This window comes from Mesoplodon densirostris, chromosome 14 (genome assembly GCF_025265405.1).
Source record: "Mesoplodon densirostris isolate mMesDen1 chromosome 14, mMesDen1 primary haplotype, whole genome shotgun sequence".
NCBI classification, from domain to species: Eukaryota; Metazoa; Chordata; class Mammalia; order Artiodactyla; family Ziphiidae; genus Mesoplodon; species Mesoplodon densirostris.
The window spans coordinates 58,562,646-58,634,484 of NC_082674.1; the positions used below are offsets into that span (position 1 = coordinate 58,562,646).

The following is a 71,839-nucleotide window of genomic DNA, read 5'->3' on the forward strand; positions in this document are numbered from 1 at the left end:
CAACACGGATACAAACTAGAGATTATCATACTAAGTGAAATAAGTGAAAAAGAGAAAGACAAATACCATATGATATCACTTATATGTGGAATCTAAAATAAGACACAAATGAACATATCTGCAAAACAGAAACAGTCTCACAGACATAGAGAACACACTTGTGGTTGCCGTGCGCAAGGTGGGGGGAAGGAGAGGGATGGACTGGGAGTTTGGGGTTAGTACACTAGCTGCAAATTATTACATTTAGAATGGATATACAACGAGGTCCTACTGTATAGCACAGGAAACTATATTCAATATCTTGTGGTAAACCATAATGGAAAAGAATTGAAAAAGAATGTATATATGTGTAACTGAGTCACTTGCTGTACAGCAGTAATTAACACAACATTGTAATTCAACTATAAGTCAATAAAAAAATAAAATAAGAAAAAAAGATATTTATTCCTGAGCCATGGGGCCTTCTGCTCACCTACACAGCCAAATATCATTTCCTGAGAGAGAACACTGAGATCAGAAACTCAAAGACTTCTTTGTGGGCTTCCCTGGTGGCGTAGTGGTTGAGAGTCCGCCTGCCGATGCAGCAGACACGGGTTCGTGCCCCAGTCCGGGAAGATCCCACATGCCACAGAGCGGCTGGGCCTGTGAGTCATGGCCGCTGAGCCTGCGCATCCGGAGCCTGTGCTCCGCAACGGGAGAGGCCACAACAGTGAGAGGCCTGCGTACCGCAAAAAAACCCCAAAAAACAAAAAAAACCCCACTTCTTTGTAAAGGACCTCTTGCTTCTGAATGATGCTTTATGTCCTTAAGGGTCCTCTTGCAGAATGTGGATGTCTGTGTAAGTGCATGGTCAAGAGTCTTGGCAGAAAGTGTGAGCAGGGCTGAAACCCAGCTGGTGCTCCTATCATGAAGCTGTTACCCTGGAGAGTGGCTGCATCCATCCATCCAGGGGCACCATCTTCTCCCCCAGGACAGCTCCTGTCCCAGGGGTATGAGATGGACCCAAACTGGCCCTGGATCTTTGCTTGGCACAAGATGGCAGCCTCTCTCCTTTCACTCCCCTTCCAGGAAGCAACCCCTGCTCCATTGCTAAGCTCTTGGGGATAGTGGATTTTCTTGCTGCGCTTCTTTTCTCCCACACTGATACCTAATGCAAGCTCTCTGTAAAGTCCCAAGGAAAACAGTAACCTTCTCTGTCTTGTATCTAAGTTGATCTCCAGTGCCTTGAGTTAATGCTAGTCTCTTCTGGGCTCAGCCTTTTCTTTGATTTCTGAACATCTATTATGTTACTTTCCAGATCAGAGATTCTCACATCCTGGCTTTCACTTGCACCTCTTTTTCCCCAATAAGCTCTTTCTGAACCCACAGGCCTCACCTGTCAAAACTAGGATTCTGGGGAAGTCAAAATCTCTCAGCCCACCCTCATATATCATCACACCCAGAACAGGACTTTCCTGCCTATTCCAACCCACCACGTTCTCTGCTTCCTTCCCAGCTTCTACGAATGAGTCTCGCAGGTCTTTGAATGTTTGTGGGGCAGGGTTGTGTCTGGTTGATCTTAGATCCCAGACCCAGTCACTGCTCCCGGTGCGTGCCAAGGGCTCAGCCAATGTGCATTGGATGAATAGATGGAGAAGGCCCCTCACCTGAGCCATCCAAACCCCAAACTCCCACCCGCCTCCTGTTCAGCCAGCTCTGGAGCTCTGGTGGTCTGCCTCATCACTGCCTCTCCTACGCTCTCCATTTCCCCGGCTGCCATCCTAATTCAGGCCTCTGGATTCACACCTGGAATTTTGTACATGGTCCAGCTAGTCTTCTCTTTTTCCTTTCCTCAATCTCTCTCCCTCCTTTCCTCTCTTCCCTTTCATCTCTTCTTCCTTTTCTCTCATTTAACATAATATCCAGTCTATCCTATGATAATACTGCTAACAATAATAGCTTCCATTTAATGCCCATGTTTTAAGAGTCTGACATTGGCTGGGGCCCGTCCACTTATCTTTGTTAATCTTTATAGACTGGCCACTCCACGAGCTACGTATTATGGTCACAGTTTCACAGAGAAGGTAACTGGCAGAACATGATTCACCCAAGGCTGCATACGTAGAAGCCTGTGCTCTCTGCTACCTCACCCTGCCCTCTCTTTGTCAGCACTGTGTTAGATGTTGGGGATACAGGGTGAACAAGGCTAAGCATGAAAGCAGAGCCCCTGTCCTCTTAGAGTTCAAGTGGAGAGAAAAGACAGAGTAAGAAAAAGGACCAGGAGGGATGATAAGTGATTTGAAGGACATGTGTCCCCAGTTAAGAGGGAATAGAGCCCAGGGTGTGACTCAGTCTGGCTGGGCTGAGAAGGCTTCTCATGGGAGGTGTGGCCGGAAGTAAGTCTTGAAGGATGAACAAGAACATTTAAAGAACTGGGTGTGGGTGAGAATGGGTGGGGAGAAGAGTCCAGCAGAGAGAATGGAATACCGTCATGGATGGAGTGCACAATGGGTATGCAGAAAGAGAGCAGGAGATGCAACCGGAGAATCACAAAGGACTCTGAACCGCATGGTAGGGAGTTTAATCTTCATCTTTTAGGATGAAGATGTTGGAGGGTCACTGAAGGCTTCTAGGTCAAAGAGTAACATGATCAGATTTGTGTTTCAGAAGGACCATGTCACAAACAATGTCATCAGTGGATTAGAGATGAGATTGGTAGGAGGGAGACAGGACAGGGAACTATTGTAGAAATCCAGGGAGAGGATAAATGGGCCAAGAAAACCAGGTAGGGGTAGAGAGGAGGGATCAGAGAGAAAGAGAGCTATTGATTGTGAGGACTGTAGGAATGGGTCAGCCTTCTGGTTTGGCTGGCTGACCGGGGAGAAGTCAGTCACAGCAAACCAGAGAAAAGCAGGCTTGGGTGTGTTTGTTACACAAGCCCGGGGAATGGTAGGAGGTAGGGGGAGAAAGACGGTAAGTTCAACTAGCATCACGTGACCTGGAGATCCTCACGGAGGTACCTGAAGGCAGTCGGGTAGATGAGTCTACAGCTCAGGAGAGGGTGTCTGGGGGTAATCTATGTATATTCTACTCCCTTTTCAACTTTATTTATACAAGGTTCCCAGACTAATGCACTGCTCAGATCAACATACTGAGAAAATACCTTCAGTAGTTTTCCAGCTTTGATTGAACTATTCCCATCTCACATGTTCAGAGCCTCTAAATAGAATCTAAACTCATGCAGAGTTGAGAGCAGATGGAAGAAATATCTCAGAAGTAGACCCTAGAAGATTTTGTGATTGATTATCTGTGGGGGGAGGGTGGGGTCAGAAGATGGAAGATAAAGAGAGGAAGTGATAATGCCTCCCAAGCTGACTTCTCTGTTTATACTTCCTCCTTTAATTTTTTCTCACTCTAACTTGGGGCGAAAAGCAGCTACCTTCTACTGCAAAAACAGCACCGCTGAGACTGTGGAACTTCTTTTATGTCTTCTTGACCTCCCTCACCTGCAGACGAAAATGCAGCCTATGCGGTTCAATTACTTAACTTGTCTCTATTTTATCATGAACCTCTCTTGCTTAGGTACATGAGATGGCTCCCTGTTAGCTCTCAGATCAAGGTTGAACTTCTCACTCTGAAAAGAAGCTACTTTTCTGGACCTTTCAGTTTGATTTCTCTCTTTGATGAAATGCTACCCACACCTTTATGGCCCATTTTGTCTCATGCTTGGTAATGATACTATTCAGATTCCCAGAAGTGCCAACCAATAGACCTTTCTGTGATGATGGAAATATTCTCTTCCTGTGTTGTCCATTACTGTAGCCATGAGCCACATGGGCTACTACTACTGAGCACTTGAAATGCGGCTGGTGTGACCGAGGCACTGAACTTAATTTATTTGAATTCATTTCAATGTACGTAGCCAGTCACGGCAAGTGGCTACAGTACTGGACAGTGCAGTGCTGGGGGCTTGTTCTTTCTTTATCTACTAGAGTACGGGTGGGTTTCCCACCTCCCTAGAGTGTTCTGCAAACTCTTAGCAACTGCCTTCCAACTACCCGCCTTTTGCTGGTCTTCACTTGGCCCCCGCTCCAGCCCACAGCCTGGCTCAGACCTCCTTCCCAAAGGGCTGGGATCATGCGCTCTGTATGTGATGACTGGCTCACAAGCAAAGCTTATCACGGTTATTATTTTCATTATGAGAAACAGCTCTAGAAATAGTAACAGATCTCTTTGTTTACTTTATCCGGGAACAAGTCACACCCACAGACAAGAGAGACTGTTCAAAGGAATGAACCAGGAAAGTCATCAAAAATAAGTCCAACTCAGGGCCCACCAGGCTTTCTTCTCTGATATTTGAATCACCTCATGATAGGGCTGGCTGATGAGCCATACCGAGGGCCGAGGTGGGAGATGGCTCTGACATGGGACAGAAGGAGCCCCTGCTTCGTTCCTGTCTCATCAGAAACCCCGCTGTCATCTCCCCAGTGTTCAGGCCTGATTGGAGCAGTGACAGTTTGCTCTGAGCCATCTGTACTCATGGCCCAGTGCCCACAGTCATAACACGTATGGTGGATGTATGGGTGAATGGGATCATTTCTGAAATATAACAGATGGTTAGCCAAGGCCTTGATCCCATGCATATGGACAAAGTGTTCCCCTACTTGTCACAAGGACATCAAGACCCCCCTTGGCCAAGTATGAGAACGTAACATTCTCATATCTACTCTTCCTTTTCCAGGCCATTCTGCAATGCACAGATGCTTCTAGGGGGAGGTTTTGAGTGTTGCATATTTGTTTTTGCTATTATTGTTTTGGCCACTACAGAGCATAAAAAGTTTCCCAGAGCTATCCCAGCAGCTGAATTCTTCTGTGCTGTGTTCATTCTCTTCAGTCTAGGGTGTCGTTTTGGCCCCTGCTCCCCCTATCCTACTTCTTCAATTCTTGTTGGAGTTCTTCAGTTTCTGCCATTTTCTAGAGCAGTCCGAACAGTTTCTGTGGGTCTCTGGGGGTAGCCTGAGTCTGCGGGGACCTGAGTCTTCACAGCCACCACGTGGCACCCACCTGCTTTCCTCCTCTCCTGCGCTGGCTGCCTTTGGTGGTATCACCCTAGAAGCCTAGAAGCCCTCCCTCCCAAGTCTGATACTGCTTCGGCTGGATGAGCACAGAAGTCACACTGGGCTGGGCAGAGGCTACCGAGGTGAGGGAAAATCCCCGTGCATCTGCCAGAATCCCTCAGTCTTCAGAAATTCTGTGTGCCAGCCATTCTTTCAATCTCTGCCCTGTTTCTAGTACGAATGTGAGTCTTTCCATGTTACAGTTTCTGACCTAGAGACACAGAGCTGTGCACAGTTCTTCCAGTTCTCTCCTCCCCACTGTATTCCTGCCCAAACCCTCCTCTGGTTCCTTCAGATCATTTAAACAGCCTTAGAGCAAGTGATCAGCCCCAGAGTAGTTGTTCTCTGAGTTACAGATAGAAGGCCTTGAAGATTGCAATGAACTGAAGATTAAGATCAAAGATAAAATTCTTAACTGGCTTGCCGGGACACATGGATATAAAGCAAACCCTTTGCTAGCACACTGCTAAATTTTCATCAAAATGTCAAATTACTTTTTACTGCAACGGGGTATGGGGATATCTGCACTCTTATGATATCTGTCTAATAGGAGGTTGAATCAAGTGTGTCTTGTGCCCTGGTGTACAGCATAGGATGGTCTCTCCAGTCCCTGGTGGGAGGCGAGGGGTGACTGCAAGTTGGCATCTTGGGAATGAGGGTATGTGACAGGAACGCAGACCACTTGCGGGGTTGAGGGAGCCCAGTTAGGGCAGAGTCCACTTCAGACAGCAATCCAGGATGAGTTATGTAAATAGGGTGATAATTCTGGATCCAGTTAGAGTCAGTGGAAGAAAGACTCTGTAATGCTGTATAAAATTCTGGTAATTGAGGGCTTCCTTGGTGGCGTGGTGGTTGAGAGTCCGCCTGCCGATGCAGGAGACACGGGTTCGTGCCCTGGTCTGGGAAGATCCCACATGCCGCGAGCGGCTAGGCCCGTGAGCCACAACTACTGAGCCTGCGCGTCCGGAGCCTGTGCTCCGCAACAGGAGAGGCCACAACAGTGAGAGGTTCGCGTACTGCAAAAAGAAAAAAAAAAAAAAATTCTGGTATTTGAAAGCAAGTCACGAATATAAATAAAAGACAAAAACTACAGGCCTAGAGGGAGATAGAAAGAAAGGAATCAAAAGTGATGAGAGAAGCTGTTGATTCAATGCATTGAAAATGGGAATTAAGGAAGAGGGAAAGCTTGACAAGGCAGCAATGTTTTGAAACGAAGAGAGAAGTTTAGGAGGTCCTCGAAGATGATCTCCATCTTCGCAGTAGGAAGTAAAGTCATCTGTTGATAAAAATAATGAGTGACATTTGCTCACTTTGGACCAGGGACTGTGCAAAGTGGTTTATATATATGAACCTGATTAATCTCCACAACAATTCCATAGAATAGGGGCTGTGATGATCCTAGTTTCACAAGCAAGGAAACTGAGGCTCAGAGAAGTTGCATAATGTACCCAGGGTCAAAGGGCCAAGAAAGGAAAAACTGGTCTTTACAAGGTAAGATGAGATTGGATGAGAGTGGAGTTGGCTTAGTTCAGCTTCTTCGTGAACGATCTGGGGACTGACAAAAGCTGGATAAAGGGATTATAAGATGGAGCCTTCCTCCAACAAGGAGGTGAATGCAAGCCCTGGGGACTGCCAAGTGTGGAGCACACCACACAAGGTCGAGGAGACACGGAGCTCCAAAGCGGTTTTAAGGGAACTGTTGAACCAGCTGCGAAAGAAGGAAGGGGAGAATCAGAGGAAGGACATGTTGACCCCCAGGGGACCACAGGCCGGCTGATGGATCGCTGTGGAGAGGAGGGAAGGAGGGAGTTATCTTGGGTGGGAGTTACCATGGAGACAAGCTACAGACACCTGGATTTAATCTGACGAGAGGCGGAGCTCTTATGTGAAAACAAAAGCAAACTACGCGATGCAGTGGGTTGGGGGGGTCTGGATTCAAATTCTGCGTCTGTGTCCTGGTGGCAGGTTCGTGTCATTTTCAAAGGCTTGTGTGCTGTCAGCCACATGGGAGGGACAAGCCAACTGAAAACGTAGTAGGCAGGCAGCTGCAGGGAGGCCCTCGGTCCTGCAGAGAGGGCTGTGAACACTCTCCGTGGGCGGGGGACAGAGAGCACTTGACGACACTGGGCAGGAAGATTCAGGAGGTGCCGGCATCCTGCACGCTGGCTGTGTGGTCAGGGGTCGGGGGTTTTGGGGGACCGTTGGGGCAGGGCAGTACTGGACAATGAGGTTGGGGAACACAGTGGCTCCTTCTGAGGAAGAAGCCAGGCAGCTTCTGGCTGCCTCTGCAGCTGTGTGGGACTCACCCTGAACCCTGAGAGCAAGAGGCATTATTTTCTCCCCTCTCTTGTCAGATACTGACTCCCACGCAGGAAAAAGGAAGCACCTTTTGTCAGATGCTGTGGCCACTTCCTCTTCAGAAGGCTCCAGCCAATCTCTGGCTTTGCAGAACGAGGGCGCTGACTCCAGCTGCCGGACCTTGAGGGTGTAGGGCCCCAGGGCCGGCGCTGACAGGGGCTGGACCCTCGGCTGGCCCGCTGGGTTCCGGGGCATCCTCTCTGCTGCAGATCTGGACCCCTGAGCCCGACCTGGCTGGGGCCCAGTGCTTCCCGGCACCTCCCTGCACACTGCTCACAGCCCCTGTCAGCCCGCCTGTCTGTCCCTCTCCACAGCTCGGTCAAGGAGTGTGATGACCGGAGAGCAGATGGCGGCCTTTCACCCCGCATCCATCCCCAACCCGCTGGAAAGACCCATCAAGATGGGCTGGCTGAAGAAGCAGAGGTCTCTCGTGAAAAACTGGCAGCAGAGGTACTTCGTGCTGAGGGCACAGCAGCTCTATTACTACAAGGACGAGGAGGACGTGAAGCCGCAGGTACCAGCCTGGCTGTTTGCCCCCTTCCCAGGGCTGTCCCCTCCTGGGTGTGGGAGGTGGGTGGAGCCCCAGAGATCACTACAGGCTCGCAGTGGGGCTTCTTACTAGGGTGAGACCCCTGTCCATTTGAAAGGACTTCTCTCTCTCCTTCTCACCCTTTGTGAGATGCATAAACTGAGTTGCAGAGATGACAGGGTAATCCTCCTCCACGGAGCCCCAAGATGAGCACTGGGGCTCTTCCTAAACGCAGCACTACGTCGAGGTTGGCAGCATGGTCTTGATGGGAATGTGGAGCACAAGGGCTCAGGGAGAGTGGATTTGGGTTCAGGAAAATTGATTTGGGGCTTTCATTTATTTGTCAGTTCAATCAATATTTATTGAGCATCTACTGTGCGCCAGACACTGTTCCAGGGAGTTGAAATAACTCAGTGACTAAAACAGATAAGCACCCCTGACGTGTGGAACTTAGAAGATGGGGAGGGGGGAAGCAAAAAGATAAACATAATCAATAAGAAAATTATGTGGTTTGTTAGAAAATGACTAGTACTATGAGGAGAAAATAGAATGGGCTAGGAGGATCAAGCGTTTGGGGGAGGTGGTACAATTTCAAGAAGGGTGGCCAGAATGCCTTCATGAGAAAGGGGACATTTGAGCAAAGATTAAGGAGGAGAGGCAATCCGCCAGGCAGATCTCTGGGTAAAGAGCACTCCAGGCAGAGGGGACAGCCAGTGCAAAGGCCCTGAGGTAGAGCATGTCTGATGTGTGTGCGAAATAGCAAGGAGGTCAGCGTGGGAGCAGCAGAGTTAGGGAATGAAAGGATCAAAGGAGATGAGGTCAGAGAATGGAGCCTTGGGGGTTGGGACACAAATTGTAAAGGACATTGTAGTCCACTGTAAGGACTTGAGTCTTTACACTGAGGGTGATGGCAGGCCTTGCAAGGTTCCCGGCAGAAAGGGGTCATTCTTGGGTCATGTTGTAAAAAGAGGGTTCTGGTTACCATGCTCAAAAATAGATCCAAGGCTGAAGGGAGGGGGTACAAGGGTAATTTAGGTGAGAGGTTATTATGTTTAGAATCTCAGTGGGCAGGAAGAAAATGATCAGATCCCTGATATACTTGAAAATACAGCAAACAGGACTTCCAGATGGAGCGGATGGGGCTAGAGAGGGCTTTGATCGTAAATCTTGGGCCCGGGTCTTTTCTTCCTGCCTCACTGATTCCTCATGGCCATCATGGTGAAGGAGAGCAAAAGGGGATGCTGTTAACAGCTGAGAGACCCCAGGTGTAAATTGTATGTCTCAAGGCAACCAGGAGGACTGGACACCCTTTCTAGAGCTCATGCCTGTGGAGGTGGAAGAGTGGGCAAGGAACTTATTAGGGAGGACAGACTCTAAAACTTTCTGGAGGCAGAAAAAAAGCCCCAAGAAGGGTGAGGATATTGAAGGTGGATGGCTGGGTAAGCAAAGAAGTGAGGAGGTCATTTTGGAAGAGGACAGTTCTCTCTAAGGGCAGGCTTGAGGCTCTGTGACACATCGGCAGTGTCCGGTTAATCAGGCCCTCCACTCAGAGGGCTGTGAGTGTCTGTCCCTGCAGAGGCTGGAGAGGGGCCAGAGACCGTACCACCGCCTGGGTTCTTGCCCAGTGTCCTGTGCGTGGTAACCAGACTTTCTTCACTTTACGAACAAACCCTATCAGAGGCAAGCAATTACAAGCTAAGATGGGGTTCCTGGTACATTAATAGCCGAGGCAGGAAGTCTTCCCGTCTGCGGAGCCTGAGGGAGATGGCAATAATGTGTTAGCCTTCCCAAAGCAGCAGAAAGGGAAGTTCAGTGAAGCTTACTTCCGTGAGGTGCAGCGGGGAGCTTGTGTTCTTTTCCTGGCTCTACTACCATATGGCCATGTAATTATTTAATTTTTCTGGACCCCTCTTTTTTTCTTTTGTAAGATGAGACAATCATACCTGGCCTGCATCTGTCACAGGATTAAATGATATGAAACACATGTAAAAAATTGTTTTGTAAAAACATAAACGGATGTCAAAGAGTAAAATAAATTATTGGAGGTCCTGGCTTGTCTCCCTTACTTTTGGAGGAGGAAACTCTGAGTCCTCTCAGGATTAAATTAGTCTGATAATTAGGTAAAGCTTCTTCTAGAATGACAAGTATGGTTTATTTTTTAGAAAACCTATTAATGTATCAGACCAATAAGTCAAGATCAAGAAGTCAAATGAGAAAAACCACACAACCCCTAAATAGATGGCTGAAAAAAGTGTTTGATAAAATCCAAAACTCATTTCAGATATGAACAGTTTTTTTTAAAAAGGAATAAAATGATAATTTCTCAGAATATTTTATTTTATATGGGTGTGAATATTTTGATTACAAAAGCTATATGGGTATATAGTTGGAAATTTGGAGGATGCAGAAAATCACAAAGTGGAAAATAATAATTATCCCATCAGTAAGAAATAACCACCTAAATCCTCAATTCTTCCAGTTTTTTCTATGCATATACATTTAGAAACTCATCTAAATGCAAAATTAGTATAATAGTATTCTTTAATTAAAAATTAACAATATGTCTTGAATATTGTCCAGTATTATTAAATATTTTCTACAATGTAATTCTTAGTGGTGGCAAAATAACTTATTTTATGGACATTCTATAAGTTATTTAACTAATTTCCTCCTGGAAATTAGTTGAGAATTTGGGCTGATTTTTCTATGTTATTATAACAAACAGGATTAAGAGGACATCCTTGTAGACTTTTCATATATCCATCATTATTTTATTAAGATAAAGAAAAGTCTATTCAAAATAAAATACTTTTATTATGCTATCATTTAACATTGTTTTGGGATTCATAGACATTGCAAATATCTAGATGTGAAATGAAAGATATGAACTAAATTCTTGGGTAAAAATAAAGGTCTATTTCCACACTATGTTTCACACCATTCATGATTCTGGATGGGTTAAAGACTTACGTGTGAAAACGAGTTCATAAAAATCCTAGAAGAAAGTGTAATTATCTGCATGATCTTTGGGAAGCAGGTGTTTCTTAAGCATAGCAACAAAGACAGCACAAGGAAAAGACTGATGTAATTGCATAAATAGAAATGTCTGTACCTTAAAAACCAAAATAATAAGGTGAAAAGGCAAAAATAAACAGGAAAAATTGTAAACAACTATTCTTCCTATTTAAAATAGTCTCAAATCTTATAAGAAACAGCAATAGGAAAATGAACAAATGACGTAAATGGGCAATTTCCCAAAGAAATGTAATAGCCAAAAAGCATATGTAAAAACTCCACTCAGTCATAATTAAAGACATGCAATGGAAGTTAATGAGATACCATTGTCCCCTTATCAAAATGGCAAAGATTTTCTAGAAATTCCATTGTTAGTAAAGACCAGGGAACAGGAATTCTCATGTACAACTGGTGGAAATGAAAATCTGTACAACCTTTCTGGAGGGTAATATGCCTCTTAGAAATGCAAATTCTTTGACCCTGCATTTCTAATGTAGGGGTTTATAACAGTGATGTGGAAACAATGCCTGGTGGTAGGGGCTAAGTTATGTGAGGCAACTTTTATATATCTATCCGATAGAATATAATTCAGCTGTTGATGCCCTAAATTAATACTTTTTGAAATTGAAAGATGTCCATAATATAATTACTTTGAAAAAAGCAGTTAACAGCAGAAGATGATTTATATGCTAATCCTATTCTTGAGGGAAAAAAACAATCTGTAATTTATGGGAAAAGGCTTGGAAAGAAATACACAGAGGTGTTAACTGAGCTATCTCTGAGTTACACATAACTTTTACTTTTCTGCTTTCTTTATGACTAAAATATAAATTAGTTGTAAATTTAAAAAGAACACACATACACTCCGATTCCTAAAAAACTCAAAAAACAAAAATCACTCCAGTAATCTTAGAGCAATCAGATGAAAAATGCCCTCATGTATACTGATGATGTGTACATTTGGTGCAGCCTTTCTAGAAAGCAATTTGGCCGGATTTCTAAAAGCCAAAAAATATCATATCCAGAATGACCCAGTCATTCTGGTTTTAAGAAGCTATCCAAAAGAAATAATAAGATATATGCAGTGCTATTTGTAATGAGAAACATTAGACCAAATGTCCAACAAAGGAGAATGATTCAGTAAATTATGGGGCCCTCTATGATGCACCCTTGTATGTGCCCTTCGAGGGGACCCTGGGGTTCAGGAGAAGGCAATCTGTGCAGTTTTTCCTCTGAGTTCTCAGAAAGGTCTGTCTAGCTCTAACAGTATAATGTCCTGTAAGTCCATGACCTAGCTTCCTATAACTCATTCCAAAAGTTTCTTTGTCAAGGAAGTTGTTTAAAACAGAATCTCAGTGAATTGCCCTCAAGTCTCTGCTACAATGATGGTTTTAGACAATCCTGGCTTAGCCGTTCCAGTGCCTCATCTGCTTTCTCTGAAGTTAGAGCAGAGAGTTGTCTATCAGGGGCGAGCTGGGAAATGTTTAACCAATAGCCCTGTGGTAGGGGAGTTGTTTTGGACACAGCATTTGCCAATTTCTGTTGTGTAAATACTCCCACTGTGGCTGATTCAAGCTACCAGCATCCCTGAGCACAGAGTTGAGAAGGGATGTACAGTAGCACAGTGTTAGATAGTATTTCTACCACACAGATAGATTTGATGTAAATGACCGTATGAACAGAAATAATAGTAAAATAGAGCACATAATTAGGTAAATAGAAATTTTTGTCTTTTCTTTTCTATTTATATGAGATGATGGATGTTCACCAAGCTTATTGTGGTGATCATTTCATGACGCGTGTGGGTCAAATCGTGCTCTGCACCTTGAACTTGGACAGTACGGTATGTCAATTGTGTCTCAGGGGAATTGCAAGAAAAAAATGAAAGAGAGAATTAGAAAGTGATGAATTCTGAGTAGTACTACCTTTATTTTTAATATAAAGTATTTCATTGTAAGTTTATATAATTTAACTTTTAATAATGGCTGTGAGTTATGGCACCTGAATAAAACACTATGCTGTTTTTTCAGACAGGAGGAAGCACTGCCTGGTAGGAAGATAAAGAAAGTGTCATTTCAGGGGTACCTGCCTCTCCTTAGTTCGTCTCTAAACTATTATTTGATAGTTTCATCCAAAAATAGTAAAAATAAAATACAAAGTATGTAAATACCATTTATTGAACAGTTACTAGGTGCCAGGCTCTGTGTTAAATGTCCTGAATATACTATCCAGCAGCACAAAAAGGGTCATTTTTTTTCTGAGGCCACCGATATTATTTAAAGATGGCGGGGAGCGTGTAGGTGGTGGTTATTTTTAAGTAATAAAATTAGAGAAGTGTAGGCAGAGTTTTTTTCTTTTCTCTTGTCCTCCTTCCCCCTCCTTCTCCTCTTCCCCTTTCTCTCCACCCCCCCTTCTCTTCTGCTTTCGCTTCTAATCTTTTTCTCCCTCAGTCTTAGACATTTGCATTTATAGACCCCCAAGAAACATTTATTCTTTCAGGATTCTGAGCTGATCTGGGAGTTCCTTAAGACTCTTCCTTTAGAGCTTTTCTGCTGCCAATCCTTTTCATCCATGGTTTGTTCTAGAAACAAGACATCACTGTTTACTCAGCTCAGAATCAGACACACTACCTACGACAGCTAGTGAAATGTAAATTGTGAGTAGGGAACTCTAGGACGATTAACTGTGCCCCCTCATGCCGTTACTTAAACTTTGAAAGCATTGGTTTCTTCATCTGTAATGTGGGAGTGGCCATCCTGCCATGTTTCTGATTTGGGGGCTGTTCTGAGGTCTAAGGAGATGTTGCATGTGACAGTGCACTGTCAATGGTAGAGCAATGAGCGTACACGTGGTGGAAGTGACTTGGTTTTCTGATGACGTATTCATGTGTAAGGTCACAAATTCCACCCTCACTCCACCCTTCCCCCACAACGGCTCCATGATCCTCCTCCCCTTGCCCGTTCAAGGGACATCAAGCTGGTGGGTCCCAGCACTTCCACTGATGGTGAAGAGCACAGAGTTTGAACACACTTCTGAGATGAATTACCATTCTGCCACTTACTAGCTCTGTGACGTTGGACAAATCACAGAACCATTCTGACCCCGAGTTTCCTCACTTGTAAATTTGTGCAGCAATACCTTGCCTGGAGAATTGCTTAAAGGACTAAGTGAATAATACACATTCAAGGTGCTTAGCAGAGGGACAGACACCTGGAGTGTGCTGCTCAGAAGCTCTTGCTGCTATTAAGTATTGCATCACCTCAATGAACCTGTGGTTCAGTCCCCAGTGCCCCCTATGGCAGTCCGGCAGGTGGTATGGTCCCCCAGTCTCAGCATGGCCTCGACAAAGATCAGGTGTCTTGTTTGGCAAGGAATTTTGGCTCTTGGAAAGTAGGAAGAGGCAAGAGTTGGTGATGGCACCGTCTCAGTTCATTTTCCAGTCAGAACCTTGCCCTCCTGTCTCTTTAGGCACCTTGCTTGCTCTCACATAGCTGCCACTTAATTTGACCAAGGTCTGAGTAGCAGAAGTGCCCCATTCGAAGCTGGGATGCCAGCTTTCCATGCTCCTCTCTGCTATCCCATCATTATCCCATCTGTCCTCCAACTTTCTTTTAGTTCATAGCTGGTAATGTTTTTGCTTACCTTAAAGCCCTCGCTTTCAATCTTTCAGGGTTGCATGTATCTACCAGGGAGCACAATCAAAGAGATCGCCACAAACCCAGAAGAAGCAGGGAAGTTTGTCTTTGAAGTTATTCCAGGTAGGTGACGAAATGTGGGATAGACATGCATCACGTTCCCATGTTACTTCTGACCCCAGAAGTCAAGGCTACATTCAGTGAGTCTGTCAACCAGCTAGCCAACCAACCTAGTAAGAATGCATAATAGTTCTGTATATAGTTAATGATCCCATACTAGTTCATTAACAACAGGTGAACTAAGTGGGTGTGCACCCGGTTGAGCTCTGTAAGCATTTCACGAGCACCTGCTTGGAGCCAGGTATCCACTAGGCACTGGGATACTGATCGGAAAGTACATCATCCCTGCTCGCTAAAAGGAGCTCAACTTTGAAGGCGAGTGGGACAATAAAATGAACAGTTAAATTATACATTGAACCATGTGAAATCGCCATGTTGGTAGGTCAAAAACAGTCGACAGTCAACAGTCTCATATGGTTCATTGTGACCTATTAAGAAATGACAACTCCGACTTAACTGAGCACTTACTACATGTCAGGCGCTGTAATTTACCTATTGCACAAGTTAGCCGCACACTGGAGGGTGTCTCTTTCTAATCAAGAGTTACCTTCCTCGAATGCATTTGGGGAAAGGGGAAGTTTGTCTCAGTTTGTCTCTACGGGAGTTTGCTTGTGTCTGTGGAAGTCTGTCACACTGAGGCTGTTCTCCCTGTCTCTTGCTCCTTCACCGCCCCCCCCCACCAACCCAACCAACAGGAACTACAGGGCTGCTGGTCCAGCTATGCAGCCAAGTTGCTGCTGCCATGCTGACACAGCAGGGGAGACCAATGTCCCCTGAGTGCCCCTTGCCTTAAATTTCTTCTTACCTCTCACACAAGGCAGCTGTGTGCATAAGAAACTTGATGGCAAAGTCAGTGTAGCAGAGAGGGTAGACATGCCCCATCTGGAGCCAGCCTGCCCGGGGCCACATCCTGGCCCTGCCACTTACTATGTGTGTAATTGTGATGAATTATTTAATTTAATAATTTAATTTAATTATTTAATTTCTCTTTGCCTCTGTTTCTTTACCTGGGAAATGGGGACAATGATGATTATAGTGAGGATTAAGTAAAGAAGCATATACGCCACATTTGCTGCAGTGCCGAGTGTTTGAAGTTTTGGCAATAGCTAGAGGAAATTGTAATGTAGAAACCAATCCCCAAACTGGCTCTGACTATTTATAGAAAACAAAGAAAAACAGAGGTCTTTTTTTTAAAGTTCAGCTCTTCCCAAGTGGCCCCCTCATGGACACTCCCTTGCTTTTTATCTGAGGGTCTATCCATTTTTCTTCCTCCTCAGAGGAAGAGCCTACTTTTCCAGTCTCTCCTTTCTGGGATAACCCCACCCTTTTCCCACGAGGTTTCTTCTATCCCTAGGATTCCTCTCCCAGCACAATTCAAGGGATGTGACCATTCATGATGACACGTGTCCCAAAACCTGATTTTTCAATCTGGGGTGACCCTATTGAGAGCTCCAACTGCAAATTTACTGTGGACTTTGCAGTAAATTGAAGACTGCTGTTACTGTAGGATGAAGATTTGTCCTCTCATTGTCACTCACACTTACAGCTGTCTCCTGGACTGCTGGGGGAATTCTTGGACAGATCCACACATGTGTGTACGTGCACATACACACACTCAACTCATAAGGACAAACAACAATGCTAAAGCAATAGTAAGGCAGGGAACCATTTTCCTAAAGACACCATCATTCTCAAGCCTCCACCTAACCTAAAATGAGACAACCCTTTATGTTATGATGTAGAGAATTTTCAGTTCCTCTTTTTGTCATCCTCTTGTGCAAGACAATTCTCAGGGGCCACTGCTGGCATAAGAAATGGCCTTCCTAATCAGGGCCCCCTCTCTGTGATCACCAGTTTTAGCTGCACAAAGGCCATAGAGAAGAATTCAGTTGTTGTTATGCTGTTTTTCTTTATTTGGAGCAGGCAAAAATCTGAGGCAAGCTTCCCCCTCCCTAACTACCTCAAGCAGAATAATTATCTGTTCTCCCACCCAAAGGGAGTCATCAGGGATGGGGGGTTTATTCCTTCTGTAGAATATGTAGCATTTAATTCTCATACTGCCTTCTGAAATGTTACACCAAAATTATTGAGCACCTGCCACGAGCCGGGCACTATTGTAGGAACTGGGGATCCAGCAATGAACAAAACAGCCTGTATGCAGCTTACAGTCAATGGGGGGAGACTGAAAACACACCAAATAAATGAGAACATTGTACAGTTTTATTATGGGATAAGTACTATGGGAAGAAAGCAAAGAAAGAGAAAGTACTGGATGAGGTGGGGATGGCAACTGTTGATTTGTCATTTGAAGTAAAGCGGGAAGAATAGACATCATTGAGAAGGTAATCTTTGAGCCAAGATCGAAGGATGTGAAGGCGTGAGCCAAGTGCACATCTGGAGGAAGAACATTCCAGGAAGGGGAACAGCCCTCTGAGCCTATTTCTTGTGTTCAGGAAACATCAAGGAGGCCAAGGCGGTTACAGTGGAGTGCTGAGAGGGTAGAAGAGTAGGTGATTTGGTCAGGGGCGGGCACAGGTATTACAGGCACTGGTAGGCAAGTGTAAAAAGTTTAGTTTTTGTGCTAGAAGGATGGAAATCCATTGGGAGGTTTTGAGCAGAGAAGTAACGTGATCTGACTTTTGTTTTAAAACTCTTTTGAGTTGAGACTAAAAAGGGGCAAAGACGGAGCAGGAGCACCAGTGAGGAGGTTATTGTAATTATCCAAGTCAGAGGTGGTAACAATGAAGGGGGTGAGAAATGATCCACTTCTGGACACATTTTGAAGGTAGAGAGGACTTCATTTGCTGATGGATTGGACGTAGGAAAGAGAAGCCAAGATTGACTCTAAGGTTTTCACGCAAACAACAGGAAGGATGGCTTTCCTGAGATTTGTGCATGTGACCAGTTTTGGGTGGGAGATCGGGGCTTTAGCTTTGGATGTATTAAGTAATTAATTCAATTTTAATGATAAGGAAACCAATGTTCAGGATAATTTAGCTACTGCTGTGATAGAGGTGATGGTAGGATGTTAAGAGATTTAGAAAAGGGAGTCCCCACTCCATCTGGAGTGGGAGGGGGAGGTTTGAAGGAAGAGTCCTTAGAGAAGATAACATTTGCACTAAGTTTTAAAGGATGGATAGGAGTTCCTTAGGCATGGGAAGAAAAGAAGGGAGGTTCCTTTCTGACAGGGGTAGCAGCCCAATAGGTGACACAGATTGAACAGACTGTTTAAGTCAGAGAAAGTATGTGCCTGAGGGCAGAGATGCTGTTCATGGGCTTTGTGTTAATGTCAGGCAGTTTCCCTCAAAGACAGCTCTTTCTCACACCCCAGTGTGCCCAAACATTCATTTTTTTGAAGGGTAACAAAGAATTTTCAAATTCCCTTTGGTTCTTGTCTCTTGAGTCTATCTTAATATTACCCACCCTCACCTTCCTTACCCTTTGGGATGACTGACTTCTCAATCCATCTTGTCGTCAGCTCTTCTAATCAGAAAGATCAGTCCATGGAAGCCCTGGTCATTGAGGAACATCCTGAGAGCTGGATATTTCTCAGTGGTGTTGCCGTGGTGGAACTAAAGGAATCTCTCAGGAATGAGAGAAAACTGAGAAGGCATGTTCTTGATAACGTAATAGACTGGAGTGTAGGCATGGTGGAGAAGGAAACCAGATAAATTTTGGCCAAGGTCAAATTTGAAGCACTATGGGCTGGTGGAAACTATTGGGAGAAAGACCCATGGCCTTGCCTTGAGTTTGGTGGTAACTTACTGGGTACCAATGGGCAAGGCCCTTTGCATCTCTGGGCTTCAGTTCCATTATTTGTAGAGCGGAATGATACTAGAGCCCTACTCTATTACTAAAGGATGTTGTGTTTCCTATGGGATTCTTTAGTTCTGCCCTGAGGGCTTTTTACTGCCCATCTTACTTCTGGAAACACCCAATTTCAGGATGTTCCTCAGTGACCAGCACTTCCATGGGCTGACCCTTCTGGGCAGAAGAGCTGATGACCCATTGATAAGATGGATTCAGAATTAGGTTGTCCCAAAGTGTAAAAGAAAGTGAGGCTGGGTAATATTAAGATAGGTTGAAGAGACTGAAAACAAAGGGACTTTGAAAGTATTTTGTTGCTATGTAAGAAAATACAGGTTTGGGCCCAACTGGGCAGCTAGAACAGGGTCTTTTTTTAAAGCTTTTTAAAAGTTGAAGTATAGTTGATGTACAATATTATATAAATTACAGGTGAAAAATATACAGATTCACAGTTTTTGAAGGTTATACCCCATTTATAGTTATTATAAAATATTGGGTATATTCCCATGTTGTACAATATATCCCTGTAGCTTATTTTATACCCAAAAGCTTGTCCCTCCTAATCCCCTACCTCTGTATTGCCCCTCCCCCATCCCTCTCCCCTCTGGTAACCACTAGCTTGTTCTCTATATCTGTGAGTTTGCTTCTTTTATTGTTATATTCACTAGTTTGTTGTATTTTTTAGATATCACATATAAGCAATATCATACAGTATTTGTCTTTCTCTGACTTATTTCACTTAGCATGATGCCCTCCAAGTTCATCCATGTTGCTGCAAATAGCAAAATTTTGTTCTTTTTTGTGGCTAAGTAATATTCCATTGTATATATATACCACATCTTCTTTATCCATTCATCTGTTAATGGACACTTAGGTTACTTCCATATTTTGGGAATTGCAAATAATGCTATGAACATTGGGGTGCATGTATCTTTTCAAATTAGTGTTTTTGTTTTTTTCAGATAAATACCCAGGAGTGGAATTCCTGGGTCATATGGTAGCAAAACAGGCTCTTTTTGAAGGAAATGCCCTGATATTTTGAGAAGAATGGGTTGATGTCCCCTGAAACAATGTGAGATTTAATAGTATCCTGTAATTGAAAGGGATTGCTGTTATTTTCTTGTACTTTGTAAGACCTATGTTTGATGTGCCCCTTCTCCCTCTCCTCTCCTCTCTCCCTATTTTTCTCTCTTTGTCACTTTCTCTTGTTCTTTCTCTTGGTCTCCTCTCCCCACTCTGCCCCCTTGTCATTTCTTCCACCCTTTTGTCCATTTGATAACACCAACCCAAGACATACTACAGATGTCTGTCTGTAATCTTGGGTTTAAAGTGAAAATGATAAAGAATGTCCTAACAAACTTCATTTGTCCATCAGCTATGTATTGAGAGCCTACCATTTGCAATGTCTTCATGCAGGCAGGAGGGCAGTAATCCTGAACAGGAGGCACCGATTCATAAGAAAGGCACACGGTGCTCATTGCCCCTCCCTCCTGAGTTGCTGTTCCCTCCTCCAACCCCGCAGCTGAGCTCAGGGTAGCCTAGGAAGGTATCCATGATTGGCGTGATGGACTTAGGTTTCAGAATCGTATGGGCTGAGCCTGTCTGCTCTTGTACTGACACTGCCCCTTGAACTTCCTCTTAATTTGTGATAGGAAATGGTTTCTGTCCTCCATGGGGACAGATCTCAGCCCAAATCATCTCAGTTGCAAACCACTGAGTTCAATGATTTGTGTATAGGATTAGAGCTCCAGCAAAAACAATAAAGGTGTGTAAATACTCAGTTCTGCTGAGGAAAAGTAGATGCTTTTGTGCTGTTTGACTGCTTGTTTAATTGGACCAAAGAAGAAATTCAGGCTCAGCTTCCCCTCGCTGCCCCTTGCCCTGGCCCCTGACCAATGTATGACCTTCATTAGTGTTACTTCTTCCTCCAGCCTCATGTGACCAGAGTCGCACGGGACAGGACTCCTATGTCCTCATGGCCAGCTCCCAGGCGGAAATGGAGGAGTGGGTTAAATTCCTTAGGAGAGTCGCTGGCACACCCTCTGGAGGTAAGGACTCCTGCAGACTTTCCTGGACAGGTGTCTGTGACATCGCAAGGATGGGAAGGAAGTAGTTTCAGACAAGAGCTTTCCTTGAACAGGGTTCAAAGAAGACCACCAGAGGACAACTCTGAGGCCATGCTCATTGCCAAGGCTCTAACTTCCTTCCCTGGGTGATGTCAAAGCCAACTCCAGATTAGCTGGAAGGACTGCAAGCCCTTTGCACTCATCGGCAAATGTGTGTGATGCCCTGAAGCAGTCCTTTCTCCTCTCTGGACACAGTGCTCTCATCTGTAAAACGAACGGGTTGAACCAGCTGACCCCGGTTTCTGGCAGCACTAACCTTCAGTGGTACCAAGAGCGTGCCCAGTTATGGGGCTTTGGGAACCCAGGGAGGTTGATGGCAATATCTCTGCTGAAAGCATAAGTTAGGCTGATCAACACAGGACACTAAAGCTGCTGTCCAGCACTGGGGTGGTCACAAGGGAGAGAGGTTCCGGAATTGTGTCTGCAGTCTTACAGGTACACAGTGAATTCAGGGTTGAACACTTTTCTGGGTTACAAGTGTTTGAGTTTATAAGCTCAAGTTCAAGGTTACAGGCTCAAGTGTTTGAGCTCTCTGAGAACACCGGGTGTTGTGTCCACACTACAGGAGGGCTGTGCCTGTGAATAACTAATGTGAAACAAATCTGAAATTAACCAACAGGTGACTCCAGTATGTGTTTTTACCTTTCATAAAAATATGAAAGGGGCTTCCCTGGTTGCACAGTGGTTGAGAGTCCGCCTGCCGATGCAGGGGACACGGATTCGTGCCCCGGTCCGGGAAGATCCCACATGCCACGGAGCGGCTGGGCCCGTGAGCCATGGCCGCTGAGCCTGCACGTCCGGAGTCTGTGCTCCGCAATGGGAGAGGCCACAACAGTGAGAGGCCCGCGTACCGCAAAAAAAAAAAAAAATGCTGTGGAGGCACCGTGACCAGCATCTATGCCCCGTGTGGCGCTCTGCTCAGCCTTGTCAGGGTGAACCGCTGCAACGGTCATAACCCACATGGGGATTTCTCCCTCACCCCACTTGGAGGCCACCACCGTCAGAAGCAAGTCAAGCGTAAGTCCTGTAGGCAGAGGAAAGTCCACGGGAGGAGAACTAAGAGTCCAGCACTATTTATATATTCAAAGAACAAGGTTTGGATTTGATGTGGCATCTCAGGTTGAACCAAAATCGGAGATCTCAGGATGAGAAGGCATTTTAAGACAGCAGAGTCCAGTCTGAGGTCTTGGGACAAGTCAGACATTTGCTCTTCCTGTTTGTAAGTCAGGAAACTTCAGTCCTGAGGAAGTAAATGATTTGTCCAAGGGCCCCAGCTGTCGAGGGGCAGGGCTGGGGCTCCTGCCTCTGGGGAGGCCCTCTTTCTCTGATCTGGGTCTACTAGATCGGCAGGACATGCCCCCTCACACGCTGAAAAGTCACTGAGGTATGTTGCTGCTGTCTTTTTTCAGCTCTTCATGAAACTTTGTATGACTTTTCCCACCCGGAACCTACCCACTTCTCACCACCTTTGTTACCTGCCATCCTGGTTGAGGCGCCAGACTGCCTTGTTCGAATTGCAGCAGTGGTCTCCAAACTCTCTCCACGCTTCCAGGCTCGCCTTCTTTTCTTTTCTTTTTTTTTTTTTTTGCGGTACGCGGGCCTCTCACCGTTGTGGCCTCTCCTGTTGTGGAGCACAGGCTCCGGACACGCAGGCTCAGCGGCCATGGCTCACGGGCCCAGCCGCTCCGTGGCATGTGGGATCTTCCCGGACCGGGGCACGACCCTGTGTCCCCTGCATCGGCAGGCGGACTCTCAACCACTGCACCACCAGGGAAGCCCCAGGCTCGCCTTCTTATAGTCTGTTTTCAACAGAGAGAAGAGTGAGCCTATTAAACCTGTCATCTCAAGACCCTTCTCTGCTCATCACTGTCCAATAGCTTCCTCTCTCTCTCAGAGGAAAAGTCGGAAGCCTTATAATGACTCCACGCACAATCTGCCCCCACCCCCATGACCTCTCTGACCTTGTTTTCTGGAACCCTCTCCAGTGCTCATTTCACTCCAGCTTCACTAGCCTCCTTGCTCTTCCCCAAATACCCTAGGTACATTCCTGCCTCACGGCCCTTGCACTGGCTGCTTCCTCTGTCTGGAACCCTCCTTCCCCAGGGTGCTGCACGGCTTGGTCCCTTGCTTTCCTCAGGTCTTTGCTCAAACTTCACTTCAGTGAGCCTTCCCCTGATCATCCCGTTTCACATTGAACCCCTTCCCCACCAAGTCATTCTCATGACAATTCTGCAGAGCTGAGGCTTCTTTCTGCCCCGACTCCTTTTCTGGCTCCCCTGATGGGAGAGAGGGTCCACATGTTCCCCGTGGCATATACCTAACTTCTTCCCCTCATCTCCTCCTGCCTCTGAGTTGACTCTGGACACGCCTCTTACCATGTCCAGTTTGATTCTGGGACCAATTCCAGTGGGTGTGTGTTGGGGAGAGGGGGAGGGCTCCCCACACGTCTAAGCAATTCTTGGACACCAGCTCGGTGTTCTATAATTTAACTCAATTTTGATACTATCTTCCTGGAGATAGCTTCAGATTTCACAGGTTAATGGCTCAGTCCTACAAGACTGCCCTCATATGCCTATGGCAAGTCCAGATTGTACCCTGTGTGTCTGACCAACCAGCTACAGATTGGAAGTTCCACAACCCCCTCCTTGGGTTCAAATAATTTGCTAGAGTGGCTCACAGAACAGAGGAAACCAGTTTACTTACTAGATTACTGGCTTATTATAGTAGAACAAAGTTCTGGAACAGCCAGATAGAAGAGATGCATAGAGAAGGTATGGGGAACGGGCACAGAGCTTCCATGCCCTCTCCCAGCGCGATTCTACCTGCACCTCCTTGGGTTCACCAACCCGGAAGCTCTCTGAACACATCCTTCTGGGCTTTTCTGGAGGCTTTAGTACATAGGCATGATTGATTAAATCATTGGCCATTGGTGATTGAACTCAATCACCAGCCCCTCTCCCCTCCCTGGTGGGTGGGACTGAAAGTTCAAAACCAATAATCACATGGTTGGTTCCCCTGGCAACCAGCCCCCATCCTTAGCTGAGATCCAAAAATTACCTCTTTAACATAACAAAAGACACTTTATCACTCTCATCACAGGAAATTTGAAGAGTTTTAGGAACTCTGTGCCAGGAAATGGGTGGAAGACAAAAAAATATTTATTATTATAAATCACAATATTGCACCTTGGAGAGCAGCTCTTTGGTGCATCTTGGTGTTCCAGCTTTTTCCTTCCTAGACAGCCAATTTATCTCTCTCTCTCTCACTCCCTTTTTTTTTTCTTTCTTTATTTTCCTACCTTTTCTTAAGGGCCCAGCTGGAAAGGTTAGATTAATTTTTTCCCAGAAATTCTGGATGCAATTCTAGGTTGTCCCGAATTACGTAGGAGAAAGGGAAGGGAGGCGATCAGACTTCAACTTCAGGTGACTTGTTCCCAGGCTCCCAGCTGCCCACTTTCTCTCAAACCACCTCCTCCTTTTAGTAAGGGGGCTCTGCCTTCCCTGGATCTCCGCATTGAATCCTGGTCTCCATCCCATCCCCAGGAGGCTGGCAGCCACACTGCTAATTGTTACTCACTCGGGACCTGCTTTGCCTTCTTCCTCTGGAGGATGGCCTCTGAAGTTTTCCTTGGGCCATCACTGGGTGCAGAAGCACTGCACTAAATTATGCATAGTTCTGCTCCACCCAAGCAGGTTGAAAGACCCTGGGGCAGGTCTCATGGTTTAAGCGTCTTTGCATGTTTGCCAGCACTAGGCATGGATCATATAAATATGGAATTTTTCTATGCCTCAGGTTCCTTTTCTCCCTCTCATTTCTTTAGGTCTCTGCAGCCTTCAGAGCAAGATTTCACAACCCACAGCCCAGTGTAGCCTGTGGGAGTGTGGTCTCTGTGACTCACTGTTACCTCATGTATCCTGCTTCTTTCTCTCTGGCTAAATGGGACATTACGAGGGATAATTTTTATTTATTTTCATTAATTCCCTCACCTCCCTTCCCCTGAGATCCTAACACCAGACGGATACTTATTTAATTCATTTACTCAACAAATATTTCTTGAGCATGTGTCACGTGCCAAGCATGGCACCAACACTGGGAGTACAACAGTGAGAGAGAGAAGAAGAGAGAAAAAAAGAAAAGACAAAAAGTCTCTACTTTCAAGGATCTCACAGTCTAGCAGAAGACACAGAAAGGAAACAAAAACCCCAAGGAAAACCATAAAATTACAACTGCGAAAAGTACCATGAAGAAAAAAACTCATGATGCTATGTAGGGGAAAAAAAATGTCTCTGTTAAGAAGCTCAGGGAAGGCATCCCTGAACTAGTGATGATTAAGCTTCTATCTGAAAGGCCAGTAGAGGCCAGCTAGGCAGAGAAAGGGGAAGAGGAGCAGTGTCCCAGTCAGAGGAATAGCATGTGCAAAGGTCCTGTGGCAGAAAGGAGAATGGGCTCTGGAGTGAGAGGAAGGTGAGAACAGTGGAGATAGCTGTGTTAAAGATGTGGGTCTTCATCCTAAAGTGGCTCGGATGAGGGTGGGGGTGGTGGAGATGGAGAGAAGTAAACAGGCTTGCTTGTTTCTATGGTAGCATTGCCAGGACATGGGAGTGAATTTGACATGGAAGGAGACTGTGGTGTCAAAGATGAGTCCTCCTTTCCTAGGAGCACATGGAAGGGTGAACTTGGTTGTTAGCATCACACAGCCCAGGACCCTTCCTGGCAGTCCTTCCCTGCCCCTGCCTATCCTGCCCATGACGCCGAGAGTCCATTTCAAGTCTCCTGGGCATGTCTAGTTGGCCTGCTGCCCTCTTTGCTGAATCTTCTCAGTGGGAGGGGGGACATCATCTCATTTTACCCGGCAACCCACCTCCAAGATCCTTCTCTCTGAACGCTCCACTGAGCCACATGCAACTCAGTCACTTCCAGGGAAGGGTAGGCTGGCTTCATCAGCGCTAAGTGAAATCCTGTGTTCCTGCCAGAGGCTTTGATATATGGAGCGATGTTGGTAAGGGCTGTGTGTGGGATTTTTCTTTTTTTTTAACCCACCTCCCTGGTATTCCTTGAATGGCAGTTGACAATTCGCTGCTAAGTAAAAGGAGGCACTTATTTTTATTGCGGGGGCCTTGACAGCTTTATGTTCACTCTTTAAAAGCCAAGAGTCATGTGTGTAAAGGTGAGTGGGGAGGAGAAGTCGTGTGGGAAGGAGGAAGGGAGGGCCGGGGCAGGTGCCGACACATCCCATGGTTTCAGTGCCGGAATCAGAACCTGAGCAGTATTGACAAACATGTGTTGATCTGGAAGCAAGAGGGCATGGTTCTTGCAGTTTGGGGAGGAGGGAAGGTCTGAGCCTGGCCCAGCAGAAAGTACCATTCCTCGGCCCCCGCCATGCCTCATATTCCCAGGATGCCGCGGTGGGAACTGGGCTGTGGCTTTCCTGCCCTGGCACTGCTCTTTTGCTGGAATTTCAGGAAGAAAACCCCCAAGCTCCAAAAGAAAGGTATTTCTTTCCTATTTTGTGATTCAATTCTTCCACAAAAAGACACTTCGCCCGGCTCCCTTTCCCTCTTCTGTCTGAGAGGGGGATGCTCCTGGGACTGAGCCTCGGGGGACGGGGCCAGTGGGGAGAGGGAGGAGAGGGGCAGGGCGGGCTCTCGGTGACCTGGGCTGGACTGGAGGTGGGGTGGGAGGGGCTCTTGTCCTGAATCCAGGAATGTTGGAGCGATGATGATATAGGAGCTAGGTTAGAAAGGAGGTGACAGCTAATCTTTCTACTTTTGCTTACCGGAACCAACACAGTGTTCTGGGGTTTTCCAGCAAATCTGGGCAGAGAGCTTAAGAAGTAAAGAATGGAGGATGGCTTGTGAGCAGAAACTGTGCAGCTTACTCCTCTCTCTCTTCCCTTGAGCCTTGCTGCTGTCTGAAATTTCATCTAGACAATTTTATTCGACTGAGTTTAAACAAGAAAGATTAAAGTACTGATTTTAGAATCACAGGGCAAATATGACCTTGGACAGATTCCTAATCTGAGTCTGTTTTCTCATTTATAAAATGGAACAATTGTAGGGTTCTTATGAGGACTAAATGAGAGCACACGTGAAAGCTTTTAGGGTCGTCTGTCATAAGTTAGCTTAATTAATTAAATGTAGTAATAATTAGATTACATATTATAATGAATTAAGATTTGTACCTGTTTAGATGGAAATGCGTCTGTTAATGGTGACGGGTCCAAAGTGATGAGAAGTTCCGGGTGGATGAGTGGCCGGCAGAGGTTAAAAAGAGCAGTAAGGGGTTTCCCTGGTGGCGCGGTGGTTGAGAGTCCGCCTGCCGATGCAGGGGACATGGGTTCGTGCCCCGGTCCGGGAAGATCCCACATGCCATGGAGCGGCTGGGCCCGTGAACCATGGCCGCTGAGCCTGCGTGTCTGGAGCCTGTGCTCCGCAACAGGAGAGGCCACAACGGTGAGAGGTCTGCGTACCGCAAAAAAAAGAGCAGTAGGGCACTAGTTCCCTGAAGGACTGAGTGCAAGCTAGGAGGGCATGGCACAGAAGGGGGAGCTGGGTTTCACCTCTTGGAATCCTTGGGGTGGGAAATGGTCGTTGAGTACCTGTCTGCTGTCTTCCTCCTTCACTGGTCCCTTCCCTAGTTTCCCTGGATTTTTTTGTTCATCTATTCCCTTATATTTAGGCTCCTTCATGTCCACCCAGGATCAAAGGATAGCAACCAGGATCCAGAAGTCAGTGGTAGGTAGAACTCACGATTGGGTCTTTGGAGTTTCAGGGATGTTTTGGATGCCGAATTCATCATATGTGATGTGAGATGAAAAGTGACAAACCCTGACCTAGGCAAACTGAACAAACAAGGATGCCCTTTCTCTCATGTTAGAAGGGACCTGTGGGTCCTGATGTCTCTAGAGCAGGTCGTGGTCATTTCTTGGTAAGAATACCTTGGACTGATTTCTAGGCTGGAGATGGAAAGTTTGGAATCTTTATCATATGGGTGATATTTAGAGCCGTGAGATTATGAAGTAGAGGCAGATGCAGAAGGAAAGGCCTGAGACACTGCAACCTTTAGAGGAGAGGGAGGAAGGAGGAATCATCCAAGGAGGCAGGGAACGAGAGGCTAAAGAAATAAATGGAGAACCAAAAGTCATGTGGGAAATTGTCTCAAGAAGGAGGGGTGATTTGCTGGGTCACATGTTGCTGATGGAGCAGTTCAGATAAAGACTAAGAATTTGACCCTGGATTTTAAAAATGTAGAGGCCATTGATTTCTTTGACAAGCCCAAGTTTGAGGAAGTGCTGAGCAGAGTACATTTAGGAGAGAAGAGATGGGCAACAGGAGGAATGGAAGACAGCAAGTAATAGCACTTTGAGGACCAGTCTGTCATGTGGCAAGCTCTGTGCCAGGAGTTAAAATAGATGGTGAGCCAGGCGGGCTGTCTGCCTCTGAGGAGCCACAGTCCAGTGGAAGAGAGATGCTTAACTAAATCATCATAAAGGGACACGAGAAGCGATGAGGTATGCACAGGGAATGCCATGAGCACAGCAGAGGGAGTAACCCATTCCCTCTTAGAAGAAGGTGTTTGAATTCAGGCTGCAGGAAAATCAGGTTTCTAGGTGGGCGGGAAGGAGGGCTTTCACTCCAGAGTTTTTAAGAGAAAGACTGTTTTTCCTTCTTTCTATCATAATCTCCAGCTACCAAAGAAGCTGGTCCACAGCAGACGCTCACTCTATATTTGCCAAATGATTTCATGAGTTCCAGTGGAAGGAATTTGCAAGAAAAAGAACAGCAAAAGAAACCATTACAATAATGTGGACAGTACGAACGAGGATAGAGAAGAGAAAGAGCTTAAAGGGGATTTAGGGCTTCCCTGGTGGCGCAGTGGTTGAGAGTCCACCTGCCGATGCAGGGGACATGGGTTCGTGCCCCGGTCTGGGAAGATCCTACATGCCGCGGAGCGGCTGGGCCCGTGAGCCATGGCTGCTGCGCCTGCGCGTCCAGAGCCTGTGCTCCGCAACGGGAGAGGCCACAACAGTGAGAGGCCCCTGTTCCAAAAAAAGAAAAAAGGGGGGGGGGTATTTAAAAGGTCCTGATCTGTTAAGAAGGAAGGAGGGTTGTTGCAGATACTTCTAGTGCTCACACTTTTGCTAACTGGATTAGTTGAGGGCCGGTACCTTGCGTTAATGGCTTTGTATTCTCAAGGTCTAGGAAAGTGCCTGTTGCTTGACTGCTTGATTGACTGAAGGCTATTGACTGTGCGGAAGTGTGTAGGAGAAGCAGTGATATGGGAGAGTTGGGGACGGGATGAGAGTGAGATTGGAGAAGACAGTGGGAGAACTGCCATCAGATGTTGGGCTTATAGGCACAGAAGAGGGACAGAAAGAAATGAGGGAGATAGAGATGATATATATAGAGAGATTGGACCAGGTATGCGGATTTATATGTCAGTTTATAGGTGATATCCAAATGCATGGAATTGTATGAACTTTCCCAAGGATAACATCTAGAGTGAGGAGGAGTCTGAGTTGGAATGCTAGGAAATGACACACTGAAGGGGCATGTGGAGGAAGGGCAAGGGCCTGCAGAGCAGTCTGCAGAGAGATGAGACCAGAATGAGGGTGGACGGTTTCACAGCCACATAAGGAGGAAGTCTTGAGGAAGGAAGGAGAATCAATACCATCAGAGTCTTCAGAGAAGACCAGTAGAGTGTGGAATGAGCGTAGGTCAGATCTGGCCATTAGGAGGCACGAGAAATCTTAGTGAGCAGATTGGATGGGAAGATGCAGCTTGTGAAACCAGGTTGAGATGGATTGAGAGTTTACATAAATAACAAGGGAAACAGTAGAGGCTATGAGGGTGGATGACTCTTTCCAGAAGTAGACATGTTTTCTTATGAGCGTATTGGTGAAGAGAAGAAAGGCAGGTATTAGTTGATTGAGTGAGAGCAGGGGTGGGAGATGATTCTTTAATAAATTGGTAAAGATTTAGACTCACATGCTCTTTCAGTCTAAGATATAAAAGAGGAGTGAAGACCTAGAAGAGGTGGAAAAGGATGGAACCCACAGTTCAAGAAACATCATCTTAGAGGAAAGCACAGGGTACTTTACTTCTCCTGAGAGAGGACAGGCAGACGGACAGAGGAGGAAGGATAGGAGAGGCAGAGACTGGAGACCAGGGGGTTCTCTCATGAATCCCTTCATTTGGGGAGATAAGGGAAGGAGGAGACAAGGTCACCTGCTGAGGCAGAGGGGGGGGGATTGTGTGGTGAAGATTTGAACTGAAGGTCTTATGGAGATCGGTATGCTCCGTACCTCTGTGGCCTGAGAAAGGCATGGAGGGGGTGGTGGAGATGCTGGACGGAAAAGGAATGTTGGAAAATGAGTGTCCCGGGGAGAATGATATTGAAAGGCCTGACTGTGGACATGGGAGGAAGAGAAGATGGACACAGGACACGGCTGAGAGACTCGGTTGAGGAGAAAAGCTGGTGGACTGGCTGTGCAGAGGGCTGGAAGAAGGAACTTGATTCCAGATCGTCTGCCTCGGGACCTCAGAGTTGGAGCTCATGTTTGACAGCTCTGACATCTCCATGATGGTATCTTTCTCCATATGGGCATCCAGTGGGCTCCTTGAGCCCAAGTTTCAACTGCTCTGAAACACATCTGCTTCTCCCTTTGAGGTGCCCTCCCTGGACCCCTCAAAGGGAATTGTACAAATGCCTCCTGGTCTATGTTTTGAGTCAGATCATTTTAATCATTTCCTTCCAGTTTGGTGAAAATATCTATCTAGCTCCTTTCACAGACAAACAGAAACCTAATGCTGTATAGTTCCTCACATCCTTTAACTGTTTCTCATTATTTTGCATGGAGTCCTTTCATTTTCGTAACTTGGTAGTAAGCTAATTGAAAGCGAGAACCACATCTTACAGTCCCTCCTTTTCTGTATAATGCATTTCACGTGACCTGCTGTTAACACATGCAGGGCACTCAATAGATGTTAGTGTGAAGCTGAATTCATTTACTGATGGGGTACCTACTATTGTTTAAACTATAGAAATGCCCAAATTGTCATGAATCATGGAAAGCACTTGCTTAAAGATGACATAATTCATTAAGTAATTCAGCAAAACTGGTTGACTGTCTACGTTGGGCCAGGCCCCATGCTAAACAAGATAATGACAAGAGACCTCTCCCCATATTCCCAACCTCAGGAAGCCTACAGTCTCGCAGAAGGCACAGTACTTACAAATGATAATAGCATAGTGGAAAAGGGATTGGGATATTACAGAAGGGATACAGGTGCACAGAGTGGCAATGGAGCCCCTCGGGCTGGGTCAGGGAAGACTTGGCAGAGGTGATGATATTGAGTCGGGCCAAGGAACACATAGAATCTTAGTAGACAGGGAAGGGAGAGATAGACTGCCTCAGCCAGGGCATGAGGACTGGAGAGCACTGTGGGATTTGAGATCATCAGGTTGAGGTGCCAGGTCAGGCAGAAAGGTAGGTAGGAGCCAGTACAAATGCCAACCTGGTTTTCAAATTTTAGCCACAGAAATATTTAAGCAAACAGTCTCACTGGAATGCTGTAAGTAAAACAGACAACAACCCAGCAGGTCGGGTTGGGAGGAGGGAGGAGGGAGGCCCACGTGCTCAGCTCCTCCGAAATGCTCTCACCTCTCAGCATCTGAGGGGCCTCTGAGGAACCCCTGGAGCTTTGAGGGGTAATTTGAAAGTCGCTGCTGTGGCAATTGGGGAAGAAGTGGGTGACTATTAAAAACAAGGACAAACGTGCTCAGGTAGACCAGTTGTTTAAATAGCAGGAGGGTTTTGAACAATTACAGGAGAGGAGACCACAGCAGGGGGAGGTGAGAGAGGAGTCCAACCTGGCCTAAGGCAGTGGGAAGTGGGGAGGACACGGTGGATTCCAGAGAGATCGCTGCAGCTCTTTACATGTGGCATCCACGTTAATTAGAGACTGGATAAAGGGGACCAATCAGAGAGAATCATGGGGAAAACCAAAGGGCTTTGGGAACAGTGTCCTAGTGACTGAAGTGGTCAGTGTAACAGAGCCCTAATTATGCCAGAGAGAAAACCAGGCAGGACAGAGCTGAAACCATGACTGTCTTCTGAATCTCCAGGACACAAGGGGCATGGGGCCCTGGGGCCCCATGGGGTCCAGCCAACCAATATCCTGATTTATAAACTAACCTTGTTACACTGCTGGGGTGGGGAAATTATAGAGCCAAGTGCTGGCAGGGCTCAGTGGAGATGGTCCACACATGCTGGAGGGAGGGGAGGGAGGGAGGGAAGGAATTACACTGAAGGCAGTGTAATTTGGAAAAATATTTTTAGAAAGCAATTTGCATACTGTAGTCATTAAAATGTTCAAACCACTTGAACTAGTAATTCTACATGTGGCAATTGGCCCTAAGGAAATAGTCCAAAAGAAGGAAAAGCCTATGTTCAACCATCCAAATGTTAATTAATCAATTAAGCAATTAATTAGGAATTATACATTGCACTATATACATTCCAGGAACTCTGCTAGGGGCGTGGCCATGTTCGCCGTGGCAATGCTCATAATAGTAGAGCCTGGTAAACAACGTAAATTATTTAAAATGCTGCAATGGTTTAATAAAGTATGAGACATCCGTATGATAGACTATTATGCTTTAATGCTACATGACACAAGCAGAATTCAAAATGGCCTGCTTGCTTCTCTTGAGTTTACTGCCTGGGCTTGAATTCTGATGGTACTGTGTCCTGGCACCTGACCTTGGCAAGTTCATTAGCACCTCTAAGGCTCAGTATCTTTCATAGGAAGGTGGGCAAAATGATACCAACATCTCATGGGATTCCTGTCAAGATTAAATGAGAAAAGGTGTAAAAATTTAGCATGATTCCTAGCACAAAACAAGCACTCATTAAAAGTGAGTTGTTATTTTAAATATAATAAATGTGGACAAACTGAAAAAGACTGACAGACTGCTTCAAGTGGACCTCCCCCAATTTATAGCCCCAGGAAATATTCTGTGTGATTTGTCTTCTGTGTTTTGTTTAGTATTGCAGAAAATCAAGAAATAGACAAAGCACTTTGACCTATCAGCTCCTCCAAGGGAAGTCAGAGTGATGGGCGGGCTCTGCTTTTTTCTCTTCCCAGCGGTGTTCGGCCAGCGCTTGGATGACACCGTGGCCTATGAGCAGAAATTCGGCCCCCACCTGGTGCCCATCCTGGTGGAGAAGTGTGCCGAGTTCATCCTGGAGCACGGCCTGAACGAAGAGGGCATCTTCCGACTGCCTGGGCAGGACAACCTGGTGAAGCAGCTGAGAGATGCTTTCGACGCGGGGGAGCGGCCCTCCTTTGACAGGTATGCGGTCCTTGCCTCACCTCCCCCGTGCCCTGCTTGGCTGAGAGCACCTCTCTCTACCAGTTGAGCTATGGGACTCGCACAGATGCTTCCAAAATCCCTGGTTTGCAATAGAAAGAACCTTTTGTTTTGCTCATAACTCAGAATTTGGGAGCCTGGAACACAGTTAGAGGAGCATTCTGATCATTTAGGTGAGAGATGATGGAACTAGAACTGGCGCCTTGCAGGACAGTCAAGAGGTGTTTAGGGTATGGTGGGAGGGGAAGGGTGGACCAAGGGAGAAAGGTGGGACTTAGCTCAAAGCACGCACTTTGGAGCAGATGAGGGGTGGAGAATTGCTGAGCTGCCTGTACCGACTCTGGGTGGTGGATAAGGCACCATGTCCATATCCAAGGGCTCAATGGTCTTCCTCAGCTTTCCAGAAATGGCCAGAGCCAGGACTCCTTAACTTGGGAGACCACAGTTCTGTGCAACTCTGAATTTGGTTCTGAACCCTTTGGGAGGGAGTGCATACCGACATCTTGGCGTTCTCCCAATCTCCTCTGTGGAGGTTGCCCAGTCCTGTTTGGGGCATTCCAGATGCAACAATATTTCTTCCACCGTCCCCCTCCCACCCCTGCTGCTGCAGCCACCCTGCCAAGGTTTCCTTCTCTGCCCTGCTCAGCAGGTACAACCACCACCCGACATTGTATACTTTCTGTCTGTTGTGCAATATTTGCCCCAGTTGCCTGCACGTGCTTGTCCTGCTGGCAAGAAAGAGCCACTGTTGTTTCCAAATCGGCAGCCCATAAACCAAGATTCAGTGAGACGGGCCTGAACTCTTCCAGTTTCCAAAGGCTGAAATCCCCCCAAGAGCTTATTTACGATAGAGGACTCAGGCTGATCCTGGGAAAATCGTGAACAGCTAAGTGTGTTGCTGTGTGGATCGTCTCACCCTCCCTCTCCCTCACCTCCCACTCCAGTCGCCAACGATGCCCACCCTGCCTCGGAAGCATCGCCGAGACCCGTCTGTTTCTCTCCATCCTCAAAGCCACTGTCTTAGTTTGGATCACCATACGTCTGTCTTTGCTGCCCTTGGCATGCAATAGGTTAATTTATCAAGGTGCTGCATTTTATCAGGAAAGCAACTGGTGAAGATGTTACTGGAACTAGAGCAGGTTATGGGCATCAAATTTAGAGAGCTTTCAGCTGGACCATAAATCACATTTCATTATCAGGCACCTATTCAATCAAGTTCACTACCTTTATATTCACTTTTCTTTTTATGTTTTTAACTAGCTTTATGTTGATCAAAAAATACAGATGGATTGTTGCTAAGGCAATGAGAATAGTCAGCCAGGAGGACTAGAGGTGATTGTGGGGATTGTCAAGCACCTGCCCAAGGCTTGAGCTTCTGCATCTGTAAAGTCAGCCTGGCTGGTAGACTTGGAGTCTTTGATTCTGTGAAATATTTGGGGCTGGAGGGAGGAGAGTTACCACACCTTGTCATGATAGCTCCACCCCCTAGAACTGAGGAAAAGAGTTTACACATCCAGAAATAGGAAGGGTGACCTGTGGCTCTTCGGAGTCCTCCCAGGGATGACTCTTGGGTCCACGTGACCCGTGTGGGTGCTCACCTAGATCCTCTACATAGGTCATGTATGCAGTTCTACCAGAGATCCCCCAAAGTGCCTCACTAGAATGAAGAAAAACAAAGGCGCTCTTACTTGGTAGATTATACTGGATGTATCTGGCGCTCATTAAACATATAAACAGTATGGGATGGATATCCATCTACTGGGATGGATACTGCCAATACACAATACACTTCCCATACCTATATTTCTGTGAGAAAAGGACAGACATGCCACATTATAAGGTCAGTGCTACAAGGGAAGGGTAGGCAGACCAGCTGAGAGGCCCTGGCTAATCTCTGATGGGTCAGGTGTTGAACTCAGAAGTTCATATAACATCATATAAGGATGTTCCATTAGGTTGGAGGAAAAGCAGACTCAGGAAAAATCATGCTGGAAACTTAGATTATAAGCATGACATCTGATCCAGCTCTGTTACAATGGGGGCATAAACATTAAACCAAAAATTTAAAGACATAACTGTAGACTTTCCATTGGTTAAATGCCAAAAAATGAAAAATAGATGGTATTAATACCATCTATTTTTCATTTAATTCCATTTTTTCATCATTTTTCATTTCAACATGAAATGTTGAAATGCTTTTGACATGGTCTGCTGGATTTAGAATGCCCCCCCAAAAATGACACTTAAGCTGAGACAATAAACAAGCCTGAGGACTTAGCCAGACCAAGCAGCATTATCTTCCCCTGGCAAAATGAATTGGGAAGTTTTCTGTGATTTGCAATATTCCATGATGATTTAGATGGCTAACTGTGTTTTTTGATGATAATTTTGAAGTATCAATCCTATATGTGTGGTTACAACCCCTTTCTCTTTTCTGATGTTGGCTATTAGTTTCTCCTGATTGAACTATCTATAGCGTTTGTCTTTTTTTATTGCCGTTTCTCTTCAAAAGTTTCTGGTTCTTGATGTATCATCTATACTGTTTTTCTCATTTCAAATTCTTTGTTTTACATATTTGTTCTGTGGGTATGTTTTCAGTGTTGGGGGCTGTGCCAGTGATGGACAGTGCATTGGAGAATGGAGTCGTGGAGCCAGGAGGCCAGATAGGGGCTTGCAGAATCCTGACAAAAGACCATGGCCTTCTGGAACAGGACAGGGAGTGAGGCCTAGAGGGATTCCTGGGACATTTGCTGAGTAGGATTAGAGGATGTGGGGTGAGGAAGAGACTTCAATCAAACCTGAGACCCTGGACTCTGATTAAACCCCCTGGGTGGATTGTGATCCAGAGGATTTAGGACAAAGGAGATTTTAGGACTTAGGAGAATGCTGCTCCTGCAAAGTGTCAGCTGGCTGTTGTCCTGCCATTTTCTGGGGAACTTCTCCTGCATTTTGACGAGAGGGCTTTGCCAAGGTATTTTTAGGCAGTGACTCAGCAGGGAAGGCTTTTCCAGAATCCCCACCTTAAGTGAATGGTCTCCACCCCCGATTTCCTGAGGGCTGCAGTGGAGCAGAGGCAGGGCTCTGTGCCGGCTCACGTTCTCCTTTGGAGGTAGAGTTCACAGGCTGCAAAGTGGGGAACCTTTCCAGAAGACAGTTCCAACCACTGGCTGTCAAAAACCAAAAAGAAAACGTTTACATGAAACGTCAAGATAGAGAGCTCCACAGTCAAGCCTTGATGTTCTGGTTTCTGAGGCCTCAAATGCCTGCCTTCTTCTCCTGCCCAATTCCACCCCTCCCGGCCCTCCTCCAGGATGTGATCTCACCCAGCCCAGCCACTTCTATGTCCCCAGTGCTGAAGCCCAAGAGCCACTCAGATCAGCTGGACCTCTTGCCCCATCACAGCTTTTCAAAATACTACTGGGAGTGTCTCTTACAGATACCAGTTTTTCTTTTTCTTCCTTTCTTTTTTTATTGAAGTATAGTTGATTTACAAAGTTTCAGGTATATAGCAAAGTGATTAATTTATGTAAATATGTGTGTATATATATATATATATATATATATATATATACATATGTATATATGTATTCCTTTTCAGATTCTTTTCCATTGTAGGCTATTATAAGATATTGACTATCGTTCCCTGTGTTATACAGTAGGTCTTTGTTGTTTAGCTATTTTATATATAGTATTGTGCATCTGTTAATCCCAAATGCCTATTTATCCCTCCATCCCCCCTTTCCCCTTTGGTAACCATGTTTGTTTTCTATGCCTGTGAGTCTATTTCTGTTTTGTTAATAAGTTCATTGGTATCAAATTTTTTTTAAGATTCCACATATAAGTGATATCGTATGATATTTGTCTTTCTCTGTCTGACTTACTTCACTTAGTATGATAATCTCTAGGTCTATCCATGTTGCTGCAAATGGCATTATTTCACTCTTTTTTATGGCTGAGTAATATTCCACTGTGTATACATACCACATCTTCTTTATCCATTCATCTGTCGATGGACATTTAGGTTGCTTCCATGTTTTCACTATTGTAAATAGTGCTGCTGTGAACATTGGGGTGCATGACCAGTTTTTCTTGATATGAAATAAATATTTTTCACTAATGAGTTTCAAGTATATGGTATATTCAGACTCATTTTCTCTTATAGAGCTGCGGAATAAACACAATAGCTCCATAAACCAGGGATCAGCAGACTTTTCTTAAAGGGCCACATATGAAATATTTAGGCTTTGCAGGCCAGACAGTCTCTGCTGCAGCTCCTCAACTCTGTTCTTATACCAGAATTCAGCCAAAGACAATACAAAAATGCATGAGCATGGTTATGTTCCTATAACACTTTATTTATGGATGCCGAAATTCAAATTTCACATGATTTTCACATGCCATGAAATATTCTCCTTTTGGGTTTTTTCCCCAACCATTTGAAAATGTTAGATCCATTCTTAGCTCACAGACTGTCCAAATAAAGGTGATGGGCCAGGCTTGGCTGGTAACATGTATATGACTTGTTAACATTTGAGTCTGCATAGCTCTGTCACTCCATGAGGACAGGGATCCTGTGGGTCCCTCAGGTTCACTGCTGAAACCCTAGTGCCTGACATAGTGTCTTGCACCTAGTAGGTTCTCTCAACACATTGGTTGAATAAATGATTGTGTGAATATATGAATGAATCCCAGACCTATTTTAAGCTCTCCGATAGACTAAAGAGATCAATGGGTCATAGCTATATGGAGTTACCACATGAAAAACTAGAGACTAAGTAGAGAATGCTCAATTGTACTAAGTGACTTGGAGAAAGAAGAAAGCAATGAAGACTAGAATAGTTTAACAGGCTTCTTGGAAGAGTAGACCTTAAACTTATCTTTGAGGCAGTTAGGTAGAAGAGATAAAGGAAAAGGTGTTGGGAGGTATTATTCCAGAAGGGGGAGTTGCAAAAATAGTTTGGTCAGATACATCTTGATCAGACTCTTCTCCTCTGCAAAATTTCTTTTTGGAAGCTGGGATCTTATTCAGTGGATCACCAAGGGGGAGGTGAGGAGAGTTCTGGAGTTTTGTTTTCAGAAAACGTTGTTTGTTTTTTTCCAGAGATACAGATGTGCACACGGTAGCCTCCCTGCTGAAGCTCTACCTCCGAGACCTCCCGGAGCCAGTGGTCCCCTGGAGCCAGTATGAGGGGTTCCTGCTCTGTGGGCAGCTCATGAATGCAGATGAGGCAAAGGTTTGTATCTCAATAGAGTTAGTTGTCCTGCTTCAGAAGAATGTGAGGGTTACTGAACACTATTCTGGTAGGCAAGCAACAGTGGGTCATGGGTGAACCCCATAACTTTTGGTGAGATACTTTGTCAAACTGGAACTCTCAGCAACAAAAGTCCCATGAATCCAATCATGGTGACAGCCTTTATGGGATGCTGCACTCCAACAGAGTACTGGACTAAATACCCCCAAGTCACTCTAAAATTAGTAAGAGAATGAGGATGCTTCTGAGAAGGGTTTCAAGCAATATGGCCTTGCTAAGACCCGCTGGCACAAAAAGACAGACTGACCCACTTGGAGGGCAGGGGAGAGGTCCAAATGTTCTAGATCTGTGATGACCATGCATGTCACGCATGGGTATACAAGAAACACATGTGCCAGGGAGAGGAAGGACGGAGCTTTTCTTGGTTCCTTTCAGCTGCAGCTGCCTGTAGGGTCTGCAGCCCCCATCTGCAGCATCATGCAGCTCCTCTCCAGCAGGAATTTTGATCCTTATATAAATTGTTTCCTTAAAGCCCTTATAGTCAACATGTTAAACAAACTAACCAACCAGCAAAAGAAAACCTGACTGACAACAATAAAAGCATGACAGTTTTTAACCAAGATTTGCAAAACTAAATGGCCCATGAATGCATTTGTTACACAGCTAATAAAGGTGTCTAACTGCCCACTTTGGGGAGGTTAGTGTTCAGCACTACTATGTTAAAAGTTCTCTCTGGCAAAGTGGTGCACAGAAAAACTTGCAGTAAATTTAACTTTGATTTTGCCATTTAGTAAATGATGCATCTTCTGTGAGACTCAGTTTATTTACTTAGCCCAAGAGAACTTTCTACAATGATGGAACTGTTACATAACTGCACTGTCCAATGTAGTAACCACTAGCTATATGTGGCCACTAGGCACTTGAAATGTGGCTAGCACAACTGAGGAACCAAATTTCTAATTTTATTTTATTTTATTTTATAATAGTCACATGTGTCAATTTGCTGTTGTAGTAGACAGCACAAACTTAGACACATTTCATAATAATAGGATCGTTTTGAGGACCATGGGATATGTGTAACAAGTGAGTGACATTTTAAAATTATTGATTCAAGGGGATGTTTAGTCTCTGCTCTACTTCAGAATTTATTGTATAGTATGCTCCCAGAAAAAGTATATATATATGTATAATACACACACATATGTGTGTGTGTATGTATGTATGTATATATATAATCATTGAATAGATAGTGCCCTAGCCCTGGAAGAAAGTACTGCTGTGAGAACTTCCATCCTGATCGAGAGGGAGGAGACTCACAAATTAAGTAGAACCTGGTACAAGATAAAAGGTGGTTTTATATTTTAGCATTAGGAAAGAAAGAGCACGATAAGGATGCAACTAACACACTCTAGCCTTTGTAGCTATTTTCCAACACAAAAATTAGGTTGCATGATGTGATTTTAGGATATTTTGTGTATGATTTATGAATTTTGGGGGGGTTAAAATAGGATATGGAAAGTCTTAATTTATACAGGCATATCAGCTCACCTTTGCAAAAGTAATACAACTTTATGGAATAAGGTTTAAAAGTTGGCTAAAAAGATGAATGCTTCAGGTGACATCTTGCCCCACAGCTTCAGGGAAAGGAAAGGAGATCCGTGGATGCAGTTCTGACAAGCAGACTCCCACCCCTGAACTTCCTTGATTTAGACCTGCTGCTCCCAACTTTTCTCAATCTCAACATATTTGAGAGTTTCTAATCCATGGTAACACAGATCTGGACAGGGTGAGGGATCACAGCCTTTCTCATGGGTGAAAACATGGCAGAGGCAGTCGCTGGGAGGCCTGAGTCTAAAGCAACCTTTGCAAAGAATTTACTTGACTAAACTGAAGAGGAGGGAATCAGTATGAAGCAGGCATTCTAGATCCAGTGGGGCTGCACCAAGTCACTGCATGCAGGCCGACACGCCATAGGGTGCATTTTCTCTTGGAGGAGCTGCTCAGGTCTGAGGAGAGGCTGTGAGTCTCATGTGCACTGGTGCCCTTTTACAATCATGACGTTGTAGACGGCGACTGCAGACACTATAGGCACAGTGAGCGAAAAGAACAAAGAAAATTCACTGTCCTTCCTCTTCCTGGCACTTGCATTCCCTGTAGGACTGTCTCTAACATTCAGTGTCATCATGAAGCTATAACCTTCGGACCTCTCACCTGCCTTCCAGCTTGGTCAGCCTGTCCCTGGGTTCTAGCAGCTCCCAGCAAAACCATATCACATGAAACCTCAGTTCTCAGAAACATTCTCCTTCTCACAATACTTTTAAAGTGACTTGGGGGGCATTTGGTTCTGGTCGAATTCTTTATTGGAGAGTTACAGCTCAAGCATTTATTAAGCAAACAATTACTGTGAGTATGATTATCAAATAGTTCTTGCCTTAGAGTAGCTCTGAGTCGGGGAGGAGGGCATAATCGCAGATGAATAAAAAAATACAAGGTACCAAAAACAGTGAACCTCTCCAGGCTATTCTTGCAAGTTCCTGTGGATTTATAGTTATTTCAAAATTAGAAGTTTTATAAAAATAAAAATAAACAAATGGGACCTAATGAAACTTAAAAGCTTTTGCACAGCAAAGGAAACCATAAACAAGATGAAAAGACAACCCTCAGAATGGGAGAAAATATTTGCAAATGAAGCAACTGACAGAGGATTAATCTCCAAAATATACAAGCAGCTCATGCAGCTCAATATCAAAAAAACAAACAACCCAATCCAAAAATGGGCAGAAGACATAAATAAACATTTCTCCAAAGAAGATATACAGACTGCCAACAAACACATGAAAAGATGCTCAACATCACTAATCATTAGAGAAATGCAAGTCAAAACTACAATGAGGTATCCCCTCACACCGGTCAGAAGGGCCATCATCAAAAAATCTACAAACAATAAATGCTGGAGAGGGTGTAGAGAAAAGGGAAGCCTCTTGCACTGTTGGTGGGAATGTAAATTGATACAGCCACTATGGAGAACAGTATGGAGGTTCCTCCAAAAACTAAAAATACAATGGAATATTACTCAGCCATAAAAAGAAATGAAATTGAGTTATTTGTAGTGAGGTGGATGGACCTAGAGACTGTCATACAGAGTGAAGTAAGTCAGAAAGAGAAAAACAAATACCGTATGCTAACACATATATATGGAATCTAAAAAAAAAACCCAAGGGCTTCCCTGGTGGTGCAGTGGATGGGAGTCCGCCTGCCGATGCAGGGGACACGGGTTCATGCCCTGGTCCGGGAAGATCCCACATGCTGTGGAGCGGCTGGGCCCGTGAGCCATGGCCGCTGAGTCTGCGCGTCCGGAGCCTGTGCTCCGCAATGGGAGAGGCCACAGCGGTGAGAGGCCCGCATACCGCAAAAAACAAACAAACAAAAACAAAACAAAACAAAAAAACCCCCAAAAAACAAAAATTGGCTCTGAAGAACCTAGGAGCAGGACAGGAATAAAGACGCAGACATAGAGAATGGACTTGAGGACACAGGGAGGAGGAAGGGTAAGCTGGGACGAAGTGAGAGAGTGGCATGGACATATATACACTACAAAACATAAAGTAGATAGGTAGTGGGAAGCAGCCACATAGCACAGGGAGATCAGCTCGGTGCTTGGGATAGGGAGGGTGGTAGGGAGACGCCAGAGGGAGGAGATAATGGGGCTATATGTATATGTATAGCTGATTCACTTTGTTATACAGCAGAGACTAACACACCATTGTAAAGCAATTATATTCCAATAAAGATGTTAAAACACACACACACACACACACACACACACACACACACAACTATGGGAACGGGAGTGACTGCCAAAGTGTTGCTTCTGCAGAGATACACCAGTTATGCTCCAGGGTCCCATTGCTGACAAGTGAGCAGGCTCTTCTACTGTCATTAAAAATCTCTTCCCAGGCTCAGCAGGAGTTGATGAAGCAGCTCTCCATCCTTCCTCGAGACAACTATAGCCTCCTGAGCTACATCTGCAGGTAAGAGGCACCTGGTATCAGTTCCATAATTTTCAGCCATACCAGAAAGAATCCCCCAGTTAGAGGAGGAAAGAGTATCTCTGTGAACTCAAGAGATTCTGTTCCAGACCTCTGGAAGGTCAACTCTATTCACGTAGCACTGAGGTAGTTTCCTGTGTCCCCAAGATAATTGAAAGGATCCCGGAAAATCTAATCAGCATAAAAGGAAACATGCTTCCTCCTCCAAGCCTGCCCCAGTGCTGCCCAGAGTCCTGGGACAGGCATTAGAACCCAGAATCCTTATAATATTTCTAGACTTTTCTCCCATCTTCCTGTCTCTGGACCATAACTTAGTACCCCAGAGACATTCATTCCAGGCCACCTTTCTTAATTCCCTTTCTGAGGACGGACCTGCTATGTGCTGTCTCTGTGGCAACACATAGCATATGGATTGACCCAGATCTGGCTGAGTTGGGAGCCTGGATCTCCATGTCAGACATAGCTGAAAGTTATCTTTATTTTTTTAAATTTATTTAGTTTATATATATTTTTTGGCTGCGTTAGGTCTTTGTTGCTGTACGCAGGCTTTCTCTAGTTGCGGCACGCGGGCTTCTCATTACTGTGGCTTCTCTTGCTGTGGAGCACAGGCTCTAGGCGCACGGGCTTCAGTAGTTGTGGCTCGTGGGCTCTAGAGCACAGGCTCAGTAGTTGTGGTGCACGGGCTTAGTTGCTCTGCGGCATGTGGGATCTTCCTGGACCAGGGCTCGAACCCGTGTGCCCTGCATTGGTAGGCAGATTCTTAACCACTGTGTCACCAGGGAAGCCCTACTTTTATTTTTTTTTAAATAATTTTTTGTAGTTTCCAGATGATAAAAGAGTTACATGCTTGATATGGAAACTAGGAGAATATAAAATACTGTAAATAAATGAAAATTTCCCCAAATCCCCTCACCCAGAAAAAGTCACTGTTAATATTTGCGTGTGTTTCCTTCTGAATGTTTTTGTCTCTGTGACAGATCATCACATGCATCAATATAAATATAGGGAAACAATTTTTATACCAAATTAGAAATATATATATATATATATATATATATATATATATATATATATTTTTTTTTTTTTTGTGGTACGCAGGCCTCTCCCTGTTGTGGCCTCTCCCGTTGCGGAGCACAGGCTCCGGACGCGCAGGCTCAGCGGCCATGGCTCACGGGCCCAGCCGCTCCGCGGCATGTGGGATCCTCCCGGACCGGGGCACGAACCCGTGTCCTCTGCATCGGCAGGCGGACTCTCAACCACTGCGCCACCAGGGAAGCCCAGAAATATATTTTTTAATAAAAAATATATACATATATACTTGTATCCTGCTTCTTTTGGCTAAATGTTGTATTGTGAGCATTTTCCTATGTCACAAAGTAGGATTATACATGACTCCATAATATTCCATAATGTTTCCTCATTTGGACACCCCTCCCCTGCCACTTATTTGATAATTTCTCTGTATTTGGAATTTTATGTTGCTTCAGCCGATTCACTTAAAAATGGTTTTTAGAGACAATATTTAGAAGTGTTTTTTTCTGATATTTTCAGGTTTTTAAAATAGTGAATCTGAGAGCTTCATTCCTCAAATAGGTGGGATTACAGCAAAAATTCAGTGTTAGTTTTTGAGCACCTGCTGAGAATTTGAGATGCTTGGTAGTGTAACCTGAGGGTGAGAGCAAGGAGGCGCCATGAATTCCCATTTCTGAGATCTTCCCACAATGAAGTTTTCTTCTCTGGAGACTCCTCTGGGATAGGTGCTGAGAGCCTGGGAGAGAAGCCTGTAAAGTCAGGACCAGGGATAGTCAAACACCCATTTTAGTCCTTCTTGTCTCCTCTTAGCTCCCTGAACTGGACCCTGCCTCCTGCTGATGTGACTCCTCACCCACCCCTGGCCCCAGTGCCACCATCAGCAGCTGGGTTGCTTGTGTCTCTTCTTCCTTGATCTTGAATCTTTCAGGGGGAAGCTAAATTCTTGTAGTCAGAGCAGACTGGTCCCATTCCTGAGACCAGAAGTAAAGAGTTGAGACCCACCTCTGGGATCCTGTGGGTACCTGGAAGTGCTTCCTTGTGGCAACTTTCTATTTCCTACTCTGGGATTTCCTGGTTGCCCACAGGTTTCTCCACGAAATCCAGCTGAACTGTGGAGTTAACAAGATGAGTGTGGACAATCTGGCTACTGTGATTGGTGTGAATCTCATCAGGTCGAAGGTCGAAGACCCTGCTGTGATCATGAGAGGTAGGCTGGTCCTGTGGTGAAGGTAGGGGCAGAGGAAGTAAAGACAGTGACATCACTGCCAAATTGCTCTGCAGTTTGCCAAGCATTTTCCGTTGATTATCTTGTCTGAGTTGTAAAATAGCCCTGTGAAATAAGCAGGCAGGAATTATGTTCATTTTCCAGATCACAGCAGAGCAGAGAGGGTAAAGATTTACCAATCATCACACAGTATGAGAGGCTAGCATGAAAACAGTTAGTGTTTCTTAGTCTTTTATTACTTTTAAACATCCTTAGCCAGAGAGAGCAAACAAGTGTGATTTTATAAGACAACTCCCAAAGAGGTTACTTGTAAAGCTGCGCTGAAAAGACTTCTGAGGTAGTGTCTTGGTTCAGTGAACAAGAGTCCTGACACAGAGTACTGATGTCTGCCATGGTTTGGGGGAGGCAGTATGCCTGGTATGCATTATCTATGTACGCAATAAGAAATCAGATGTCATATTGAGGGTCACATCAAGAGAGAAAGATGTCTTCATTTCCTCTCCTGTCGTATTGCCTATAACCTGATCAAAGACTGATCCAGAGGACTGTAGGCCGAAAATAACCCTCTTCCACCCCACTGCCATACCCTTCTTCTATCCCATCCCATTCACCACAATCTCCTACCCCAAGCAATTAAGAAGGGTCCTGTGAGGAGCAAATGAGGTCCTTTGGGGCCATGGGGTTTTAGAGTCAAGTTTAGAGACATCTCATGGGTGGAGAACCTTGAGGACCACCTGCCCTCTGCCCCATGGTCCAGCACTACAAATCTCTTTCTTCTCTCTTTCAGGGACTCCTCAAATCCAAAGAGTGATGACCATGATGATCAGAGACCATGAAATCCTCTTTCCCAAGTCCAAGGATGCACCCTTGTCACCCCCTGCCCTCCAAAATGACCCCAGGAAACCTCCAGTGGCGCGAAGCTCTGTGGGCTGGGATGCCACTGAGGACCCTCCAATTTCTAGGACAGACAGCGTCAGTAACATGGTAAGGTACAGAGAGCCTTCCTCCTTCCATCCGACTCTTCCTTCGGTCCAGGTCATCCCATGTAAGAGCTGCTCTGGAGTGGCAATTTAGGGAGTCCTGGGTGATGCTGTGGCAGTGGGCACAGCTGATATAGACCCATTTGAATGAATCTTGAAAGCCTGGCCTCTTTCAAAATCTAGTTTCCAGTTGGTAACCTGGAGGTGGGATTGGTGACATGTGTGCCCATCCCCCAGTGACTACGCAATGGGAATTCTCACTAAAGCCCACTCTAAACCCTTTTAAACTTAGTCCAGGGAAGTGCAATGGGGAAACTACATTCCACAGTGTTAATGTTCTAGTGGGAGTTGTTGAAAATTCCGGGTAAAAGTCCAGAGAGAACGGTTTCCTGCTAAGCCATGAAACGTGATTCCTTTCTCAGAGTATGTGATGTGTTTGTGTAATATTTCTCATTCCCTGATAAGCTGTCTCAGCAATGTCAACCCCCTCATTTGTACTGAAGGGTTGGGGCTCACGTTCACAATGTCAAAAAACTCTGCAGACTCTGAAATTTAGACTATTTAGGCCAATAATTTACAAAGCTCAAATATTTTAACGTATTTATAGAGGCAAATATTTTTTAAAAGAACATGTGAACATATATACAGCTTAATTCTTTATGTGTGGTCAAGGAATGAATGTAAAATTTCCAGTTCACCAGGTAATGTCAGTTGACTACTGTTAATCCTGAGGATGATTAAGAATGTATTGGAAAAAAGATGGTGGTAGTTGTGATTTTTCTTGGGTGATGCCTGTCTGGACACAGTGCATTTACTAATACTCTAAAATCAAATTAATATTTAGAAATGTTTATACTTCATATAATGAAATCATCCTAGACGTCTTTGAGAGTAGCCATTGTTGTACTCATTTGACAGGTTTCTGTATTTATTGTAACAGTAGGGGCAGCAATGGACAGGCAGTGTGCTGGGAACCTTAAATAGATCACATCTGGAGTCCTCACCATTACTCTGTAGGGAAGAATTTATCATCCACATTTTATAGCTGAGGCGCTGAGTCTCAGGGAGGTTGACCAACTGTCCCAAGATGACAGCGGTAGAATGGTAGAGAGTGGGACTTAGATCTAGTTTGCACCTCAGGGCCCAGGTCCTTCTGATTCCAGGTGGAGTTGCCAAAGCAGGTGATGAGCTAGAAGCATCAGACAGACAGCTTGAGCCCTGATTTTCTCATTTTAGGGTTCAATCTTTTTCTTTTTAATTTAATCTAAAAATATATACACATGACTCAAGAAAGTCAAAACAAAAGAAAGAGATATGTTTAGAACTCCTGCTCCCTCTGCTGTCTTCACCCACCTTATTCTTCCCTGCCTTTATCAGTTTCTTTTTTATCCTTCCAGTGTTCCTTTATGCAAATATAAGCAGATATGAGTGTAAATTGTTATTTACCTCCCTTTTTACACAAAGTGTAACATGCTCACTCTCTCCCTCTCCACACACACACACACACACACACACACACACACTACTGTGTATCTTGAATTTTTCTGTTTAACAGATACCCTGGAGACCTTTTCATGTCAATACATAGGCATTACCTCATACAGCCTCAAGTTTCTGGCAGATGTATGGTGTTCCATCCTGTGCATGTTCTGTGATCTACTCAGCCAACCTCCATAGATGAACAGGTTTCTTTTACTCCTTTGTACTACAAACAAGGATGCAATGAATAACCTTGACCATACTTCATTTTGTGCTCAGGCAAATATATTTCTGGGATAAATTCCTAGAAGTATGATTGCTGAGTCAGAGGGTAAATAGATTTGTAATATGTAATTTTCATTAAAATTGTTAAACAGTGGTTGTGCCATTTTGCACTTCCACCAGCAATGCATGAAATAACCTATTTCCCTATAGTTTCGCCAGCAGAGTGTGTTGTCAGATTTTGGAGGATTCCCATCTGTTAGATGAGAACTAATATTTCAGTAATTTTAATTTCAATTTGTGTTTTTCCTGTTATAAGAGTGTTCAAACATTTTTTTTATGTGTAAGGGCCAGTTGCATTTTTCCTCCATGAACTCGCTGATCTTGCTCTTTGCACATATTTATATTAGTCTTTTTCTTCTCAATTTTTATGAACTTTATGCATTACGGAGAGTAGCCTGTTGTCTGTGATATACATTGCAAATATGTTTGTCAGCTTGTCATTTCTTCTTTGATTTAGCATGTGGTGGTTTCTTTTTAATTTTGTGGGTCATGGAAACACATGTGGATTGAATTTATCAAATTACTCTTATATGGCTTCTGGATTTGGGTCATAGTTAGAGAAGCCCCCCTCCCCCCCATTCTAAGGTTATAAAAGAATCCTAGTTTAGGGCCCCTTACCACAAGCAAACAATTGATTTTAGTCAGCAGTTTACCTCTAGAGCATGAGTTCCTTCAAGTATAATATCCTTTTGGAAAAATGCCACACAGATAATCAACTAATGTGACAAATTAGGAGATGGTCTTCTAATTGAGTTTCATAGGTGTGTGGCCAGGAGATACTTTCTTTCAAGTCTCTAATCCTTATCTTGGGAACACGACACATGTGGGAAAAACCCATGTAACATCCGTGGTCACTTTTTTCTAGGCCAGCGACTCAGATGCAACCAGCCCCACTGGACAACGGCCAAGTGATGGGTGTCTAGAAGACAACGCATCCAGGGAAAAGCAAGGAGATTGGAAGCTGCAGTCACGAAAAAGGACTCAGACGCTCCCTAACCGGAAATGCTTCTTGACATCAGCTTTGCAAGGTACCAACAGCTGCAAAGTAGAGATCTTTAAAAATGAGTTCTGGTCATCTTCTTCGGAGGGGAAGGCAGGGGACGGGCACAGGAGAACGATGTCTCAAGGTGTGCCACAGTTTTTCGACTCCCAGCGGACTTCCACCTACGATAACGTCCCCACCCAGCCGGGGTCCCCTGAGGATGAAGCCGGTACACCATCATCCCAGGCCTGTGACTCCAAGAGAGATGTTCTTGCTAGCCTAAACTCTGAAACCGGGCCTGGGAAAAAGAACTCTGGAGAAGAGGAACTTGAATCTTTGCAGAGGATGGTCCAGGAGCTGCGAAAGGAAATAGAAACACAGAAGCAAATGTATGAGGAACAGATTGAAAAGTAAGTCACGTCCAGAGGGCCCTGGGCAGCCAGTCACCTGCCATCTTAAAAGCAATAGGGATTGTTCTCCTCTGCCAAAGAAGTGACATTATAAAACTTTAGTTACAGAAGACGCTATCTACAGCAGTTGGGCCTAATGAGGAACAGGGCAAAGGCATTGAGGAGATGACTAAATTAGTGAAAACTCTAAGCTTTACCTTACATTCATGAAAAGTTAAATATGTAGTTTAAGTAGTTTAATCAACTGTTTCCAAACAGTGGTTGTTTAAGCATCAACATGTCTTAATGAATTAAGAGAAATTTAAAAATTTTTCATATTAATGTCATTCATCAACTCTGCAGACATTTATTGAGCACCTACTATGTGCCAGGCACCATCTCAGCTGTTAGAGAATAGCACTGAACAAAACACACAAAAGCCCTTTTGCTTATAGAGCTTTCCTTCTAGTGGAGGCAGACAGAGAATACAAATAGGTAATTAAAACATATGTTATGGGGCCTCCCTGGTGGCGCAGTGGTTAAGAGTCCGCCTGCCGATGCAGGGGATACGGGTTCGTGCCCCGGTCTGGGAGGATCCCATATGCCGCGGAGCGGCTGGGCCCGTGAGCCATGGCCGCTGGGCCTGCGCATCCGGAGCCTGTGCTCCGCAACGGGAGAGGCCACAACAGTGAGAGGCCCACATACCGCAAAAAGAAAAAAAAAAAAAAAAAACATATGTTATGTCAGATGGTGGAAAATGCTAAGGAGAGAAATAAAGCAGGGCAGGAGGTTGGGGAGCTCAGGAAGGGGGTTCCAGAGTTACATAGGGTGGCTGGGGAAGGCCTCACTGAGAAGGTGACACTCGAGCAAAGGCCTGAAGGACGGGAGGGAACTAGTGAGGTCCACGTGGGAGGGGTTGGGGTGGGTTTGGGGGAGAGCAGGCAAGGCAGAGAGAACCAAAGTGCAGAGGCTATGGGAAGGGGGGTGTCTGGCGTGTTCATGCAGAGGAAGAGTGGTGGTTGGTGGAAACAGGGGAGTGACTGATGGGAGAGGGCAGAGAATGCAGAGGGCCTGGTCAGCCACCTGAAAGCCTAAGGGGGGCAGAGCTTCTGGGCACCCCTGACCTGACTGAGGCTTCACTGGGTCAGGATCGCTAACTCCCCACGATCTCAGACTGCAGCGGGTGAACGGAAGCGAGGCCGGTGACATGGCCGTTGCCACCATTTCACACAAATCTCTAAGATGCTCGGACATGATTTGCTCACTTGAGTAGATAAACTACTTTCTTGAAATCTTTTTTACACCACTGATTTTTCCTGGGAAGAAACTTCAATCCAGATTTGCCTAAAGTCACACTAATCAAAAGTTAGTGAAATGTGAACCTAGTGGGGTTTTCGAACGACGGGAACTTTTCAGTCCATAGACTCAGGTACATGAAAGGAAGACTTTGGTGAGCCTGATCCTTTGTTCCCTGAGGAGGGCCACCCATCTAGAACAACACATAACTTCTTGTCTAAGAACCTGAAATCAGCTGTTTGTAGACTCTGAGACTTGGGCGACATCTTGGCAGTGACCAAGGCAGCCCCAGTGCAGACACTGAGCCCCAGTTTCTAGCACGGGGGTCATTGACAGGGTGGGGAAGAACTGGCTGCCATTGAGGTGGCCGCTCCTCCTGAAGGGAACAAAGTCTTTTGAATCCACTGTCAGGGGAGCCTCCCATTCCATCCTCGGGAGAGGAAGGAGAATTAACAGTCTACAGTGCCTGCTCTAAGCTTCATGCTTCAGACACGCCTTCTCATATAATCCCCTCAGTTATCCCGTGAAATAGGTAATACCCCCATTTTACAGAAGAAATGGGAGTTTAGGAAGTATAAAAAGGTTGCACAGCTAGTCATTGGTGGGGCTGGGATTTGAACTCGGGTCAGCCAACCTCCCAAATCCACTCAGATTCTACCTCTCCACTGGAGTCAGTGGTCAAGATCTAGCATGGTGTCTCTTTTGAGGTTTCCCCCCAAAACAAGAAGGATATGGAGAACTCAGAGAAGAAAACTAAATTTGTAATGGGTGGAATTCCAGAGGAATGAGACTAATTTGGCTTTAAGAAGAAACAGGCAGGGGTAAGCAAGGCTCTGAAGAGGGGCCATTGACTGCAAAATGGACCAAGGCCCTTGAAGATAGAAGCCAGAGATGGGCTCAAACAGGAACTCAAGTCTCCGTATAAAAATGAGCAGGCCATTGGGTAGCAGGGAAGCAGCATCTCACAGAATGAAATTCTGAAGCCACTTTCCAATCATAGCCTCCTCATAGGCCTGAAATTCCCTCCTTTGGCTCAAAAATGTCATATGTACTCTCATTCCCAAGGGTTAATTCAGCACAGCCTGGAGGGAGAGAAATGGGCACCTGAGACTAGACTAGGATTTGGGCCAGTAACAGTGAAAATCCTGTGAATTCAGGAATCCAACAGATCCTTCACTTGGAGTGGGATTCAGAAGCAAGGGTGGGACTGGCAGGACAGTTGCTCCCAAGGGGCAGCTCCCCCAAATTCTCCAAATCTTGGTCCCCAGGAGCCTTCGTAAGAGAAGGCTCTGGTCCGTGCTCTGCAATGAAGCAGGATGAGAAAGCATGCATGTGTACACAGGTGCGGGGAATCTGGAATCTGGATGGGGTTCAGCAGTCAACCTTTCCACTGAGCAGGACAGAGGCAAGGCGCTGTGGGGCTATAAATATTAGAGGTGGTCTCTTCATTCAAAGACTTTATTGTGTGGTGGGAGATACAAAACACAAAACGACGTGAAAAACAACACAGGAGATGTCATGATATGGATGACAAATGACAAAAAAGGGGACAGGCTCTGGGAATTCAGGATTACTGCGAAGTCCTCCTGTCGGGGGTGGGACATAACTAGGAAGTACAGGTTGGAGATGAGTCTTGGGATGTGGAAGGTAAAGTGGACAGAGGGGGTTGAGGACAAGGCTGAAGGGAAAGTCTAGAGGTCACACCCCGTCCTTTCATTATTTTCTTTCCTTGTAGGCTTGAGAAGGAAAATTATGATGTGTGGGCTAAGGTGGTGAGGCTCAGTGAAGAACTGGAGAAGGAGAAGAAGAAGTCTGCAGCCTTGGAAATCAGCCTCCGCAACGTGGAGCGCTCCCAGGAGGATGTGGAGAGGAGGAACAAGGCCTTGGAAGAGGATGTCAAGGAATTTGTCAAATCGATGAAGGAGCCCAAGACCGATGCTTGAGGGTCCCAGGAGCACCACAGAGACAGCCTGCAGAGACCCAACAATGCTCCCTTTCTCGCTGCTAGCTGATGACCAGGAAGCAAGATTCCTCCCTAAGAAGGAGAGGACAGTTTCCGGGGGAAAACATCACATTTCCCAGTAGATAAGTCAGTGGAGTTTGCAGGAGGATAAGCGTGAGCAGGGACTTGTGTGGACATCTCCGAGCCCCGGGGCTGTATTCAAAGGGATTGCATTATTCCAACGTGGTCTCAGGTCGAGTGAAGCGGCACCTCCTGTGGTTGAATGGCTGTGTCCAATGGAGACTCTGCTGCAGGCCACATCCCAGGACCCAGGCAACAGGCTGACCCCAACAGAGGCTGGACTGAGGAGTTGGTTCTTTGTTTCCTGTGTGGGACATTTCACCTAGTCAGATGGCCTCCGAGTGTCTCTGAGACACAGGGGCCAAAAATGATCTTCAGCTTTTGATTTCTCAGCCATGGTGGGCTGTGTTTTGAGGGGCTGCACCTACTGAAGCCAGGACCCCATTCTGCCACCCCACCCCCACCCCGTGATGCACACTCTCTAGGGCTGCAAACTCGAAATTAGTATTAGGCAAAGACAAAACAAGCAGTAAACTGGATTTATGAAAGTAAAAGCAATTAGAAAATTAGATTCAAAAAAAAAAAAAGAAGCAGGGCTATTGGCAATCCATACAACACCATTATGAGAGTAAAAGCCTCTCCTGCCTGGGGACAGATGCACCCCTCTCTGGGCACATGGCTTGATGAGCAGGTCATGGGCTGCATTCCAATCCCACTTGCCTTTCAGGGGCCACGATTGCATAGAGCAGGCCCACTATGATACAGCTTCCTTAGATGCTAGTTGGGTGTTTAGATAGTAACAGTCATCCTTCTGCATTAAGCCACCCTGGCCAAGGCCCCTGGTGAGGCCCCAGGCCTTGAGAGGTAGGATGGTGGAGTCTTTAGTGGTTTTTGTCATTGTTCTAGTTAGGTGGTCTCCAAGCTCTTTTGACCCTGTGCCCCATCAATAGAAAATATTTGAGCATACATTCCTCAACATAGGTATATTTATTTATTTATAAATTGTACACACGTACTACTCTATTGCTATATCATAAAACATACACAGGACAAAAATTGAATCATGATGAGATAAAAACAAATGTAAGTAGGTATTCTCAAATGTGCTTTTAGCTCTGGAAACTCCTGGCCCAATTTCCCAGCACGTATTACCTGTACTAATGTTACATAGTTCATCCCATTACACCCATAATTTTCTTGAACTCTTGAAGCCACGTGGCTGAATTAGTGGTTTGGAATCTCCAGTTACCACAGTGAGAGTTTAGCCTTCCGCAGCATCTGTGTCTCCTTTATTCCTTTCTCTCCCTTCGTTTTCTCCCTTTTGCTCCTCCTCTCTGTGTTTTCTTCACTCTGGTTATTCCCCACTGCCTGTGGCCATGACATATTACTCACAGAGTGAAAGCGATGGACAGGGGGTCAGTGTTTCTCAGTCCTGCTACCCAGGCCCTGCTCCACCCACCTCCAGCCCCCCAAGGACAAGACTGACAGAGGACAAGGATGACACTTAGAGCTCCTCATAGAGACTTGCTTACAGCAGATTGGGGGCGGGGAGACTGATTTGGAACATTATTAAGTAAAGCAATAAAATATTTGATTTCCTGGAGTTGATTTGTTTTTCAGTTGCAGAGTAGCAAACATAGAAACACTTCCTGAACACCTAATGTCCACTGATGAGTGTCTATGGTCCTGCCAGACGTGTGCCATGTTCTCCCATGGGTTCCTGGCACGGACCCTTTGAATGCTAATATAGACTTGAGTATGGAAGTAGCCGGCTTCACAGTTCCAAAGGGAACATTTGTTTGAAGGAGCAAAGAGGAAGCCCTGAAGCCTGTTTGCTTAGGGGACCATGTTATAGGACCTCACTGGGTCTCAGGCTGGGTGGAAGGCCCATGTTTGAATCCCAAGCCCCTCCTGGTCAGGTGATACTTCTCATTCCACACCTTTTGCCAGAATTGCAAGATCACAGAGCAGCAGGTCCAGCATCAGAAGCCAGAATATCAAGTCTTCTTCACAATCGGGAGGGGACCTGGCTTGCCTAAGGTGCTCCTGTGCCACCCTCCATATGAGGAGAACACAAGAAAGAGTTTCTCAAGGACCCCAGGCCGTCGTGAGTCCAAGGAAGGGCCAGGGAAGAAGGTCTGGGGTCTGAGGCCACTGTCCTCAGTGCCCCAAAAGACCACCTATGCTACGCATCGCAACGTAGCTCCAGGCCTCACCTGGACCTGGGAGCCAGTTTCTGGAAGTCAGAACCAGACTGACCTATGTCACGGGTGCTCTCTTGGACCCAGGAGCTCCCACTGTTACTTTCAAAGCCCTGCCATGGGCAGGATCTACTGAATCTGTCTTTTACCAGCCACCCACTCTCTTTCCAGCCTTCCCGTCTCTTCTACCGGCACAGGTGCTGAGAACTCCAAAAGGTCTGCAATATGCATGTTAAAACCCCTTGCCCTCTTCCCACCAACGTTCTGCATGTCCTCACAGCCTCGAGCATGGCGCGTTAGGGCAATTTCTCCTAAGCGTGAGGTACATCTGATGGTTTTCCATATGTGTGTGCACTGGGTAGGACACTTTGTATTAGGGGATTGGCTGGGATGAGTCCTGTCTACATCCGCTTGGACCACTCTAAAGAAATCCCACGGACTCGGTGGTATCCATTTGTCACAGCTCTGGAGGCTGGAGTCTGAGATCAAGGTAGGTGAGGATCCTTTTCTGGGTGGCAGGCTTCTGGTTGTATCCACACATGGCAGAAGGGGGTAGGGAGCTCTGTTGGGCCTATTTTGTAAGATATTAATCCCATTCGTGAGGGCTCTACCCTTATGACTTACCTCCCAAAGGCCACATCTCCTAATACCATCACCTTTGGGGGTTAGGATTTCTACATGTGAATTTTTCTCGGGGGATAGGGTGACAAACAGACCAGAGCAATTCTTTTCCAGTGAATCTTGGTCAGTCTGAGGCCTGGAGAGATGGAATGTGACGTCACTAGTACAGAGTCTGCTGCCGAGGATGCAAACAATAAATGTTTTGTTGTTGTTGTTTTGACCAATTGTTTAAGTCCTACTCAGAGGCCCATCCTCTCAGGAAGCATGGAGCAGGGGACTCCAAAGCAGCCCAAGGCTCTCGAGAAGGGGGGGGAAAGGATGCAGCACGGCACAGTAGCTGATGGCTGGGCTCCCAGCTCAAGACAGGAGGATGTGTGTGCACTGACGTCATGTAAACTTCCACATTCCACCCCTTCCTCTGCAGATACCATCAGGCTGTGTGCTGGCCCGGGAACAGAGAGATCACTTAGAGTCTACTCCTGCCATTCATGTGGGCTGCCTTCACAAGAATGGCATGAAATCTTTCATCCTGCAGGAGAAGCCTGGGTGAAGGGAGGCCCCAAGGATGAAGATTCAGCTGCTGCTCTGGAGATTCAGCTGTTACACAAGACTGGCCTTTGGTCAGCAACAGAGAGCTGCCAAGTGACTTCAGACAAGGAGTGAGCAGAGAATACCAACAAGGATGTGCAATGCCAGCCTCTCTTTCCTCTGATGCCTGGAAACTATCTTAGGATCATAGAAGAATAGCACTGGAAGGCACCCTTGAACTTGTCTAATCTAACCTGTTCATTTAATGGATAATGAAACCGAGACTCAGAGCCAAGTGAATTGCCAGTGTTTATGCAGCGATGAGGGAGAGGATTAAAGGGCTCTTCTGATCCACTGTTCAGGGATTCTTATGCTTCATGGCTTCTGTCCAAAAGTTCTCTCCCCCACTTTCACAACCATGCTGTGAAACTCATTGTCAGTCGCTAAATGCTTCCAGAATATAGAGCTGGCTCAACTCTTGGTCACAACAAGACCCACCTCATATGATACCAGTTTCTGCTTCCTCTGCATTTCCAGTGCTGTCCTGAGACAGTGGTTCTCAGACTTGGCCTCACAATAGAACCTCCTTAAGGATCTGATGCTCAGATCCCACCCCATAGCAACTGAATCAGAATCTTAGGGATGGGGCCTGGGGATTTTCTTTTCTTAAAAAAACTTTCCAGTTAATTCTAATATGCAGACAGGATTGTTAAACATGGTTCTAAAACTGCTAAGTTTGGCTCAAGTCATGACTAATGATAATATTAAATCTACCTGCTCCCCTTTCCCATCTCCAGTCAACACAACTGTTGATTTATCATGTGTTCACTCATTTAGGATAAGAGATGCCTACAAGACAGAAAATGGGTTTAGGATATGAACCCATTTTTTAGATGGGGAAAACTGAGCCTGAAGATGTTACCAAAGAATTTCAGTATAACAGTAGTTTAGTCATTGAAGAAGTCCCAGGAGTTTGAGACTTCCTTAATACCTGGGGATACACTCAACTTATACTTTTAGGGTTGACATAGGCCAAGGAGATAAGCACTTCAGGGCTTGAGTTAAAGCGTCCTGAGAACAACTCTGATTAAAACCGTCTCCCTTTCAGACTCATAGTAGGTTGAGAAATCTCTACCAGGAGCCTTTGGGATATTAACCACAGATGAGACATTCCTGGGAGACACCCCTGAAACTTGCGTTAATCATTAGTACCATCTTTATACCACGTAGTTATCTGATTCCTAGCAGAGAGCTGTGTAATTAGAATGGGAGCCTGGTGGGGTCAGTTGTGCCGTGGGTGGAGAGGTGGATGGAGTGTGAGACTTCACCATGGAATAGTGCAGTGGGGGATGCTGGTCACCTGAGAGCACAGGGCATACAATCTGAGATGGGTGAAGAGGTAGGGACTTAAAAGGGGACAGGAGGACTCAGGTAGCAGGGTGGAGAGCTCATTTGCCCTCAAGCAAAGCTGACAACTGGTCAAAGTTGGCACTTTGACCACCTTTTCTGCTCCCTTCTCCCATTTACTGATTGGTGTCCTCCCAGCCTGCAAGGCCCATCATGTTCAGATATCATCCTGGATCCTTGATCGATGTCATCATCAACATCATAACAGGAACTACCATTAATAGGGAACAAATACCATTTATTCTCTGTGCCAAGGATTTTGTACATGTCATCTCCTTTAAACATTAAATCGACTCTTGGATTAAATGCTACTCTACCAATTTTACAGATGACAAAATTGAGGTTTCAATGTAGCAGAGCTGGGAACTGACACAAGTTTGTCCAATTTGCCCAATGCTATGGCCCTCATGTAGAGGAGTACAACATAGAAAATGATCTCTTAAGTAATGATAGATTAAAATAAAATTTCCAAGAACGTTCCAAGTCTTTTAAGGAGAGAAGACAGGTGTGGGTCCAGGAAAAAAAATCACTAATTTTGCCTTTTCTGATTCAGCATCAATGTGGAGAAATATCTGCAGTCAGATGCCTCCCCACAACCCCGGATCTCACCCCACCTGCTTGCCCTGAGGATGGATGGGGGCCACACATCACCTGGTCTTTGCCTGGAGTCAGTTCAGGGTCCCATGTCATCGGTTCCACACTTAAAATATCTCTTGGGAATAACTCTGGGACTGGGGTCTCCTAAGAGCCTCTGTTTCTACTGTGCTAAGAAGTCAGTCTCTCTACTCTGAACTTTCTCACTTATTCTCAACCCTCTTTTCCATTTATTTAGAAAACACTTTTCTCTTCCCACGAGCCTAGTAGGGCCCTCAGTGGGCATGCTGGATGCTTTTGAAGGATGTACTGTCAATGAGATCGTTGGGAGAGAGAAAAACCTCCCCCTGTTCCACGTGGAGGCGGATGTGGTGGCAGGGGTGGGGACACAGGGTCACGCGTTCCCCATCCTTTCCTCATCTTAAGATATGTCATAAGTTAAATATATGCTCTGCCCTGTGGAACCTTAACCTAAAACAGATCATTCTGTCTGGAAGCTTGCAGCTTCTGAGCAGAGGGCACTGGACAATCTTCAGTCTGTTTCACATAGTCTGTTTCCTAAATACTCCTGGTAGATCAGCGAGCAGAAGAAATGTCGCCATATGAACTGCTCTAAAAATAAGGCCCATCTAACGATGCGTTTACCCATACCTGCCCTCTGCTTCTTTCTTTTTATCATTACGGCCTTTTCGCTAGGATGCAAAGCCCTTATTTCCCTTAGAAGCTGTCCTGGGGCTGCCACAAAACATGTTCATTGGGAACTTGAACTTGATCACCAGGAAGCAGGCGGTCTGGATTAGATATAGTGTTTATTTTAGGACTGGGTATTACCTTCAACGAAAAAACAACCCCAATCAGAAAAAGCCAATACCCTGTTCTGCAACTGAGCTTACTCACCCGTGGAAATGCTGGTCCTTAAACAAAACTAATACCCTCAGAATCCAGCTATCGCCTTCAAGATTCTCATACAGGATTTCATGGTATTGGACCCAATTGTGTGCACATAGGTTGTTTGGCTTGCTCTTCGTAATACTTACCTAGTCTTTGACAGACATTATTGGGTGTCTTCCTTGCTCTTCTGAGAGTAGTGGAACCTGTGCCTCAAAGAATTTGAGAATTACTGAAAAAATAAGATACATGAAAATCATATGGCATCTAGAATCTTCCACCCCTGATGGTTTATCCCTACACAGTGATAGTCTGGGTAACTGTGTTGCCAATGATATCTTTACTCAGTACAAGTAAACTGCACCTAAGATACAGCAAAATATTACAATACTGATTCTTCCTCCTACAGTTTAGTGTTTTAGAAGAGCTACATTTGTATGGACTTTTTTTTTTTTTTTTTTTTTGCGGTACGCGGGCAGCTCACTGTTGTGGCCTCTGCCATTGTGGAGCACAGGCTCCAGATGCGCAGGCTCAGTGGCCATGGCTCACGGACCCAGCCCCTCCGCGGCATGTGGGATCTTCCCGGACCGGGGCACGAACCCGTGTCCCCTGCATCGGCAGGCGGACTCTCAACTACTGCGCCACCAGGGAAGCCCTGTACGGACATTTTTAAAAACATAATATACTTATTGAGTGCTTCTATTCCCTAAGCATGGTAGACTCTGATTTACCTGCAATATTTCTATTACATCTCACAGTAAACTATGAGGGAGGTGCTGGTATCATCTCCACTTTACAGATGAGGAAACAGGCTTCAAGAAGTTAAGTAATTTGCTTAGGCTCATAGTATCCTGCTAACTAATTTCAAGTGTGCAAATGTTTTTTTTTTTCATTTGCACACCTGAAATTAATATGTCCAGTGTGTGCTTTTCCAACACCATAAGCAGTTAATTCTGACACTCTCTGCTGGGAGATGGCATCAGAACCCACAGGTTAAGGGCTCAGTCCTGCAAGACTGCTCCCCCATTCAACCCTTCAGGTACCAATTGTCACCTGTGCCTCTAACTGACCTGCTACAGATCAGAGGTTCCCACCATCCCCTGCTCAGTTGTGATTCATTTGCTAGAGTGGCTCACAAAATTCAGAGGAGCATTTTACTCACTAGATCATAGGTTTATTATAAAAGAATATAACTTAGGAACAGCCAGATGGAAGAGATGCACAGGGCAAGGTACATGGGAAGGGGCACAGAGCTTCCTTGATCTCCCTGCATCTCCATGTGTTCATCAACCCAGAAGCTCTCCGAACCTCATCATTTGGGGTTTTATTAAGGCCTCATTCCATAATCACAATTGGTTAGATCATTGGCCATTGGTGATTGAACTCATCTCCAGCCCCTCTCCCCTTCCCGGGTAAATGACGAGACCAAGGGTATGGACCACTGAACTGGCCCTAGTGATGGTTACTTACCTTCTTTACCTGGCATTCCTATTTAAATTGTTATTTTAATTTTTCATCAAATGTGTAGTTTAATTCATATAATTTAAATGCATGTGTCAATTAAAAGTAATAATTATTATAATGGTAATAATCACCAACTTTTATTGGGTGCTAAATATTGCCGGCCAGACTGTTCTAAGTGCTTTTTGTGTATTAACTGAGTTAATCCTACAGAACCCCCAGAACTAGATAGCACTATCCCCTTTTTATAGCAAAGGAACTTGCTTCTGCTTTTGCTCCTGCCTTTTACTGTGGCTCTGCAAACTGTCTTGCATCCAGAGGAAAACATTTTTCTGACAGCTTCTGGGGTCGGAGATGGATTTGGGGACACATGAGGGCAATGCTAACACTTCAAACAATCTCCAGTAATTGGGTGAATTGTTCATCTGACAAACTTTTTGGTAAATTAGTCTGCTTCACATGCTAATAGCCAAGCTTGGCCAACTGGAAACAGAGATTTACTGGAAACCCCAGAAAAGCATAAGTGAAGTTCGCACCTGGTAGGAAAAGAATTAGACAGAGGGTACAAGGAACGGCAGAGGCCACTTCCTGGACCACTGAACTGAAGATCAGGGCTGGGACAAGGTGGGATGAGGCAGTGGTTAGAGATCCTGCAGAGAGGATCAGCAGGGCTAGAGAAAGCTCGCCATTTAGAACTCCGGGGGCGGGAGAGTGCCTTCTGTCTCCGGGTTGCCTGTGCATTTGTACAGCTGAGGGGGGGCAAATGCAGCTCCTTAGCTCTGCTGTCGGCAGCCTGCACTCTGCCCTCCAAGCCTCCATCCTGACTGCTCACCCCAGGAACGGGGTCCTTTGCTCCACACAGAAGCATGTGCAGCTTGCTAAGCCTAGCACCTGCAGGGCTGCACCAGCCCACGATGGGCACAGTCTTCATCTGACACCAAGGAGCCACACAGGCTGCTGATGACTCTCCAGCAGAGGTCTTGGTGGAGCGGAAATGGAAGCTTAGCTGTTGAGAATGAGGAAGTTCAGGCCCGCCAGGCTTGTTATAAGTAACTTGGTAAAAATTCAGAGACAGAGGGGAAAAGAAGTTCCTTAGATCTCAAGAGATCTGCGAGGGGTCCATCTTAAGATAGTTCTTTATTAGTAATTGAAGGTACGATTATTACTTATAGCAGATGAAAAGCTCTCGTGGATAAAAAAAAATCAGTATCAAAAAGATTTAGGAATGAAATAGAGTTGCCATATGATCCAACAAACCCACTCCTGGGCCTATATCCAGACAAAATTATAATTTGAAAAGATACATGCACCCTAATATTCAGAGCAGCACTGTTTACGATAGCCAAGACATGGGAACAACCTAAATGTCCATTGACAGATGAATGGATAAAGAAGATGTGGTACATATATATAATGGAATACTACTCAGCCATAAAAAAGAGTGAAATAACGCCATTGACAGAAACATGGATGGACCTAGAGATTATCATACTAAGTGGAGTAAGTCAGAAAGAGAAAGACAAATACCATATGATATCACTTATATGTGGAATCTAAAATATGACACAAATGAACCTATCTACGAAACAGAAACAGCCTCACAGACAGAGAACAGACCTGTGGTTACCAAGGAGATGGGTGTAGAGGAGGGAAGGAATGGAGTTTGGGATTAGCCGGTGCAAACTATTTTACATAGGATGGATAAACAACAAGGTCCTACTGTATAGTATAGGGAACTCTATTCAATATCCTGTGATAAACCATAATAGAAAAGAATATGAAAAAGAATATATATATACACAACATTGTAAATCAACTACACCTTAATAAAATTAGAAAACAAAAAGTTTTAGGAATGGAGAGAACCATTAGGCTGAGAATTTAGCAACAGAGGCCCAGACTTTCATTCTAAAATTACTTCCTTTCTCTAGGGGGTGGGTCGTACTGGTTAAGTGTAAACAGGGTTATTACCTTGGGAGAATTGTATCTAGTTTGTAATTATTTAGTCTACTTCAAGGTGTCCACTCTGCCTCCTAAAGCTTTGCCTGCCAGCAGGACAAGCTCAAGTGCCTGCACTTGGTGTAGGGGTCACTTAGAGCATGGCCAGGCCAGCGCCACTATGTAGGATCTGCACCTTGTGCCCTGCTCCATGTGTGCACACACCTGTGGTCCCCATGTTACCCTGGGACCCGCCGTGTCAGCTGAACATGGCCCTCGGCCCAGCTTGGCTGTCTTCCTCTGGGGCCCAGGACCAATGCCACGACAAGGCTGCCACAGGAACGTGCAGTCCGCTGCTTTACGGTGTCTCCTCTGTCCCTATCGTCATGCCATTCATTTGACTAGCAGTGCAAGTGTCCCTCAGAGTGACCTGCGAGACATCACTTCCCTCACCCCTAAACTGGGCCAGTGGGGAGATCTGTCTTACCCACCACATGTGATGACCGAATAGGATGCTGCCTGTGAAAGGATGATACAAATGTGAGCCATTGGTCTGAGGATTAGGGTTCTGCACTTCAAGATCCCCAGAACAGGAATTCTCCTGAAAGCAGGCTTTGCACCCCATTTCCCTGTCAGCGCCCTGTCTCCCAAGCAGGAGCAGGGAACAGATTCTTCCCAGCCCCTCTGACTGCCTGGGTTGAGCATGAGGGTCCTTGCCCAGATGGAGGGCACCTAGGCCTCCTGATGCAGCCCGAGAAAATGGGCCGTTCGCGCACATAAAGTCACTATGGGGAGTTTCACGTCCCTGACCCATGGGGAGCCTCCAGGGCAGGAATGTCCTTACACAGCTCGTGGAGACCCCAGGGATCTGGCTCCTCCCTTTTGCCTTCCAGGAACCGTGTTTTCATCAGAGCACTTGGTGTGGAGGAAACGTCTGAGAGAGATACAGAAGCAAAGCTTGTGCCTTCAGCCGAAGCCTCCTGCACTAGGACGGAGGGATGAAGAGAATCTGATGCACGTCGAAGCTTCCTGTTCACTCCTGCACACCACTAAGAAAGCAGTCTTTCTATTAAAAAAAAGAAAACCCATTTCTCCCTCAGATGTTCTTTTTTAAAGTTTTTTATTGGGGTATAGTTGATTTACAATGTTGTGTTCTCCGCAAATGTTCTTCAATAGCCTTTTAAAAGGCATTGTTTCAAAACAGCTCAAGGTGGTGAACAATGAATAACATTACAATTTGTGTAAAGACTCCTGAATTTGAATCCCAGTTCTAGTCTATTCAATAATATTATTTTGAATTCTGCATCACCATTAAAACTCTCAACCACGGCATCGCCACCACCTGGTGGCGCAGTGGTTGAGAGTCCGCCTGCCGATGCAGGGGACACGGGTTCGTGCCCCGGTCCGGGAAGATCCCACATGCCGTGGAGCGGCTGGGCCCGTGAGCCATGGCCGCTGGGCCTGCGGGTCCGGAGCCTGTGCTCCGCAATGGGAGAGGCCGCAACGGTGAGAGGCCCGCGTACCACAAAAAAAAAAAAAAAAAAAAAAAAAAATCAGAAAAACTCCCACCCTTGCTGTATTAGTTTTCTAGGGCTGCCATAAACAACAGGAATTTATTTTCTAATAGTTAAAAGTCCAAGATCAATGTGTGGGCAGGGTCGGTTTCTTCTGAGGCCTCTCCCCTTGGCTTTCCATGACCGCTTTCTGCCTGTGTCTTCACGTGGTCTTTCCTCTGTGTGCATCTGTCCTAATCTCTTCGTGTAAGGACATCAGTCATATTGGTCTAGAGTCTAACCTAATGACCTCATTTTACCTTAATTACCTCCTTAATTACAAAATTACAAAATCTCTCCAAATATAGTTGCATTCTGAGGTACTGGGGGCTAGGACTTCACTATATAAATTTTGGAGGTGGACACAATTCAACCCTAACACTTGGTAACATTTTTAGCATCATCACTTACATCTCCAATGAAGAGGCATTCCCCACTTTTCAGAATTTCCTCTGCACATCAGTAAAAATTTTAATATCTTCACAACTAGAAACCAGGGGCTATTGTTTCATTTAGTTTTAAATTTTCTATCACAGGAGATGAGTAAGACCAGAATTCTAAAATTTGGTTGACCCATGGATGCCATGAGAAGGGCATTGGGTGGGGGGTCAGGAAACCTGGCTTTTACTTGTAATATAAGCATTTCTATTAGATTATTTATTAAATTAATAATAATAATAATATTAGGAAGGCGTGATGAGGCACTATTTAACTTGACCCAGGAACCCTGAATGCCCCAACTGGCACTCACCCAGCCATTACTGTGGTGGGTTTGTAGGGATATGCCAGACAATTGCGTGCTCTTTCTCACTATAAAGGTTTTGCCCCAAACTACAGTTTAATCCCTCAGTGATGTGGGCTGGACCTCGTGGCAGCACAGGGGCCCTTGGTACCTGAGCTAGAGCTGGGTTTGCAGCCTGTTCTCCAGGAGGACTTAGCGGCTTCCACTGCCCCCAGATGCTGAGCCCCTGAATCTCCCCATTCGGACACTGGAAAAAGGCAAACCTAGGGAGAAGCTTCATCAAGAAGAGGAGGGGAGGAGAGTAGTCTTCTTAATCTCTGTGGAGAGCTTTTCTAAGCTCTCCAGACTCCCCAGGAGCCCTACCTATCTCCCAGCTGGCAGAAGGCAGGGATAACCTAACTGTTTGTGTGTGTGTGTGTGTGTGTGTGTGTGTAAAATTCACTTCTCTTGATTCTGAACAGTCCTCAGGAAAAAAAAGTAGTGGGGGTCAGTGGAGGTGGTGGCAGGGATGAGATGACCTTACACTTGCCTCCGAGTAGCTGAGGCAGGTCTGTAGAAAACTGCTAGAATTTGGAGAAATGTCCCCATAAAGGTGAAGATGGCGTTTTTGAATGCCTCTCGGAGACCAGAGGCCTAGCTGTTAAACCCACTGTGAATGAGGGAAGAAACCAATGGAAAGTTGAGAAGCCCTCAATGAAAAGTTGAGACGCGTTGGTGGCCCACTCCTGCCACTAGTGGGAGCTCTAGGTTCATGCCGCCATCAACCCGAGGATAGGCTAGAATATGGGGTGAGGATATTTTGGTGGGGCCTTGGACTAGGGGATGAGAGGCTGAGGTCAAAACTCTCCCCTGCAGTGCTATCTTTTGAGAGTCTCATTATTCCATACAGTTAGTTTGGCAAGAGAGGCCACCTCTTCAGTTCCTTACACACTGTGAGATCTAGAGACGAGGGTGAGGGCCCAGGAAACAAACACCCAGGAGGCCAGAGAGCCTGCTTCCAGGTTGTAAGCTTCAGTTTGGCTGGGAATTGGACAAAAGGCATTCATCTTATAAAACCCCAGACATTCACCCTGGAGCAATCTCTAAGATTTATAGCAAAAACTTTATTGAAATAAAGTGGTGCCCTCTGAACATGGTGCCTGAGAACCAGGGGTAACAAGAAGATGCTGAGGTGGGCATGGGCATCCTCATCCCCACCTGCATGCATCTCATTAAGACTGACATTATTATTTATTTATTTATTTTATTATTATTATTTTTTTTGCGGTACGCGGGACTCTCACTGTTGTGGCCTCTCCTGTTGCGGAGCACAGGCTCCGGACGCGCAGGCTCAGCGGCCATGGCTCATGGGCCCAGCCAATCCGCGGCATGTGGGATCTTCCCAGACCGGGGCACGAACCCGTGTCCCCTGCATCGGCAGACGGACTCTCAACCACTGCGCCACCAGGGAAGCCCTAACATTATTATTTTTAATTCTGCAATTTGAGACATCCCAGGTTTCTCCTCCTTCTAAGTCATTGTTTTAGGAAGGATGGTGCTGAACACAATAGTAGCTTTGTGGCTGCCAAGGGAAACACCTGCTGGGAACCAAATGTGGATAGATTCTTCCCCCAGGCCTTAGAACAAGGTCCTGCTGGCAACACACTGGTTTTACTTCGCTGTACTTATCACTGTTTGTGGTAATACATTTCGGGTAAGATTCTTTGATTAATGCTGATCTCATCTACTAACCTGTAGACTCATGGGGCACAGACTGTGTCCATCTGGTTCATGCATGAGCCTCAGCGATCAGCAGATTTCCTGGTCCACAGCCTCTGATCTTTTAAGACCTAGAATGGAGCACCCAAGGGTGCGTCCAATAATTCCCAAAGGAGGTGTTTTAAAAGAGATACACTCGGGCTCCAAGCTCTGAAGAACCACTCCTTGTACAGAAGTATTTAGTCCTTGTGACCAGAGACACTATCCCATCATAAAAGTCTTTTGCGTGGCTTCCACCTAAACATTTTGGCTTTTGTGTGTATCATATTAATGATACTGGTTGACATGAAGTAAAAGTTTCCACAACAAAAAATACAGATAATTAGTTTTTGAAAAGATATGAAGTAAAGCAGCCCTGGATTGAATTTTAGGTATTTTTAGCTATCATGTGCCAGGCATTATTTATTCTAACTAATAGTTTTGGAGCACCCAGTGAATGCCAGCCTCCATGAAAGAGACAAGAAAACAGGATCCTTGCCATCACACAAGGGTCCTTCTAGAGCAGAAGGGAGAGAGATGCAAGAAAGCAAACAGAAGAACTGCAGATTGTGATTAATGCTATTAAAGAAAGAAATAGGGTGCTCCGCTCGAGAATAAACAGATTTTCAGAGATAGCCCTAAGGACATTCCGGCAAAGGAAAGGGCAGAGACACTGTTCCTGGCAGATATGGGCTTAAATTATTCAGAACACAGTCCTTGTGAGTAGACTTTTCCAGTCAACAGGAGACGTGTCATAATAGGAGCATGTACAGGTTGCTGTTGGGACACACAAAAAGAGAGCACCCAACACCAGATGTGAGGGAACTCCGTGGAGAAGATGCCACCTGAGCAGTAGACTTATCATGAGCAGGTCGAGGGACATTCACAGGAGGGGAGGAAAGGGTTCCAGGCAAAGAAGGCAGCACGTGCAAAGCAGAGCCATCACTTAATTCAGAAACCAGCCATCAGTCTGGCTGGGTGCTTTTAGGTACCAGAAGAGGCTAGAAAAGGGTGGATTGAAATCAAAGTGGCAGGATTTTATATTAATTGTTCAAAGTTCACATCTCTGAAGAGAGTCATCAACAGTGGTTCGCCCTTAGTTCCAGCTCAGACTTTTACAATTTTCTGCTGAGCACACTGGTGCAAAATCAGAAATTTAAGAACTTTCTTCTTCTCTTCTGCTAATTTTCCTGGTGTCAGCCGTTTCTCATCTCTTTCTTTCTTTGATTCCATTGTCATCTCTATTCATTATGTTTATCACCTGTTAGCTGGAATAGTTATACAGTCAGACTAAGAATTTTGGAAATGAATTGTTGCCTTAAAAAGCTTCAGTCCCTCAGTTGCACAGAGCCATTGGGTTTTTATTATTTTATAGTAACCTGTGGCTCCAAGCCCATGCGGGCCACTCTCTGTATTACTTCTTTTGTCTCTATATATTGATAGCCTTGAAGACAGTGCAAAGAGCTCAGAGCATTTTTTAAATTAATTTTTATTAGAGTGTAGTTGATTTACAATGTTGTGTTAGTTTCTGCTGTACAGCAAAGTGAATCAGTTATACACATACATATATCCACTCTTTTTTAGATTCTATTCCCCTATGGGTCATTATAGAGTATTAAGTAGAGTTCCCTGTGCTGTACAGTAGGTTCTTATGAGTTATCTATTGTATATATAGTAGTGTGTATAGGTCAATCGCAATCTCCCAATTTATCCCTCCCCCGCTTTCCCCCTTGGTAACCATAAGTTTGTTTTTTACATCTGTGACCACTTCTGTTCTGTAAATAGGTTCATTTGTACCATTTTTTAAGATTCCACATGTAAGCGATATCATATGATATTTGTCTTTCTCTGACTTACTCCACTCAGTACATATATACAATGGAATATTACTCAGCCATTAAAAAGAATGAGATAATGCCATTTGCAGTGATGTGCATGGACCTAGAGATTCTCACACTGAGTGAAGTCAGAGCATGTTTTATTAAAAAGAAATTCTTGTTTTTTTTACTTCTATCTTTTGGACTCCCCACGCCACCCCCAGCAGTAACTTCTCTTATCCAGTCTTTTATGCTCCACCCTCATCAGAGTCGCAAAATCACTTTCTCTACTGGACATGTGTTATTGATCTGTGTGTTTAACCTTAACTCCCCCCCGACTTCTCTCCTTGCCATCTCCTTAGTCAGTCTATCAGTCTAGCTCCTCTTGCTTTGTCTTCTCCTGATGCCTTTTCTTTATCTGGCTCTCTGTTTCTTTGCCCATCATCCAACTCTGCATCACAGAAGTCTCATAACCTGGCAGACACAGACACAGCCCAGAGAGCAGGCGCTGGAGTCCAGCTGCGTGGTGTGTGCTGTGCCAGCCTCCCTCCCCACTTGCCAGCCTCAGCTAAAGTCACTGACCATTCCCAAGTCTCAGTTTCTTCCTCTAATACTGGTTTTAAGCTGATTCAGTTAAGGTGTTTGGGTGTAAATAAAAGGACACCCAACTAAGAGTGACCCAGGCAACGGAGACATGTAATAGTCTCTCCTCTTGTGAACTCTGGAGGCAGGTGGTACATGTATGGGAGGGCACCTCCACAATGTCTTAGGAGCTCAGGTTCTCCCACACTTCCCCCTCCCTTGTCATCCTCAGCCTTTTGGCTTGTCTCATGCTGGTCACCTCCTGTTTCCAAAATGGCCACTTCAGCTCTGGGCTGCTTGATCACAACTGAAGTCAAGGAGCAGAAGACAGATGCTCCTCTCCCTCTGAGGCATTGTCCTTTAATCTGGAAAAAGAAGCCTCCCCAGAAAACTTGCCTTAACTTCCCATTGCTCAGAATGGAGTCACGTGACCACTCATAGCTATAAAGGCAGCTGGGGAGACGCATATTTGGCCAAATGGGGCAGGACACCTTGGTTTATTCAGATCAGTGATGAGCCATGCCATGGTGTGAGCTAAATTGGGTTTCTCTTAGCAAAGAGGCAGGAATAAGCAAGGGATCAGTTGGGATTTTTTAACATCTTTATTGGAGTATAATTGCTTTACAATGGTGTGTTAGTTTCTGCTCTATAACAAAGTGAATTAGCTATACATATACATATATCCCCATATCTCCTCCCTCTTGCATCTCCCTCCCTCCCACCCTCCCTATCCCACCCCTCTAGGTGGACACAAAGCACAAAGCTGATCTCCCTGTGCGATGTGGCTCCTTCCCACTAGCTATCTATTTTACATTTGGTAGTGTGTATATGTCCATGCCTCTCTCTCACTTCATCCCAGCTTACCCTTCCCCCTCCCTGTGTCCTCAAGTCCATTCTCTACGTCTGCATCTTTATTCCCATCTTGCCCCTAGGTCCTTCAGAACCATTTTTTAAAATATTTTAGATTCCATATATATGTGTTAGCATACAGTATTTGTTTTTCTCTTTCTGACTTACTTAATTCTCTATGACAGACTCTAGGTCCATAAGGGGTCAGTTTTTACCTGCTACTTCAAGATGCTGCCATGAGGATTAAATAAGGTGTCACCCTTGGAATGATGCCTGGCACTTAGTAAGAGCTTAGAAAATGTTAGCTATTATTTTTTATTTTGATCTCAATCATTTTTGGTCCTGTCTCATCACGCCCTGGCTGTAGCATCCAAGTGTCTTTCAAGTAGTCAGTTCATGCCCACTTTTTTTTTTTTTTTTTGCGATACGCGGGCCTCTCACTGTTGCGGCCTCTCCCGTTGCGGAGCACAGGCTCCGGACACGCAGGCTCAGCGGCCATGGCTCACGGGCCCAGTCGCTCCACGGCATGTGGGATCTTCCCGGACCGGGGCACGAACCCGTGTCCCCTGCATTGGCAGGCAGACTCTCAACCACTGCGCCACCAGGGAAGCCCTATACTTCGTTTTTAAAATATACAAATATATAAAATTTAAAAAAAGAGTATCACATTCAACCTGTCATCCAAACTACAAAACACTGAATCATCTGGGTTCTCCACACCCTGCTCTCTCTTCCCATCACATCCAAGCTCAGTAATTCTATTTTTTTTTTTTTTTTTTTTGTGGTACGCGGGCCTCTCACTGTTGTGGCCTCTCCCATTGCGGAGCACAGGCTCTGGACACGCAGGCTCAGCGGCCATGGCTCACGGGCCCAGCCGCTCCGCGGCATGTGGGATCCTCCCAGACTGGGGCGCAAACCCGTTTCCCCTGCATTGGCAGGCGGACTCTCAACCACTGCGCCACCAGGGAAGCCCAGTAATTCTATTTTTGAAAATATCTCTTGAATCCATCCTCTCCCCACCTCAAGCATTTATACTGCCTCAGACCAGGCCTTTTTATCAACCTCCCTGCTGGACCCCCTACCTCCAATATCTCTCAACTAGGAAATAGGGCTACCCTGGGAACAAGTGACCCTGGTGGAAAGGGATGGACAAATAGCCTAAGTCACAGTAAGTGGCCACTGAGTCTGAATAGTCAGTGACCTGCAATTATTTCAGCTCCTGGTACTAGGGCAGCAGGAGACACTCTCTAGTATCGTGTATGAGGTGAGCTACTGATATTCTGGCAGGCCAAGCACCATGGTTTCTGATTAGAGCAGGATAAGCCAGGCAATCACTACTATGATTAGCTCAGGAAATTCAATTCTGTTTTGATTAAACACTAGACCTACCACGTTCCAGGTCCTGGTCAAGGCATTAGGGCTATCAGGCGATGAGTGATATCAACATGAGCCTTTTCTCATGAAGGAAACTTACAGCCTAGGTGGGAAGACAGTCATTAATCAAGTGCGTTGAATGTTACAAAGGAGAAGGGCAGGGTCCAGTGGAGCATAAAACTGAAGAATTTAACCCAGTCTAGGGGTTTAGGGAAGCTTTCCTTGGGAAAGTGATTAGAAAAGATAAGAAGAGATTATGCAGGTAGGTAGAAAAGGGAGAAATTGTGTCCCAGAGAAATGGACAAAGGAGGCAATTGCCTTATTCATCCAAATTCAAAACACATTGGACTTTGACAAGGTATAGAAAGGTTCTCACATGAGGCACATGGCCACAATATAGCTGCTTCTTTAGGACATCTAGTTTTAGCACCACTATAGTTTTCTCAAATATTCCACTGACATATCTCTAAGCCACTGTAAGCTAAAATTTGTAATGAAATATCATGTCTTATTTTCAACATTCATTTATTCATTCGTTCAATAAATAGATTGATTATGCACTATATCAGTCACTGTTCTGGGAGCTGGGGAACAAGTGATACATGGGATATGAACACAGGTCCATGTGATATGACATTTGTTTTTGAGTGTTGGCCTTAGTATAAAACTGAAGCTCTAGGAAAATACCCTAAGTTATATCCCTTCCCTTTTGTGTACCTTGTACACATAACCACACATACATCTCCAGGGGAGCACGTGGACCTCAATTTTGAGAACCCTGGAGAGTAGTAGAAAGGACTGTTGTTTGGGAGTTTTTGACTCAGTCCTGCTATGAAAGCAACTTTTGATCCCAGAAGTTCATTGAGCCTCTCTGGCTTCCACTTCCATGTCGAAAAAAAGAGTTCAACTAGATGAAATCTGAAACCATTTCCAGCTCTGCAAATATATAAATTTATATACTATGGAGTTGGAAGAGCCCCTAAACTTATCTTGCCCGTCAGGTACTTAAATTGGTCATTAGTAGAATCTTGAGGAAAGAGTGGCCAAGTGTCTGGGGCACTTAAGAACAGAAATGAGAAACGCAAGAAGCTCCACTAGAGTGTTTATCCAGAGACACACAAGCATACAGAAGCTTTGTCACAAGGTCACCTTCCCCTTATATCTGCAATGCTGGGGGAATATACACATCTGTCGGAATTCTTCCCCCAGAGCTCCCTGAATCAGCCAGAAGCCAAGTCACAGAAAGGTCCACAATAAACCCAAGACGTAGGTGCCTTTGCTTTCCTATCTCCCCTCCACCCTCATTGCTCTGGCGACATGAAAGTGAAAATTCTCTGCAGCCTAGGGGAAGGTTCTGCAAAGAGCAGAACGCACAAATGCAAATCACTCCCTTTTTCTTAGTCTGGAGGAGGATAAGGAAGAAGATACAGCCTTCGTGTGAACAGCGGACTTTAGAAGAGGCAGCACTCCTCCAAAACTCACCTCCTAACCTTT

At 45.4% G+C, this 71,839-nt stretch overlaps 1 protein-coding gene across 2 annotated transcripts; it reads left to right on the plus strand.

Annotated features, from left to right (window-relative positions):
* Positions 1–7,752: 7,752 nt before the first annotated feature.
* ARHGAP25 (Rho GTPase activating protein 25) lies at positions 7,753–51,973 on the plus strand. 2 transcript variants are annotated; one of them, XM_060117381.1, is made up of 10 exons: positions 7,753–7,968; positions 14,669–14,756; positions 20,492–20,608; positions 32,836–33,043; positions 38,163–38,295; positions 42,271–42,344; positions 44,480–44,601; positions 45,407–45,603; positions 48,229–48,755; positions 51,766–51,973. In XM_060117381.1, exons 1-10 carry the CDS (start codon positions 7,786–7,788, stop codon positions 51,971–51,973), a joined length of 1,857 nt encoding a protein of 618 aa, XP_059973364.1. In that variant the 5' UTR covers positions 7,753–7,785. The 2 variants fall into 2 exon arrangements, with proteins under 2 accessions (XP_059973364.1, XP_059973365.1); XM_060117382.1 differs by lacking the exon at positions 20,492–20,608 and having other exon boundaries at positions 7,777–7,968.
* The last annotated feature ends 19,866 nt before the right edge of the window (positions 51,974–71,839 follow it).

What these genes read in the sequence shown, in the direction of transcription:
- ARHGAP25 (XM_060117381.1), top strand. Translation starts at nt 7,786, where the DNA reads ATGACCGGAGAGCAGATGGCGGCCTTTCACCCCGCATCCATCCCCAAC. An exon ending in CGCTGGCACACCCTCTGGAG is followed by an intron (nt 20,609 to 32,835) that starts GTAAGGACTCCT and finishes TTCTCTTCCCAG; the next exon opens with CGGTGTTCGGCCAGCGCTTG. An exon ending in CAGACAGCGTCAGTAACATG is followed by an intron (nt 45,604 to 48,228) that starts GTAAGGTACAGA and finishes ACTTTTTTCTAG; the next exon opens with GCCAGCGACTCAGATGCAAC.